This window comes from Pelecanus crispus, chromosome 7 (assembly GCF_030463565.1).
Source record: "Pelecanus crispus isolate bPelCri1 chromosome 7, bPelCri1.pri, whole genome shotgun sequence".
NCBI lineage: Eukaryota > Metazoa > Chordata > Aves > Pelecaniformes > Pelecanidae > Pelecanus > Pelecanus crispus.
In genome coordinates this window covers 49,005,587-49,076,048 of record NC_134649.1, presented here as the reverse complement: position 1 = coordinate 49,076,048, position 70,462 = coordinate 49,005,587, and the positions used below count along the sequence as shown (strand labels likewise).

The 70,462-nt window shown below is 43.3% G+C and overlaps 3 protein-coding genes across 6 annotated transcripts; 2 read left to right on the top strand and 1 right to left on the bottom strand.

Moving 5' to 3' along the window:
- The first annotated feature begins 6,335 nt into the window (after positions 1–6,335).
- On the top strand, positions 6,336–32,979 carry CRBN (cereblon). 4 transcript variants are annotated; one of them, XR_012831208.1, is made up of 12 exons: positions 6,336–6,417; positions 10,539–10,651; positions 10,817–11,019; positions 11,900–12,049; positions 16,223–16,385; positions 20,426–20,488; positions 21,214–21,298; positions 22,980–23,095; positions 26,214–26,278; positions 27,821–27,952; positions 29,891–30,426; positions 30,608–32,979. XR_012831208.1 is itself a non-coding variant. In XM_075714373.1 (11 exons), the coding sequence occupies exons 1-11, from the start codon at positions 6,351–6,353 to the stop codon at positions 30,072–30,074; spliced, it is 1,338 nt and encodes a 445-aa protein (XP_075570488.1). In that variant the 5' UTR covers positions 6,336–6,350; the 3' UTR covers positions 30,075–32,979. The 4 variants fall into 4 exon arrangements, 3 of the variants coding, with proteins under 3 accessions (XP_075570488.1, XP_075570487.1, XP_075570489.1); XM_075714373.1 differs by having other exon boundaries at positions 10,542–10,651; positions 29,891–32,979; XM_075714372.1 differs by having other exon boundaries at positions 29,891–32,979.
- An 8,582-nt stretch (positions 32,980–41,561) lies between these two features.
- Positions 41,562–47,166, bottom strand: TRNT1 (tRNA nucleotidyl transferase 1). The gene is made up of 7 exons (XM_075714021.1): positions 47,019–47,166; positions 45,542–45,735; positions 44,836–44,974; positions 44,460–44,586; positions 44,031–44,224; positions 43,604–43,854; positions 41,562–42,292 (listed from the first exon to the last, which is right to left on the bottom strand). The coding sequence occupies exons 1-7, from the start codon at positions 47,164–47,166 to the stop codon at positions 42,044–42,046; spliced, it is 1,302 nt and encodes a 433-aa protein (XP_075570136.1). The 3' UTR covers positions 41,562–42,043.
- Positions 47,167–54,287: 7,121 nt separating this feature from the next.
- On the top strand, positions 54,288–69,526 carry IL5RA (interleukin 5 receptor subunit alpha). Its single transcript, XM_075714457.1, has 10 exons — positions 54,288–54,399; positions 55,740–55,885; positions 56,482–56,620; positions 57,137–57,269; positions 57,345–57,535; positions 58,504–58,649; positions 59,257–59,392; positions 62,655–62,751; positions 67,466–67,547; positions 69,434–69,526. The coding sequence occupies exons 1-10, from the start codon at positions 54,288–54,290 to the stop codon at positions 69,524–69,526; spliced, it is 1,275 nt and encodes a 424-aa protein (XP_075570572.1).
- The last annotated feature ends 936 nt before the right edge of the window (positions 69,527–70,462 follow it).

The window sequence follows — 70,462 nt, the reverse complement described above, 5'->3', positions numbered from 1 at the left end:
AGCGCTGCCTAAAATGGAGTTTTTCCTCACTCTCCATTCTCTTTATTGAACCGAATTTCTGTTTATAGTCACATTTGCTTTCTATGCCATGCTGTCCGTCACTTGCGTTGAATATGGGTTTTGCACACATGCCAAATAGTTTGTTACTTGGCGAGAGTTCACTGGCAAGAGAATTTGCTTCTACGCATAGTAATAGGCATGTTTGGCTAATAGGCTCTTTGTCTGAAAGCTTTTTGCATATTCAGAGCTGCTCATTTGTCACGCTAGCCTGACCTAGGCAGCAAATATTAAAAAAGAGTCATAAATATGCCCTGTTTTTACTAGGATGCCAAGTGAAGCTAGCATTAGCTGCTTCAGGGTAGTCATCTGCAGCTCTTTAACTTCACAAGCGTTGTCCAGCCACACTTATTTCTAGAACAGTTCTCCTGTCCATCACTGGTTTTTTTTTTTTTGCTTTTGGAATTGCCTTACTCCATCGTCTGTCTTCTCTTAGAGTACATTTAATATTGAAATGGACAACTCTGATGATATAGTAGTTTTGGGATGGCAAATTTGATAACCTGGTATATGCAAAGCTGACAGCTTAGGATCTGTTCTGGTTGTACAATTAAAAGAAGGAATTTTTCCCTATTTGCTGGGTGTGTGTACCAGGGCCTTCGACTGGAAGTACCGCACCAAACTTTGCACTCACTTGAATGCTGTGCTCCGTGCTTCAGGTGGCAGGCAACACCTGCGTTACCTGGCACGTCTTCCTAATGATCTTAAAGGTCTTTTCCAACCTAAACTATTCTATGATTCTATGATAATTTGTCCAACAAAGTTGTGACAACGGGAGTAGTAAGTTCAACTGGTAACTTGTGTTGATTGACCTGAAAAGCCAGGAATTTCCTTGGGCATGTGGAGATGGCAAGTGTCTTTAGTGCCTGGTTGTTGGTATGACGATGGCTTTGTTTATTTTTTTGTAACTGGCTTTTTTCATGTCTAAAGTATAGATTTTCTTTTTGTCTTGTAACTGCTTTCTTACTGTCAGGATTTAATAAATTGTCTAAAGGTTGAGAGTCACTTTTTATTTTGAAATACTTACACATAGTCCTTTGTTCTGCCTAGAACTAGCGGGTTTGGGCATATAACAAGCCAATTTATTGGCAGAGCAGAAATCAATGGCATTCATACACAGGACTTTTCCTACTTTAATTAGACTATAGAGACTACTTTTTAAACAGAAGTAGTTAAAACAGTATGTTGCAGAAACACACAAAAACCTAATTTAAAGGGATTAGGTCAGAGATCAAACTTTTCCATTGTTTGCTGTGAATCCCCTAAAAATAGAAATGCCAAAGCTAACAGTGCAGCGCAGCTGACTGATTAATTCTCACAAAGAAACAAAATCTGCAAAAGTGTATGTTACAGCACCATCTAGTGCCTCTTATCCCAGCAATATAGTAAATCAGTTTAATTTTCCACTTAAGTATGTAGGTGGAGAAGACGGAGTGCATTGGCTGTTTCTACATTCTGACAACTTATTTTCTCTCAACTAGTGCCGAGATAGAAGGGAGCTGAGGGGTGTAAATGAGCTTTGGCATTTCAGACGGCGAAGATTTTGTTAGTATAGCTGCTGGTAGTTCCTCTTCTTTTATCCTTTTACCAGTCACATAGTTTTTCCTCCTTAGGATAGTAGGGAAGTGGACGCAGGAGTACATACGCTGAGAAAACGGGAGGAAAAGTACTGCGAATAAATAGCAAACTGGCCAAATGGTATATTTTGGGGGGGGGTAGAGACACATTTTTGGTAGAGCATGTATTGTGTTTCATGTGTATGAATGACTGACAAGTGGGAGGTTGGTGTTTGTTTGCAAACACCTTTTGTTGAGAACTGCACCCATAATTAATGTACTTGTCTCAGGTAACCAGCACCCAAACCTTGGTTTTCTTCATCCCGAGTATGACCCTCCACAATGCCAAATGAAATTCTAACTATTGCTATGTTTTAATATCCTTTATGTTGCTGTCCTTTTCTGTGTTTTTTCTTCTGGAAAGGTGATTAATGGCCTCTGACTCCAAACTACCAAGAGATTAACCAACAGCAACTTTGCAATTAGCCACTATGCCCAACCAGCAATTTCGAGAAACAAAAGAGACAATGTGGATTTGGACATTAAACCCCACGAGGTCTGGTGGCATGGCATTTAAACTTTGTTTCGAAATCAACGTTCTTACAAATAGCACTCCTAAAATAAAATGAAAATTCATCACAGCTGGCTGTGTGTATCTTTGATAAACAGCTGCTAAAAAGAAAAAAGCCCTTCATCATATGGAAGTGCTGCGACTTCATCTAAATTACAGTAATTTGGGCCACTCACAGACAGATTGGCACTGACCAGATTAACTAACATACTCTGGGATATACATACACTTGCCCTCACCAAATTTAACATAACTTGGGATTTACACAGTTGCTCTTCAGTCTGCAACCTGCTGCTTTCTGTCTTTAACCTGACCCGGGGTTAATACTGCTGGAAGAATAGGAAATGGCTTCCAGCAATTCCAGTCTGAGTTTGGGAACATGGCACATGCTGGGATGGATGGAAGTGTGAGATTAATGACTCTCCCACTCCTAAAGACTGCCTTTTGTGATAATAAATGTAAATATTTATAAGATAAATGTGTTTTCTAGCAGGTTTAGGTTAAAAACCTAAAAATTAATAACACTTTGGCATATTTAATAAACATCCTGACAGTAACATGTAACCTAACAGAGGTCACGTATCTCCAGAAAAATCTTCACGGTGTCTTCACTATGCCCCTGTAGGACCGGCTGGTGGACAGTAATGGCTGTAATTTATAGCCAGAGACTAAATTAGAGTTAATGCCCAATTTGGGGTTTTGGATTTAGATTTAAGGCACTAGCTAGAATTATACATGCTGCACACGAACATAGCCCTCAGCAGTGTTAAGGTCACAAAGAGATGCAATATCACCCAAAATAAGAATGAGGGAACTCTTGGGTTTTGGTCCCAGAGTTTCCAGTACTCATCATTTTGTTACTATTATTATGGTATGTAGTGTTTCCTAAAAAAAAAACCAAAAACACCCAACCAGTTCCTTCAGTCATGTGCATTATTTGAGAATCTCAGTAATGATTAAAAAATAAGTTCTCTCCCTCAAGACTGCAGAAACAAGCTTAAGTGTGACTCAAGTGTACCCTCAGCAATTAAGTAAAAACACAACAGAAATCAAAACAGATTAGCATATCAAAAGACTCCAAAAATATTTAGCATAATGTTTTTAATCAAATCCCAGGGTTTGGAGAAGAAATGGCTCATATTTTTTTAATACTTCAGTTTGCCAGACTGCAATCTAGCCTGACAAAAAAAACATTTTATTTTTTTATTATGGTATATGTAACAGATACAATACCCTGCAATGGTGTATATTATACGGAGATAATACAGAAAAAGTTATGGAATCATAACTTAATCATTTAAGTGATTATTGTATTCTTACAAATGCTTAATGTATCATCACAGGCATGTTTGTGACACATTCCTCGTTTGGCAAATGTGATACTGATTGTTGCTCTAAGGACATTCAGTTCAGTATAGATAGTGAATATTTTGAAATTTCCCACCCACGATGGTAAGGAAATTAGACTGCTACTTAGCTTTAAAATGTGTTTCTTTAAAACACTTTAATTCTGGAAAAAAAAAAAAGAAATTAGTATTTTGCTTAGTGGCTAATCATTTGTTTATCACTGGTCCAGGGAGAGTGTTATTGCTGAACTGAAATTGGACATATTAAAGAGAACAGCAGAAAGTACAGAATCTTGCCCTGTGAAAAAGGCCTTCTTTGGGAGATAACAAACAGGGCTGAGATGCTGTGAAATGCTTGGGAGCACCATATGGGATTTGGTGATTTGTAACAGCCTCCAATGAATGCTGACCACAATAAAAAGTAAGCATTGCAGTACAAAGGGAGAAACCCCAGAGCCATGATCTGACAGGTTAGTTAGTTTGGGGTTTTTTAAAAGGGGAAGGTAATGACAATAAATGGTGAGAGAGAGCACTTGTGTAAGAGTTAGGCAGTGCAGAGGCAGCCCCACCAAACTTTTTTGGGGCGTATCAACCGGGTTTGCACCCCGTGAACCGCTTCAGGTGAGCACAACAACCTGATGTCAGGACAGCACTTTGCCATTTTAGCTGACAAGTCTCAACCACTTTCTTTTAGCAGTGCTACGAAAGACAGTCTTGACCTTTTTTTTTCTTGTTGAGTAAAAAATGATTTTTACTGAAATCTCAGTTCTCAAAGAGAGGAGACCATTACTTGTGCACCAGTGAGGCACAGTAAGCGCCACGTACAGCACGCCTGAGGTTTGGCACTACGGAAGATACTGAGCCATGGATGCACCTCAACTGCTCTGCCAACCACCCAGATGTTTTTCTGAGGCACAAGTCTGGCAGTATAGAATCATAGAATCATACAATCATTTAGGTTGGAAAAGCCCTTTAAGATCATCCAGTCCAACCATTAACCTACACTACCAAGTCCACACTAAACCAATCAAGGGTAGACCAGACTGAACCATGTCCCAAAATGCCACATCTGCCCGTTTTTTGAACACTTCCAGGGATGGGGACTCCCCCACCTCTCTGGGCAGCCTGTTCCAATGCTTGACCACCCTTTCCATGAAGAAATTTTTCCTGATATCCAACCTAAACCTCCCCTGGCACAGCTTGAGCCCATTTCCTCTCATCCTGTCGCTAACTACTTGGGAGAAGAGACCAACACCCCCCTCACTGCAGCAAGCAGATCAGTGAGGCCCGGCAGTGTCAGTCGTGCACAGTGTCCTGGTTTCAGCTGGGACAGAGTTAATTTTCTTCCTAGTAGCAGGCACAGTGCTGTGGTTTGGATTTAGCAGGAGAATAACGCTGATAACACGCTGATGGTTTAGTTGTTGCTCAGCACTGCTTATGCCAGGCAAGGACTTTTCAGCTTCCCATGCTCTGCCAGGGGCACAAGAAGCTGGGAGGGGGCACAGCCAGAAGAGTTGATCCCAACTGCCCCAAGGGCCATTCCATACCATACGGCGTCATGGGCAGTATGGAAACTGGGGGGGTTGGCCGGGGAGCAGCGATCGCTGCTGGGAACTGGCTGGGCATGGGTCGGCGGGTGGTGAGCAATTGCATTGGGCAGCACTTGCTTTGTGTATTATTATTATTATTATACTGTTACTATTATCATTACTATTTTACTTTATTTCAATGATTAAACTGTTCTTATCTCAGCCCAGGAGTGTTTCTCCCTCTCACTCCTCCAATTCTCTCCCCCATCCCATGGGGGCAGGGGCAGTGAGCGATGGCTGCGTGGTGCTGAGCGCCTGCCTGGGGCTGAGCCACGACACACAGGTACCGAGGTCCGTCCCATGAATAACGCAGGTCATTTCAACCTTCCTGCGGCGAGCGTAGCTCTGCAGCTCACATTTCCACATCAGCAAGACCTGCTCTCCCTCAGGAATCTCTGCTGGGATCACACATGGAATCATGGCGTGCTTTGGGCTGGAAGGGCCCTTCAGAGCTCGCCCAGCCCAGCCCCTGCAGCGACAGGGACAGCTTTAACCAGAGCAGGGTGCTCAGAGCCCCGGCCAGCCTGGCCTGGGATGGTTCCAGGGATGGGGCCTCCACCGCCTCTCTGGGCAACCCGTGAGGTAACCGTTGTGTTTACAGTTTCTGCTTCAACCTATTTACCCAGAAGGTGACCCACCACGGATTTTATTCACATCCATCCCCTCTCCCAGAGCCCAAAGACTGAAGGCTTTACAGGCCCGAAGCCCTTTACAGAGAAGCAGCGGGTGCCAGCCCGGGAGGGTCAGCCACGGCCGGGTCAGCCATGGCCGGCTCCTCTGAGGAAAGGCGGCCCCGAGGGGGGCCCCGAGGCCTCCTCCCCGCTGTCCCCTGCCGCGCCCCGGGGACCTCCAGGCCCTGCGGCCGGGCCGGGTTGCTCCTCCCCGGGGCACACGCTCCCGCCGCCCGCAGCGGCCGCCCTCGCCTCAGCGCGGCGCTGAGGGAGATCCCGGCCCGTCCGTCCGTCCGCCCGCCCGCGCTCCGCCAAGCCGGTCGCAGGGCCTGCAGCATGAATCAAGCCGGCGGGCAGCCGGGGCGGGACGGCGCGGAGCCCTGGGAGCCGGCGGGCAGCCCCCGGCCCGCCGCAGCCCCTGCACGCCCCGAGCGGCGCCGCTAGAGGCCGCCGGGCCCCGGCTCCGGGCCCGCTCCGGCGGCGGCGACTCCGGGCTCCTCCTCCCGCCTCCTTCCCCGCCCCGCCGGCGCCTTCCCAGGCTCCTCTCCGGGTAAACAGCGATGGCCGCCGAGGAAGGAGGCGGCGAGCCCCGTAACAACATGGGGAACCACCTGCAGCTGGTGCCCGGTAATGGCTGGGGGCGCGGGGGGAGCCGGCGGGGCTCCGCGCCGAGGCGGGGGGCAGGCGGCGGGCTGGGATGGGCGTGAGGCGGCGGGGCCGGGGCTCGGCGGGCGGGGGGAGGCCGGGCCGCGGGGCGTGGGCGGGATCGCGGGGAAGGGGCGGCGGGGCCGGAGCGGGGGGGCTGGCGGGGGAGGCCGTGTGGGGAGCGGGGCCGTAGGGGAGCGGGGCCCAGGAGGAGACGGGGAGCTCCGGGGAGGCCGGGCGGTGTTCGTGGAGCGGCCCTCAGGTGGGTGGGAGGCGGGGCGGGGCGAAGCGGGGCCGATGGGGCCGCAGCCTGAGCGCGGCAGCTTTGGCGTGGGCCGCTCGCAGCCCGGGTTGAGCGGACCCTCCGAGCGGACCCTCCGAGCGGACCCTCCGAGCGGACAAGCACCCTGGCTTGTGTCAGGAATGGCGTGGCCAGCAGGAGCAGGGAGGTGATTGTGCCCCTGTGCTCGGCGCTGGGGAGGCCGCACCTGGAATGCTGTGGCCAGTTTTGGGCCCCTCAGCACAAGAAGGACATTGGGGTGCTGGAGCGTGTCCAGAGAAGGGCAGCGGAGCTGGGGCAGGGTCTGGAGCACAGGGCTGGTGGGGAGCGGCTGAGGGAGCTGGGGGTGTTCAGCCTGGAGAAGAGGAGGCTGAGGGGAGACCTGATCGCTCTCTACAACTGCCTGAAAGGAGGGGGCAGGGAGGGGGTGTTGGGCTCTTCTCCCATGGAGTTAGCGATAGGACGAGAGGGAATGGGGTCAAGCTGCACCAGGGGAGGTTTAGGTTGGAAATTAGGAAAAATGTCTTTACGGAAAGGGTGGTCAAGCATTGGAACAGGCTGCCCAGAGAGGTGGGGGAGTCCCCATCCCTGGAAGTGTTCAAAAAAACGGGCAGAGGTGGCACTTGGGGACATGGTTCAGTCTAGTCTACCCTTGATTGGTTTAGTGTGGACTTGGTAGTGTAGGTTAATGGTTGGACTGGATGATCTTAAAGGTCTTTTCCAACCTAAACGATTCTATGATTCTATGATTCTGTGACCCATAATTCTGTGGTGGAAGAAGAGGGACCCAGCCAGCGGTGTTCAGGCCTCGGGCAGCTGACGGGCTGAAACGCGCTGTGAAGTTTCCACCGACGCGGGCAAACGCAGACACCCTCCTCTGCAAATGGTGGGCCTCTGCGAAACCAAAGTGTGAGGAAAACGTGTGGTTCTACAAAGTCTCCGTTCAATTTAAACGCTCTCTAATGCCGTTAGTGAGCAGGGAAGCAAGAGGTGCTGTGCACAGGGCTTGAGGGCAGCGCTGGATTCCACGCGCTCTCCAGACTCCTGCGGGATTTATGCTGGAGTTTGTGGAACAGCCTTGCTTGTCCGTCCATGTACGCCAGCGTGATTCCTCGTGGAGATACCTACTGCATAATATTGTGGGTTTTTCTGACTTAGCATGTAGTGGCTCCAAACTGATGGGAGATCATATGGTTTTGGAAGCAGCTCGTGCTAAACTGGAAAAAACCCCCATTATTTCAGAATAAGCATGCAGAGGAGAATGTAGCAGTAAGTTCTGACAGCAGCCAATGTAGTTTCCTGCAGCAGGAAATTCTGTGAGCATTTTCTGCTTGTACATTTGAAATAATATGAACATATTTCCTGGATATTTTAGGGAATACAGCCTTAATATTTCCTACCCCATTCCTGTTTCTTTTTAAATGAGGTTCATATTTCCTCATTTCTGCACAAAGGTGTTGAGAGTAGATTTGGTTATCTGGGATAGATCTGGGAATGCTTAACCTGCCACCAAGGAAATGTGAGCCTTGTCATGCAGGGTGCCTTTACTTGCCTTTCCCTTGTTTCTGTGTACTGGAGTTCTCACTAATCCTGAAATAAAAAAAATCAACAGAACTAAGTATAGTTAAGGATGTAAAAACTGCAGTTCCTTTTGCCTTCCGTCTCCTCTTACTGTAGTGTGACCGAGGAGAGTGAAGCCGGTGGTGCTTTTTCAATACTTACTGGTGCTGCTGCAGTAAAATGAGTCATCGTTCCTCTGCCACCACACAGCACCTAGTGTGCGTTTTTGGCAAGAACGAGCAAAAGTTTGCAGGGCACAGTTCTTTCTAATCAACTGCTGTTAATTCCTTTTGTGTTCAGAAAAAACAGTGAAACAGTCTCTCTCTAAAAGGCTGTTAAAACTGCTAATGGTTGATGCAACTTGATGAGAGTGCGTGCAAACCAGAATATAATTTTTGATGAAGTCAGCTTCCCTTTCCCACCCTGTACCACTGCCCCAGAACCAAGCAAAAACTTCCTGCTCTTTCCCTCCATCAAGCTAAGCAAAATGCTGGCTGTTTTGTACATCTTCAACATTTTGCAATCATTCCTGGTTAGGGTTCCTAACTGATTATAATGCAAGAGAAATTTCATGAAGAAATTGAATGTTTTTCACAGTAATTAGGAAGTTGATGTCTTATTGCTTTAAGTTCTGTAATTAGGTAAAACACCAAAGAGGGTCTGTAACCTCTTTTCTTGTCCTGCTGGGTCATTTCTTGTTGAGATAAATACAGTATAGGATGGAGCCATAACATCAGTGTGCCGTGCCTTCTACAGAGGAGGTTCTGTAAATTATGCAATATTTAAAAAAAAAAAAAAAAAAAAAGTGAGGTAAAGCAGAAGGAAGACCATTGACTAAACATTTTGTAAAGAATACGTTTAACAATGTGTCTGAAGGCCGAAGAGGGAAAGAAAAGGTTCTCCAAAACCAGCTTAAAATGTCTTCATTGTTCCCTTGTCCTCCCACCCTCAGAAATAGTAAGATCTCAGTGAAAGAGGGCGATGGTGCTCCCATTTCTGAGGGAAGGCTCCCTCCTCCTGGAGCATCTTTCTTTTGCAAGATTTGCCTACAATACCTTTCAGATAAGATAATCACTCCACCTTTTAAATTTTCAACTTGGGATTATTTCTTAAGAAGATACTGTTTGCAAAGGCAGGCAAGTAGGTAGGCTGTTGTAAAGAGATTTTTCTGCCTATCTTGTAATGTAATAGCTTTCAAGATGTAAATGATGTTTTTCAGCACCATTGGGATTATCCATTACCCAGCAGCTACTGGTGTAAGAATCCTGCAGATTGGTTTGCGAAGTTTATGATAAAGTCTACTTTAGACATAGCATGGTGTATAAATACGTTAAAAGAAATAGGGTCAAATAATACAGTTACAGATGTGTGATAATACACAGCGTTTGTTTTGGGTGAGCATTTGCAGGCATACATTGCATGGTAATGCACAGAACAGTTGGTGAAACCAACGTTTTAGAGATAGGTGTAGTTTTCATTATCTTCAGTATGGTTTTTTAATTTACTTCTAAATACTTATACAGATAAATGCACTATTTGTGTGTTTCCAAAATAAATATACTCATAATTTAGCTGTCCTCTTGCCTGAAAGTAATTTTAGAATTGACACCTGGAACTGAGAAATGGGAAGAAAGTAGTAGTTTCTAAATACTATTTTGAACCTGAAGTCTTTTGCAGGGTCATGTAATTTGCTTCCATAATAGTTGCCTTTGCTGGGTTTGTGGGTGTCCTGGGGTTTGTGTGTGTGAGTTTGTTTGGTGTACACACAGGCGAGGCTGACAGCAAGGAAACTGTCTTTACATGAATATAGAGCTTCAGATTACATTTGACTCACTTGCTTTATGTGTGCAGTTGTATTGTTCAGGTTTGTGCTACTTCAGATGCTGTATTCGGTGTCCTACCAGAAATGAAGTTATCTGGCATCCTGGTGTAGAGGCAGAAGATGTTTGGAATTGAGATAAGGAAATACTACTGTAGTGAAAATCTGAGTTGACAGAATTTGTTTATTATTTTCTTCCAAGGGAAGTTGTTCTTTAGCCTTTCAAAAATAAATTACCAGCTTTTGACCCTTTCTATAGAGCGGTGATTTTGCTGTAACAGCAAGAAAATTATTTTTCACAAGTTTACAAATGCAAAAGTTGCTTCCTTGTGAAAGGCTGTAGCCTGGGAGTTTTGGATGCATTTCTGTGATTCTCTGATGGTTTCTCAGTGACTTAGTCTTTGCTGATTGATTTCTACCCAGTATTCTGTATGTGCTTATTAGCAGAGAGCGAGGAAGAGGATGACAATGACATGGAAGTTGAAGATCAAGGTAGTAAAGAAGCTGAAAAGCCCAACATCATTAATTTTGATACAAGTTTGCCAACGTCACATGTGGTACGTTCTTTATATATTCTCCATTAAGTACATCTTGAAGAGGTTTTGATTGGTTTTGTGTAATTCTGTTGTAATATCCTGAAGCCAAAGACTTAATTTTATTTTATCCTTATAAATCACCGAAACTTCTTATAATACTGTCATTTCCTTACTTACTGTTTTCAGTATTTAGGTTCTGATATGGAAGAGTTTCATGGAAGAACGGTGCATGATGATGACAGCTGCCAGGTGATTCCAGTGTTGCCCCACGTGATGGTGATGCTGATTCCTGGACAGACCTTACCTCTTCAGCTTTTTCACCCTCAAGAGGTTAGCATGGTGCGGAATTTAATTCAGAAAGACAGAACGTTTGCTGTTCTTGCATACAGGTAAAATACACGAGTGGGTTTACTGATGGTATGCAGCATGTATTTTTAGCACAATTCCTTTGGATCCTAAATCAAAAGCAGATGGTTGCATCGGTTCTGTGGTGAATAACATAAGCTGTGGTTTGAAATTTTGACAAAAATTGTCTTCCAAGATGTAATGAAAAGGTTTTCATGTCGTACTGGGTGGCTGCATGACAGTATCACATGTTTGTATAGAGATATGGTAAGCGTTGATCTGCTTTCCTTGTTTGAGCATCCTCTTGATTTTGGGGACTGTTTGAATGCACTGCTCCATCTTGCTTAAAGAATAAGCCTTGATCTGAAATGTAAAACTCAGATTTTGTTTTGAGAACCGTATTGTTGTAAAAGGTGTATTTGCTTGTTTTGTGTATAAACTAAAAAGCACAGACAAATGTTTCACAACAGAGTTGAGAGACAGGAGGTGATAGAAAAGCAGAAAAGATAAAAGGGTAATCTGCGTCAAAAGAAGTTGGGAATGCTCTTCCCTCTTCCCCCAATTTGCTAGGGTTTAATTATATAGGAGGTGGGAACAGTTACTTTTAGAAAGTCAATCTAAAGAATTTTGGTACTTTCAGTATCTGCATTTCAAATGCAGATAGTGAATTGGTGATCCCTGTGTTCCCAGAATTTCACCTCTAGACCCTAAAATAAAACCAAATCAACTGTCAAAAACCTCCAACCAAACAAAACATTAGAAGGTGCTTTTAAAATGGAAGAATAATGATTGCAGTTAGTTGAAGATATTTTACCAAATGTAAGACTAATTGTGTACGGTCAGTGCAGGTAGACTAACGCATGAAATCTGAATGAACAATGCTGTTTGGAGGGTAGGTAACCTTTTTAATTCTGTTACTTCTAGTAACGCACGTGAAAGGGAAGCACATTTTGGAACAACAGCAGAAATATATGCCTACAGAGAAGAGCAGGAATATGGAATTGAAACGGTCAAAGTGAAAGCAATAGGAAGACAGAGGTTCAAGGTGCTTGAAATAAGAACCCAGTCAGATGGGTAAGAAAATTATGTATTTAATTCTACGTACTGCAAATCTTGTTTCACCAAAAACATTTACATTTTACTGCAGGTGCATCTGCCCCTTCAGTCATACAATTGGCTGATTAGTATAGATGTTAACTGAATGCTTAATCAGTAGCTTCTCTGGTTATTAAGGACTTCTGACGTTTGCTGTTCTAAGACTCATGTTTTAGTTGTTAATAACTTTGCTATAAAATTCTCTAAAGAATATTGTACCTGTAGTTTGATTTGATGTGTATGAGAAAACATCTCTCAGAAAGACTTTGTTTCTGAAAATTAAGTCAGGAAAAAGATGTTGATTTACCTGCATTATAAGTTCTAAAGCTTTATTTTAAAATCTCTCACATCCCTGTGTCAAACCAGATGTGAAATGAGAGGCTACAATATCAAGCGTATGCCTTCTGTTGTCTTGTAGAAAGCCTCCCTGATAGCCATCAGATTCCGTTCCTTTGAAAAACTCTAACTTTCATTTTCTGAAAGGAGACCTTTCTGGGGACGGTCTGCATTGGACACGTTCCACTTCGTAACTTTATGTGCAATTGCAGCTCTGCACTGCTGCAGGCAAGGGTCTGACACTACAGCTAATAACAATATGCTTGTCCTTTTTTGTACTTTGAGTGATCCTTAACTACTGAGCCTCAACAGCACGCAGAAGGATTCAGCTGCATGATTCAGTTATGGAGAGGACAGTAACTGTGCCCAGAGGGGTGGTGGTTTTCATGAGAAGCTGCCCATGAAAGGCGAGGGCTGGAGTCTGGTAATAATGCAGAAACAAGTCGCTTCTCTTGTTCTTTTTTCCCGTTCTAAAACATAAAAGCATGCTGAGATTTCTGAATAAATATTTCAATATGAAAATAGGTTCTTGATTTTTGCTTACTACAAGCAGCCCATCATTTTCAGCCTCTCAAATACTAAATCTTGTTTATTTTAACCATTTTGACAGTTCAGTACATCTTTACCTTCAGCAAGTCTTGCCTCTTCCTTTCTGCCTGTTCACTGATAATTCACTGATAGAAAAGTGCTACTTCTGTTATTGGTTGACAATTCTTTTCATGTGCTTGTCAAACACACTCAAATCAGCTTTGATAGGAGTGTTCTCTTCTTTTGTATATTCTAGTCCTTTTCTATATTCCAATGTGATACCTGTGACATTTAGAGGCTCGTGACAGTTTTATCATATTACGTAATTAATACCTTTGTCCATTTATAAAAGTGGCTCAGACCTTTAACATTTAATTAAGAGCATGCTGAGTCTTCTGTCATTTTCAAGCTCTTCTTGACATCATGAATTGCATTGTGAGACTCTGTCAGTCACTGTCCAGAGATACAGGCTCCAGACATTGATTCTGTGACAATTCTTAGCACGATTGCTAGAGGTTTTTGTAATCTTTTCTGCAAGGCATATAACATCTTACTCCAAATCTGTAAATGTAAAGCTAATCATTTGTATCCTGCTATTGTTCAGTATAGTGGCATTGCTTTAGAAAGAGGCCTGGGAGCAGTCTGAGCTTAGCATTTTCTTACGCTTTTATGACGTGCAGCTGAAGAAATGAAGAATATGTGTGCTACTTGCTGTTTTATCACTGTTTAACATTTGGTTACAGATAACATATTCCCAGTTCTAGAGCTTAGAAAAACCCTTGCTTGAACACAAGATGGCAGTACTTGGGCAGCTACAGTAGCAATGCTATTGTTACTGAGAATTCAGTATCCAGAAATGGTTAAAGACGTACAGTAATTTTGTTGTACTGTTAAAACATTTTATTATGATGGTTTTCTATGTACTGGCTAGTAAAGATAATTTTTACACAGCACGTTCACAAGTTTCCCAAGTATGAATTTTTAAATGTGTGAAATAAGGGAGGCGAGATTAATCTTCTCATCATGGCAAGCTCTAGATTTGTTGGAATGACTTAAACGGTATAGAGTAACTCTGCTTTCAAATAGTCACGTGCTTGGGAATTCTGTAGGGATGCATATGGGATTCAAAATGCTTGAGTTAAGCTAGAATCATTGATCAGTCTTAGTATTCTAGCACTTTTCAGAATCTAGAAACGCTTCCCAGCATTTCTTCAGAGTAAAGCTACGCAAGTAACAACGAGCAAAACGGCCAGAGCCTTACATAAACGAACAGGGGTCTGTATATTATATGCATGGAAGCAAGATCGGAATCAGGATTTACCTTAGTATCATCAGAACGACTGATATGTCAGTTGTCTCGACAGAAGCTTTTCCAGGCTCGTGGGTGATGCTTCAAGTCTCAGTAACATAGGCAGTATTTGAGTGTACTTACCCATTTGTGAATGTCTTCTGAACCATCAGCAGTAAGAAATGCTGAAAATTTTGCTTTGAGGAAAACAAAAACCAGGCCTTTTTGATTCAGTGGTCGGGCTAATTAATTCTCATTAATTGTGTCATTTGCAAGAGTAATCTGTTAGGTCTTTTAAACCTTACACATATATTACATCTGCAGTTTTGTGGCGTGAAGTTCCTAAGGCTTTCTAACTTGATACTGGTGCTGGTAGGGAATCTAGTTCTGGTGATCGGAACCCTAATGAGCCAGCTGTGAGAGCTGCTGGCATAAGATGAACAGGCAGGGTGCTGTCTGAGGGACAAAGATAGCTGGGTTAATATGTACAAGCTTAGTATCTGTTGCTGGCAAGAATTTTAAGTGTCTTTACACATGGATATCTATAGTGAATATTAAGAGAGGTGGCACACTTCAGAGGTTTCTGATTGTTGGAAAAATGAATGTTCTCTTCTACAGCGTTGTCTCTGTAAGTACAATTGGAAATTTGTAATGACGTGCATCTTGATATTTGAGGATTTCTGATGCATAATACTGTTAAAATGTAAAGTCCTTCCTGCTAGACGGTATTCTTGGTAGCCACATAGCTGCTGCTGTACTCTTTGCAGAACAGGTGACCTGGTTGATGCTAGGATATTAAAAGATGATCAGAGTCTATATCCTATTTCTGCTGATTTTGACCTCTAGCTAAGCACGTAAGCTTTTTGCGGTTTGAAGATAGCAAACTGCATTTCAGCTAAACTTCCTTTCTGAGGGTTTGATATGTAATAGCTGACTATTAGTTTATACCAAAAGTAACTTGAGGAGACAAAAATCTAAAAATACAATGCTGAGGTGGTAGAATATTCTGCTGTGTTGCCACTGCCAATCTGGCTTTAATTCTGACCACCGCAATCCCAGCAGCTATCTAGTGCTCTAAAATACAAAGACAGCCTGTTGTATCCCATGGAAAAGGAAGCTAACTGGGGGCGGAGGGGAACAGCAAAGAAACTTTTGCTGAAAAAGTTAAAGCAGTGATCTTTGTAGAGTTCTGTATACCAGTGCAGAAAATACTTGGAAAGCAGCTAATTCTCCTTTCTACAGGAAAAATAGAGATTGCTTCTGTCTTCAGTTTAGGTAGATCAAAGTCCAGGCAGTACAGTGGCGTTAATGATTTAGCCTAGGGCATGTGATCTAGAGTAGTATGTGTTTGGTTTGCTACAGGTATGCTGTATGCTCCCCAAGGTAATTTGTTTTACATTAATACAACTTTAAAAATCTGATGAAATGGATTGGTACTTAAATTCTGTAGTACTCCGAGGGCTGGAGCCCCTCTGCTGCGGGGCCAGGCTGGGGGAGCTGGGGGTGCTCAGCCTGGAGAGGAGGGGGCTGCGGGGAGGCCTGAGTGCGGCCTGGCAGTGCTGAGAGGGGCCTGCGGGAAGGGGGGGGCAAGCTTTTTAGCAAGGCCTGTTGGGATGGGACAGGGAGTAATGGATTTAAACTAGAGAAGAATGGATTTAGACTGGAGATAAGGAAGAAATTGTTTACAGTGAGGGTGGTGAAGCACTGGAAGGGGTTGCCCAGAGAGGCGGTGGAGGCCCCATCCCTGGAACCATCCCAGGCCAGGCTGGCCGGGGCTCTGAGCACCCTGCTCTGGTTAAAGCTGTCCCTGTCGCTGCAGGGGCTGGGCTGGGCGAGCTCTGAAGGGCCCTTCCAGCCCAAACCATTCCATGATTCTATGTAGTGGTTAGATCTATTACACAAGCCTATATTTTTATAAGCAGAAAAGTTCGTTTTCTTAAAACTCTTCTATATGTGTGTCTATCTCATCTTTTTTTTTTTTTTTTTTTTAATTTCATCAGAATTCAGCAGGCTAAAGTACAAATCCTTCCTGAGCGAGTGCTGCCTTCGACGATGTCAGCAGTACAGCTGCAGTCTCTCAGCCGACGCCATATATTGCCTTCTTCGAAACCTACAGCGCGGCAGGACCGAGCTATGCATCAGTGGTGGCAGAAATATCAAAAGGTTAGAAGCTAGTTATGGTGGTGTTTTTCTTTAAATTTTTGATGGTAGTTTGAAAAGCAATACAAAATTCCATCTGGTCATCTTTAGAGGAGGGTGCACAACCGGGATGCTGGATGTCAGCCTCCTGCTTTTGTCGCGTCTTGCGTGATTGTTTATCAGCCATCAGCAATGGGGAAATACATGTTTTGTATTGTGAGTTCTTGTTGGTTTTAATTATAGTGTTATTAGATTAATATTATTTCATAATAATCCATGTAGTATTACAATTACTTTTTTACATAATTAGAACACCTTGGAGAGTGTGCTGGTTGATAAAGTTTGTAGACGATGAAGTGTTGGTGGAAAAAGCCAGTACATAGGATTTTATTTGTAGGAAGGTCAAAGAAGCATCTTGATTTTTACTGACGTTGCTTTGACAATAAAAAATATTGGCAATCAGTGTTGCCAGTGCTCTTGCTTTGTACTTGTCATAATGGTTTGGTTTTGGAAATAAGAATGCTTTTGTAACTGTTTCTCTGTGACTGTTTGATTGAGGTAGAAGAGGCCTTTAAAGAGCAGAGGTGGTTTAGGGGCAACTCCCAAATTTCAGGGATGAAACTGAAGACCTGTAATGTCTTAGATTGGAATCACAATTCCATTTGCTACTTTTGCTTTAAAACCTGCATCAGTTAAACCTTTAACTTCTGTACCTGCAGTTACTTGTTTACAGAAAATGTGCATCTGTGTTAGAATGACAGACTCAGGGTTTTTTTAACTCAGTTAAATATTCCCACACAGCTGATGTTGGCTAACAACTAGGCTGTACTTTGTAGTTTTGAGCATGCTTTATGTTGCACTTTCATCTCGTAAATTTTTATGTAACATGTACCTAAAGTTGTTGCTGACTTTTGTGCTTAGTCACTATCTTTGTCAGATCACAGTATTTCTATACAATCCATTTATTCTGGCCAATTACACATGTGTATTTAAGTCTGTTTTTTGATTTTATTAGTATTTATTCAACAGATTTACCTTCTGGGATAGTTAATAAGTAATTGCCCTACTTTTGTTTTTTTTAAACTGAATTTAGAAACTTTCCTAAATTTTATTATGGTACTAAAAGTGACAAGATAGGAAAGGGTCATAGAAATCTCTTAAGTTTTTTCATGCACTCTGCATATGTTGACACAGTAGTTGTTAGCAGAAGACGGTGCTTTTACACCCAAGGTGGGTGAATTAGCAGTTTTGTGGTCTTAGCAATTTTATTTCCTAGAGCTCTTTTAATAAGTATGCAGACCCTACACTTCTTTAGAAGTAGAGGAGAAATAGTCATTATCAAGATGTTGGTATTGTCGTTAGGGAATTAGGTTCTACTTTCCTAGAACCTAATTTTGCTTCACTGGCACAAATTCTGTCTCTGCTTGTTTACAGTGTTTTTGCAGCACTGCAGCTGTGACAGTACTTGGAATCAGGAGGGAATTCACACTGAGATTGTAGGGCAGAATTTTCAAGAGTCCTAAGTGGCTGATGCCAGGCCTAAGCTACAAACTTTTGCATTACTCAGGAGAATAATAAGGTGTGATTTGTGCTAGAGACAGCTGTGCTGTTTAAAAGGTGCTAAAAGATGCATTTATACAAGTGAATGTGCACTTCTACCAGTGTACAGCGTTTTCCTTTAGGAGTCTGAAATAAAATGTACTGTCAAAAGGATAATTTTGCTGGAATAAATTATGCTGCTCATAATAAGCACCATGCTAGCGTATCGTACTAGCACAGTTATACCAGCAGAAGCCTTTCGAGTGTAAACCTAGCTCATTCGCAGGCACAGTGCAAGCTTTTCAAAGACTGTCATTATCAGTGGACAAATATGCACGGTGAGATTAATGGGACAAGAGTTAGCACTGAGGTCAGTAGGAGAGGATGTGGTGAAACGGGGCAACCTGACACTGGAAAAAACTCAAATTGTGGCTTATTTATTATTTATTTTAACCCACCTTTTCAGTCGGTGACATATAAGAGGAAAGATACCTTGAAGTCTTCTGTATCTGTAGAGATCTTTGGAAATACCTCCAGAAATTAATGCAGAATCCTAATAACTCTCCTCATTGTCAGATGCAGTTAAGGTTTGGATTTGGGTTTTTCCTTCAAAGGTTTTGAACTCTGTAGGGGAAAAAGCATTAATAACAAAAAGCTATTGATTCTCAGAGTTCTTGAACAAGTTCATCTATGAGTTAACAAGCTCAGAAACCCAAAGCTTAGCAGTGGTGGGGCGGAAATCCCCTTCCAAGTCTGAGTCTACCTGATGGTAGCTGAAATGCAGTGCACGTGTTCTGTGGATTGAGATGCAGGTCCAGAGTAGGGGCATGGTCCTGTTGACCTCCATCGCTCTACTGATGTCAGCAGGACTGTGACTGTTTCCAATATGACAGGCTGTACCTCTGTATGTTTACTAATGTAACAAGAAACATCAGAAAATGGAAGTTGCATTTTAGGAACGGTTTCTGCTCCATACAAGAGCTGACCCTGTGTCAGCTGTTACAGAAATATACTTGCTAATTAAAACAATAACCTGAGTTTTGGCATTCCTGAATTTTTTCTTCAAAGTACCATTTATTTGCTGTGGGTCTTAGTCTCTATTGCCTGATTTCTTTTGTTTGTTTGGGGTTTTTTCCTCATTTGTAATATAAGAGTAGTTGCCCTCAAAAGGAAAATGAAAATTTAATTTGTAAGTATTTATGGAACAATTTGAGATGCTCTTTTGGAAAGCAGTGTGGTTATGCAGTGTACTGCTTTTTAGATTTTTATTAACCTAAATCTATAAATTTAAGTGTTCTGAAGTTACTGTAGAAAATTGGTTAACTAAGCAAATAACCTTACAGTGCTGGAAATTTGGTGGTTAAGGAATTCAGTTCTAATCTAGGTTTTCTCATGTGCAGGATATGCACAGGCTGAAGATTTTTTTTAGAGGTGATACTGCTGGTCATTTCTATTTTGTTCCTCCGTATCTACTCGCTATTGTACAGATATTTTCTTACACAATTCAAGTGAACGTGTTAGTCATGTTCACAGTAAAGTATGATGCAGTAGCATGGGCCACTCCTATTAGTAAAATTTTTATTTTGAAAGAATACCCTTCAATAAAACATAGTTATAAGACCTTCAGGTTTTTCTGGGTTTTCCTATTGTTTTTGTTTTCTTCCTTCATATTTGTTTCTTACTCAGTGCTCTGTTTGGGTCTGAATTTTTCTTCATAGGATGTTGTTAGATGGATATAGTACAATAGTTTGTTCACTGTCTTTGGGAAGTTACAATAAAGCTGTCTAAGAGATTCCAGTAGGTTGGCACAAGCATTGATGTTCAGTAAGCATTTCTGAAAGTATGATTTCCATTAAAAATAGATACCAGAATGAGAGTGGCTAGCAAGATATGATTAAACATCAAGACTGCCCAAGTTTTCTTAATCAGTAATTGTTCTGCTGTGAGAAAGCATCCTCTGGAACTCCTAACTTGCGTGTTGTTATTTTTTGTTATGTTTTTAACAGATTAGTTTTCCATTTTAAAAATACCATCCTATATCCTCTGAATTTATATGTTAGCTTAAAATACCTGATACGGCCCATTAATCATCATCTTTCATTTTATTTATGCATTTGACTAAATGGATATGAATAGTTCAATCACCTTACGTAGTGGTTTGCTGTGGTTGCTGAAGTAGCAGCGATTGATGGAGACTAAGGAACAGATGCACTATCTAATAGTAGTTAAATTTTTTGAATTGTTTAGATTTCAGATAGATGCTCTTTTGAAAGGCATAATTTCTTATTACAAAACATAAGAAATACTTTTAATGCTGAGACAGGTTTTCTGAGAGACAGAAGTCGTAGCTCTCAATGCATTTGAGAAGTGGGTTGGAAGCTTCATGTTGAAGTACTGGTCCTGATGGTGATAATTTATTGTATCTTTAAATAAGCAGGTGTCTTCACCGTTTTATTTGTTTGAACAAGAACTGTCCCTAAAATCTGCTAATGTTAAAGAATAAATATTTGTGGTTTTGGTTTTAGAGGAAGTTCCACTGTGCAAGTTTGACATCTTGGCCTCCCTGGCTCTACTCTCTATATGATGCTGTAAGTTCACCCTGTGTATTGCCAAATTATCTGCAGTTAGTTTTGTATGCTTTAATTTATAATTATTGAATAATGTAAAAGCTTTAATTTTTTTGGCTCATAAGTTACGTTTTTAAAGAAATGTGTAGTTGTAAGTTCACTGTGAAGAGAGCAGGAAGGGCTTCCCCCTCTGTGTCGTCGTTCCCTCGTGCTGGAGCACGTGTCTGGGGTGGATAACAGAGATTCGGGTTCCTGCTGTGTGGTCTCAGGGCAAAAACTGGATCCTCTGTGCCACGTGCTCCAGGTGAATGCCCTAAACACCAGGGTGCTGGAGAATCTTAGGTCTGTCTTTCCCGTTGGAGTTGGTTTACTCTTTAAAATGTACATACTTCTTTATATACATATGTGTATAGTACATAAAGTAATTGGTGTGAGAGAGGCAGAAGTAGGGAGGAGCCTAGCCTTGTCTCAGTTGTACAGTTCTAGAATTTTCACAGCTGTTTCCTTATCTCAAATGGGAGTTACAACCACCGTGGGCCATTGGTTCACTTTGGCCTGTTTCCCATCCTATTTTGCTCTTAGTTTAAAACATGTAGATAGAAAATGAGTCTGTAATTGTTGTAAGGCTTAAAAGCTAATGTCCACTTAGGGAAAATAGCTTACTCTACATTTTGCTTCCTTTTTTTTTTTTCCTAAGAAAACAGAAATACCTATGTATTTAAATTAGGCTTTTCTTCTAACAAAAGGAAACCTTGATGGAAAGAGTCAAGAGGCAGCTACATGAATGGGATGAAAATCTTAAAGATGAATCTCTTCCAACAAACCCAATAGGTATGATGTTGTTTAGCCTATGAACTCAATTTTAATTATTTTTTTAAGTTTCCTAAGAAAAGAAAACTTAGATAATCACCTTTTATTGGAAGTCCATCCCTCATTTCCAGTTTCCAATAAATTTTGATGATTGACTTTGACAAAAGGATGATAGAGCTTTTAAAGATACAAACATCCTCCAACCATGCGGAAACATGTTCAGTAAAAGAAATAGAACTCCATTGTGCTCCATGGCAGGAGAAATGTGATCAAAGTGTTTCATAAGAAAAAAAGAGCCAAAAGCATGCTGGATTTTTTAAATGATCTTTATATAAGTTTAAGCGTTAGTATATATAATCTTTTTGTTCTTACTACCTCTTAGCAGACATGAGGGAAAATAACACCAGTAATCTAATCGTAAAAAAGTTGGTACCAGATTTCATGCCTTAGCTGGCATTGGAGTTATGCCCCAGTGAACAAGTCTCTTCTCTCTGCAGGTCGCTAGGATTTAATAAGATGGAAATTTCAGTTGAAGCCTTTCTAAGGGGAAAAACATCCTTTGCTGTGTAGACTCTCAAATGCCTAATAAGGGGGAAATTCAAACTGCAGCCTTCAATTAAAGTCAGTTAAGCACCACATACAGGTCTGGGCTCAATAGTTTTGATGTGCGTGGAACTCGTTTCTGACTTGCCTAGGGTAGAGGTTGAAAGTACTTCCCGTCTGCTTTGCCCAGAGTGCTGCTTAGAGGACCATATATGGAAAGCACATGAAATCATCTGAAAACAAACCAAAAAATCCAGTATTTTTTTGGCACTTTTCTTGTGATTCACAGCACACTGATATTTTGCTGACTTAAATTTTCAGCTTTTGAATTCTTTTACAGGCTGTGAGGAATGGGGTGATTTCCAGCTTAACAAGGTTTTTGTTAGCTAAATTAAAGAATGACTGTAGTAAGGTCCACTACCTTCTTGTGTTTGTGCATTTTAATACCTGATTGAAGTTGCTGCCTGAGAATTTACTATCATATTAAAACTTTTTTTTCCTAAAAAAAGGTCTCTCTTCTTGACTGAATATTTTTGGATCTAATTTTAGTCTGCATTCAAATGTGGAAAAAAAAAACCAAAACCCTCCAAAACCTCCAGAAGGGAGTGTATACAGAGTATATATTTTTCCTTCTCACAATATAACAGTAAGGAATACTTTCTTAGTACTAATGTGAGTAATATATCTTGGTTGTAATTTATGAAGGAGGTGTATGTTTGTGGGTTTTTTCTTAAATTTTTTTTTTTCTCTCATAAAAGTATGTCTTTCTTTTTGCAAAAAAAAAAAAAAAAAAAAAAAAAAGCGGAGGTGCAAGCATAAAGATAACCACCAGTGGTTGGAAAACTCAGTAATTCACTGTTGAAGTGGAAGTCTGTATCAGACCATGTTCTCCAGGGGTCTGTTCTGGTTTTAGAATACATTACCTTACTAGCATTGCTCAGTCTCCATCACTGGTGATCTTTAAGTGTGGATTAGACAAATACCTTAGAAGAGGTTTTACGTGTACGTGATCCAGCCTTAGGGCAGGAGGATGTACTGAGATGACCTCTAAAAGTCTGTTATAGACCTAAGTTGTAGCACTCTATCTATAACTGAGTAGAAGTAGTAGGTTTTATTTCTCTCTCAAATTCTAACAGGCCTGGTACTTTCTCATTTCTAGATTTTTCTTACAGAGTCGCTGCTTGCCTGCCAATTGATGATGCATTACGTATACAGTTGCTTAAAATAGGTAGCGCTGTTCAGCGACTCCGGTGTGAGTTAGATATTATGAACAAAGTGAGTATTTTTTCTTTACTTGTCATTAAATTGTCCTCAGAAAAAGTAAGAGTGACTGTTACAATCTATAACAAAAGTGTATGAAACTGCCAAATAGTACTTACAGAGAGTGAATTTTGGTGGTTTTTATTTCTTCCTTCCCCTTTAATAGTTTGTGCAAGAAAGAAAATGCTCTCTCTCAGTGCTAGACTTTATGTTTGGTAGGAAACGAGAAACATAGACTAATACTTGCTTTAGTTAGAAATCATGTTTCAACACCTCACAGCACTTCTTTAGCCAAGAGGTGGTGCTAGAAGTCCAGTGTTGCTTATAACCATCTTAGAAGCATCATAACCCCATATTAACAGTATAATACACCACAATCAAGTAGCTTTGTGCCATGAAAACTTGTGAGTTTTGTAACAAAAGATAAATCTTCGCAGTGTTGACCTGCTGAGTTATATTATATTATACTGAGTATAAATCTAAATATTAGACTGAAAGGATTTTTGCAAAAGACATGTATTGACTTGTTAGGCAATACCTTTTTAAGATGTTCAAAAACTTGTCTTCCCTTCTTTCCATTGCCATGGCCATGTAAAGCTCTACATGTAGGACATTGAAGTTTTATTTTTACATAGTACATTTCTTTATAATAATAATATCTACTATAAGTAATATTATATATTATAACTGATAATGCAACTAAGTATCAGTCAACCTCATGTTGAATCTGACTGTTTTAGGAACAGCATTTGCACCAGTATCTCCAACAGGAGTTCAGATTGCTATTCTCTTTCCAAAGAGAAAATGCTGAAAAGAGCCACTGGCTGGTATAAATACAAGTTTTAACTGTAAACTTGTTTGTGTTTGATAGTGGTAGCTGGAATATTTACTATTCAATTCTTGAATGGAGAGGCAAATTAATATTTTGTTAATACATTCATGTCACAAAGACTAGCTATATACAGCCTGATTGACCCTCACCTTGCTGGTTGTAAGCTTGCTGGGGATACAAAAGTACTGTCTCAAACGTTAGTAAAACATAACTCTAGTCACTGTTGTGTTTGTCTACTGGATATAGAGCAGTGGAAATTTTCCCTGTTTGCCTAAAGAGTACTGCCTGTTTCTGGGCAAAAGAGAACCAGAGTATCATTTTAATACTGTTCCTCTTCCCAAAGTTCATGCACCAAAAATCTGAAAGGGAATATATGGAGAAAAGGAGACAAAAAACATCTCTTCCGAATTCTGAGACAAAAATGGACAGGTTTTTGCTTGAGGCTCTGTAATCAGATTAAATTTAATTTGTCTTTCCTCAGTCAGAAACTCTGAAAATATTCTGATACTCAGGTACTACTAAGAACTGTTCGTGTTCAGTACATTGTATATTTTCCATAACTCCCAAAGAGACAAGACTTAAGTTACCCTTATAAAATACAAGGTAAAGTTGATTTTTAGTCTACACCAAAAAGGCGTTTTCATCAACATGTGACATTTTACTCTGTAAATGTGTTTAACACTATATTAGTGTGAGAATGGTAAGTGCATTATGTTTTTTACAATTTTTTAGCAACGCTTATTTTGGTCAAATCCACTCTTTTTAAGCCAGGGTTCTGTAATGAGAAGGGGTGCTCTGCAACATAGCACGTATTTTGATTTACTTGAGAAGGATGGACTTAGCACGTTTCATTGTTCAGGATGTAATTTACAGTAATAGAACTGATTGTAAGACCTGATCTGTTTTCTTTTGTCTTTGATATCGGTGAATTGTATTGTACTTCTAGTAGCTTTTCCTGCTATTAAAGATAGTTAACTGTTTATGTGCTTACTTTTAAAGGAATGTACATCACTCGCAGGTTTAACACTTACGTGAATTCTGCTTGAGAGTTCTAACTGTAGTAATTAGATAGGTTTGGAAATGGAGGGATAGAATTAAGTAGCTGTCTAAATTGGATTCTGAGAGGGATACATGAGCATTAGATTATAACCTGTGAGTAAGGGTGACTTAAGAGTGAGCTTTAGTAGGCCTTAAGGTCCCTGGAAGAAGTGAGCTTTAAGAAGGGAACAGAACTGGTGTATGATAAATAGTATCTATATAGTAGAGCAATTTTCCTCCCTCCGTCTCCAAGATCGGTAGACAATGTGTTGAAGTGTGGGGCAGAACCAGTGTCACCTGCCAGAAGGGAGCTGGAGGAGGTTGAAATGCAGCAACAAGCCCAAAGCATCCGACCAGAGGAAAGGAGAGAGCGAAGACTGACGTAACCCTGTGTAGTATCATGAGTGGAATGCAAGAGTCAGAGCTCGGGGAGACTCAGAAGCACAAGCTACGATTTACTCAAACTTCTAAAAGGAAATACGCTCACACAGGGACTTGTCCAAGTGAAGATCCTAGGCACAGCACTTTGTTCCAAAATGTAGTAGATCATTACCTGGGTAATTTCACATGCATTAGCCTTAAAAAGAGGTAGAAGTAATTAATGCACCTCCTGAAAATTAATAGTAGTGTTCTACTAAGGTGATTTAAATGTTTGTTTTCAGGACAATGTCAGTGATGAATTGTTGCATTCTACTTTCTAGAAATTGTAGAAGACAGATTAATCTGTTAGAATCTTTAAGAGAAAGATCAGAGCTTACATATTACATATATACTTATTACATATATTGCATATATGCATCTTACATATTTTTCTTGAGGAAATTAAAACCACTAATCTACAGTATTCTCAAATTTTAGAAAAACTTAATGGTTGCATTTGTACTCATCTGCCTTTTCTGTGTTATATCTTAGAAGAGCAAAGGGGTTTTTTTCCTAAATTAGCTTTTAAAGACCGTAGAAAGTTGACTCATTTATTATCTTCGTGTAGTCAGATTCTCTCTTCTGTGTGTGGATTTTTTGCAGGGGAAAGTATATAAAAATGTTTTGTCTTTTAGATAAGAATTAATGTTTACCATAAATAATAGAAAACGCTTTTATCCTTTGCTAGAAAGGGAAAATGTAAGTGACTGCTGCCCAGATAAACAAAAATATTGGTACAAAGCCTATTCTGAAGGAATGGGAGAGACATTTTTATTACTTGCCAGTGTGCTGACAAACATCTGGAAATGAATGAAATTACCCTCTCTGTGTTTTCTTTTCAAGTGTACATCTCTTTGTTGTAAGCAATGCCAAGATACAGAAATAACTACCAAGAATGAAATATTCAGGTGAGTTTATTGCTCTTAATCTTTGGGAGGTTCTTGATCAGAAACGTTGGCACAGCAAAACAGATTTAGCTAGGTTATGTCTTACAACTATTGTGTTTTCCACAACTCTAATAAAATTTAAGTAAATATTTATAGGGAATTTTCTTTATAAAGCAAAACAGGTTATCTGAGCTTTTCTAATAAAAGTTAGTAAATCTGAACATCACCACGTATGTTGTAACGGAAGTTAGCGTGAAAGGCCATTTACGTCACCTAGTCCAGCACCTTGCCGCTGAAGAGTTGGGCACTCTGTGGGGAGTTTTGAAATACAAATTGGGATCTCATAAACTTTATTCAGACATAAAAGGACAAAAAAGTCTCTCAGGACTTCATCCCGACTTCTATATGTTAACAAGCTTCAACGGCAGATTAAAATGCACTAATTGAGTGGTATAGATAGGCTCCCCAGATGTTGTCATGTAAGGAAATTGCCAGTTTATGTCATTAAGCATTGTGATACCTTTTTTATTTTAAGAATACAGGGTTTAATCCTAATAACTTCACTAGACAGTATATTCCCATTATATATTGGACCTATACAATATCTTTTGTGTTCAACAATGACCAAACTATACATTTTCCAAATAATTGCTGCTTCTGGCAGTCTTGTCACTATTTTAATCTTGAATAACTAGTATCTGTCCATCACATGATAATGTGAAGGTTAAAAGGCGTCTTGGTTTAACAAAGCAAGACTCCCCAGAGTTTTCCTTTATCAGTGTGATAAGAAGCTGATGTGGTAATTAAAAGCCATTTCTTATCTTCTAGTCAAAGGATGGTTTCTAGAAACCACGATTCCTGCTGTGTCAGTATGAGGTACTTTAACGGAAGAATGATGAGAAGTTAGTGTAATGAATGAATGTTTTTGCTTACTTTTAAAGTTAGATTTAAGAGGAGCAGTATAGGTGTTACTTGGTTTTATTGGAAGTTGCTATTCAAAAGCAGCAAGTAAAATAAATTATGAGTCTATCATGTACTTTTTTTACACTGAGCTGTAGGTTTTTGAAGGAAAGATTAATAACTGCCTTGAATGAGGTAGTTCCCATAGCATCCTGCCAGCTATCCTCCAGGTAACTTGGCCCCTTTAACAAACAGCTGGGCGAGGTTCATCTGAACACAAGAATGTTTTAATCGTTGCTCATGATAATATCTTTTTAAATGCCTTTTCTGAAGTAGGGACTTAATAAGTAGGTAACAGGAATAATTTATGTCAGTGATGAATGCATTGGATTTATAACACAGGACACTTAAATTTCTGCAATTTTTGCAATTTCTGCAATTCTAAGAAAATTTGACCAACGGTATTTTACATTAGTATCTTACTCTCTTTCAATGTTTAATAATATAATTAAAGGTACTTTTTTTTTCCTACAGCCTAAAGTGGTTCTTTTGCTATGGAAAATAGTTTTAAGCATGATTGCCAGTTTTTCCTCTGTTTACATTTGACCGCCTTTTGGGTTTTGTTTCTTCCTTGAACTCTGACAAAATTGTTGTCTGTTGTAGTTTATCCTTATGTGGACCCATGGCAGCATATGTGAATCCTCACGGGTACATCCATGAAACCCTTACTGTATATAAGGCCTGCAACTTGAATCTCAATGGACGACCATCAACAGATCACAGCTGGTTTCCTGGGTAATAACAGTTAAAAGAAATTTTATGAGTAAATGAGAGAAATTTGGTTGTAAGTGTATTCCGGTGACGGTGGAATAGTAAACATGCAATTCTTGAAACATAATGCCATCATTTTGCTCATATGAAAAATAGGAAAGTAAATTTAGACTTTTTCAAAATACAGAATAAAATGGAAAATTCAGATAGAATGTTTTCAGAATTTCTCTGGAATTTTTTAAGTATAAGGATGTCTTAAGATTTTAAAACTTAGTCAAGCATCTGAGAGCTATAAACAAGACACTGATTGTCTGGGAGTTTCTTTGTGTCTAGTTTTGTATAAGCCACAACTAAAATCGTAATTACTGTTTCTACACAGTTTTCTTTGATCATAAAGTAAATACAGTGCAAATGGAAAACATAATTTATAAATGCAGTTGTTCTACTGAGATACTTTTTTTAGAGCTAAAAACTGAATGTTACATTAATTTCAAAAATGCTAACTTTGTATTAATCTGATTACCTTTGAGGGTTTTATTTATTTAATTATTATTATCTCTGTAACAGTAGCATAATTAACTGTCAAGATCTAAAAGTCTGCCTAATAATGAAGGGTCTTGCATCAAAATGTCACCCCTCTCTGGTAGCTTAAATTGAATGGGTTTTGGCTAGATGAGCATGTTTCAGGTGCTCATTTAAAACTTTGACTATTTAACTCTTGAAAATAGCTCAGATGTCAAACTATATTTGAATTTTAGTTTCACAAAAATATTCTTTAAATACATTTTTACCAGATCGCTTTTCTCTGTGGTCCTTTCTGTGCCAGAGCGTTAGAAATCATTCTTCCATCCCTGTGTCTATCATGTCCTCTTCTGAAACAGCATAATAATAATATGTTGCTACATCTTTAGATTGGATATTAGGAGAAATTTCTTCCTGGAAAGAGTGGTCAAGCACTGGAACAGGCTGCCCAGAGAGGTGGGGGAGTCCCCATCCCTGGAGGGGTTCAAAAAGCGGGCAGAGGTGGCACTTTGGGACATGGTTTAGTGGGCATGGGGGTGTTGGGTTGATGGTTGGACTGATGATCTTAGAGACCCTTTCCAACCTTAATGATTCTATTCTGGGTTTACTTTCATTAAAAAATAATCCAGCCACCAAGCCAGGAAACGTGAAATTATTACTCTGCCCTTAATTGGTTTAAGTGGTGGACTTGGCAGTGTTACGCTAATGGTTGGACTGGATGATCTTAAAGGTCTTTTCCAACCTAAACGATTCTGTGATTCTATGATCTGTAGCCAGTCCAAGGTTCTTGACTAATGCATGTACACACTTACTCTTCCATTTTCTTGTGTTGGCTGTGGTTTTTTTTTTTTCTGGACTATCACATAGCGCGGAGTAGTGACTTGGAGGGGGTGTGACACATGTCGTAAGAAACGCACTCTTTAAGACTCCCTGAATAAAACTTGTGGCTTATAATATCTAGTTAATTTTTCTCATCCTTATGTGTTTTCTTAGCTCTTCTCTTCTATGAGGGTTCTGAAATATTCATATTCTGCATTTTAAAGCTGTTAAAGTAAAGCTCTGTTGCTCTGGAAAGTAGAATTCCCTGTTAATCTAGGAGCAGTACAAAAATCACTTTTATTTCCATTAAGTAACTTACTCTCTGAGAACCATTTTCTGGCTCTTCTTTAAGGCACACAGTATTTCATCATACTGTTGAAATGTTGTGCTAGTAAAATGCTTTAGTTGCTTTCTCTACTTGAATGATGATTTTTTTTTTTTTTTTTTAAGTCGGCAGGGTTTTTAGGTGGGAGCTGAGCCACCTTAATTCCAGAAGATTCTTTGAAAATCTAGCTTGAGACTAGTATTCCCTTCTTACCTCCTAAGTGAGCTATGTTCCAGTATTTTTAAGATGTCTTTTCCTTACATGTTAGGATCAACCTTTTGTTTTGTTTTCGGTAGGTATGCCTGGACTATAGCCCAGTGCAGAATCTGTGCAAACCATATGGGATGGAAGTTCACAGCTACCAAAAAGGATATGTCGCCTCAGAAATTTTGGGGATTGACCCGGTCTGCTCTCCTGCCTCGGATTCCAGAAACAGAGGAAGACTCGGGCCACGATAGATCGCCGTTACTCTGCCTGTAATCTAGTAACGTGGAGATGAACAGGCAGTAGTCTGTCCCTTAAATGCATTGCTCAGTTCTGCTTCTGATGCTTACTTAAACCGAAAAAACCCAAGAACCCACACCCACACACACAAAAACCAACCAACCAAGCAGCCTCGCTACATTGGGGTTTGGTGTGCATCCACCTTACTGTTGTTTCAGACACATTGAGAGCCGAAGGTTGCATCTTTAAAATGACAGCTGGGGAGAGGAGGTGGCGTGAGACACCAAGGAATCGATCTGATCCGTCTGGACAGACTTGAGACTGAACTTTCTCCTTCCCTGTATGGTTTCAGAAAATGTTCCCTGCTATCAACTTGCAGTGGAAGAAGGTGGGGGGAATCTAAGATTACAAATAAACCGAGTATAATTTATGCAATATATGTATGATGGTAGATACCAGTTACTTGCTGTGGAGTATTTTCCATAATACACTTAAAAGTGGTTTTCCTGAGAATCCCTGTTTCTAATGATGTGGAGTACTTCAAATTTTATGCTCATGCTCTTTCTCAGATATTTGCTGAATAACCATCAGAGTACAAGACCGAAGTATCTCTCCTGACTGACACTGTGCTGGTAATGTCAGCGGCAGTGCTGGAACTGGCAGAAGCAAGAGCTTCCAGCTGCCCGCAGCTGGAGCCGCTGCATCGCAGGATGCCCTTGAGAGGAACCCACGTGAAGTATTCGGTCCTTACAAGTTGTCTGCTATCTTTAGGATCTTTGACTTTAGAAGTCTTAAATTTTAAACTATTTATGCAAAATATAAGTGAAATACATTGTCATTTACTGTCAGATGTGCTTATATTTACTTTTCAAAATTTATTTCTGTGAAGATTAGTTTAGCAGCATATGTGTCCAGGGGTCTGTGAAGTCCTGTCTAAAATACGTAAATATGGAGATTTTTCAGTCGTATTTATTTTGACAAGGGGGAGGCAGCATCTCTTTAATTCTTTTCTCTTTTACACTTTCATATCGTAAAGTAAGATTTCACATTATCACCCTTAACTTACAAAGAGCAAAAGTTTCTAAATAAAACAAATAAAAGGCTGTGCTTTTTTTTTTTTCTTTTTCTTTTTCTCTTTTGTCCGAGGTGCTGTCTATGCTACAGAAATCAGGTGCCAAAAAGGGTCAGCTTTTGCCACTGATTTATTGTTTTGGTTTTGTTTTTTTCCCTCAGAATGCACTTTGGCGATGGACACCGAAGATTTCTTCGGTATGTGTACATACACACTTCTTTTTTTCTTTTTTTTTTTTCTTTTGATGCTTTATCATTCACTCTTTATTTCTTCACAGTAAATTTTTTGAGAACTTGGCGTTGTTAAATATAACGACGCAAAACTGCTTAAGATTTAAGACATCAGCTACTACTTGCTCGCTCTCAATCATGCCCCTGCATCAAACGCATGTAGCGTGGACAGATTACTTCAGTGAAAGGCGAAGTCAGACCTCTCTACAGGACAAGCAGCTGATTTAAATGGTGGTGTGGTACCTCTTACCGTGCAGCTGGAAAGATACCCAGGTGTGAAAAGATGCTGAAAAGCTGTTAGGGTAGTTTATTATGCTAGGTATGTAGAAACTAATGATTGTGTAACTCAGGTTTAGTTCTTTGAAGCCTTCTACCTCTGTGCTTCTGTGATAACATTTGTCCTCTCCGTAGACATCTTTAATACCGTATTTAATTTCGTGTGCAGTGCTCTGACTTGCCAGTGAACTGTGAAAAGCAATACTTCTTTGAATATCATTCTGAACAAATAGAGGGTGAATGATGGCTCATTTTCTTCAAGGAAACATCCTGTGTTTTGATTATGTTCCTGTAATAAGCTTTCAAAAGGCTGAAATGACAAGCACTAGTGTGAGAGTGAGACTGTGAAACCTCCGTACTTGGATAACCACTGAAATCATACTTGGCTTTCCCCTTGCGCCACGCACACGCACACAGGCGTACACGCAGCATCCGCGTGCATGCACGTAGATGCGCACACGGCTTAGCTGCAGGCTTGGCTTATTTTTTTCCCTCAAAGATACCTGGTATCTGTTGTTCCCGTTATCCTCAGTAGGGCTTCTTGGTGGCAAGAAGTTCGAGGGTGCTTTAACGTACCTTCTGCCGCCGTTCAGGTGAAGCGCTCGCTGAGGGTATGGTGAGTGAGGCTTTCAAAATTATTTTCTCAGCTATCGCTGAACTTTGTAAGGTCTTTGGGTTTTTGGCCGAGTCTTTTGGATTGCCTCAACTAGAAATGGCATTATGTTGGCAATGTTTGAATACAAAATAGGCATATTTTTCTGTATCGTGTATATATAGTCAAATGTAAACTAATATAATCAAGCGAGATAAGTCAGGAGTAAATTTAGCACTAATTTAATTTTATTGTTGATGATGCTGTTCCATCTGCCTAACCTTCCATGTGATGTTTGCCATTTCAAAGTCCATGACGCTTTCCAGGTTGAAAACAAGTGTGATTCAGGTTGCCACGAAGCAGACACATCCTGCCGTGGCGGAGCCGGCCGTGGTAGTGCTACGTGTGTAAGAATGCTCAAAATGTACAGCACGTGACGTATAGGGTGGGTGTGGAGTCGGGGACGGTTCTGTACATTGGTTAATATTTTCTGTGCTGCTTTTCTCCTTTTTGGAGAGAAAACGACTAGGTTGGGATTGTGGAAAATTATAACTGATGAACGCAGAAAACTATAACTGACAGACGCAGACGTTGTATGCTTTGGAGAGCTAAATACAAAGGAAATCACGTTTTACGATAATTTCCTATATTTACTACATTCATTGGCTGGCACATGGCTTCACGCGCTAATTAATCCGCTTGACTTGCTGGCTGCTGCCAGAAGGGATCGTTTTTCTCTTCCCTCCCACCGTCCTCCCTGTCCTTAGTGAGATTTAGGCACCGGGCGGCGGGGTTGGTGCCCTGGCCACTCGGCCACGTCCCGGCGGGTCTGCGGAGGGAGCAGCGGGCGTCTTGCAGGGAGAGAAGAGGGAGCAGCAGCAGCTCTCGGCTGGCCCGGAGGATGTGTAGTGCAGAACCCCTCACTTCCCAGCTGCCGTCGCAGTAGCGTAGAGACGTCGTACAATCGGAGCCTGTAATATTGCACGTTTTCGTACGTTCTCGTTCAGTTCTGGTGAATAGGTAGAATCGCGTAGAACACTTGCACACTTGGTCTAAAACATGTTCAAATACCATTTGTTTTTTAATAATGCTATTTTTGTATGTGCGGCAATTCCTTTTCTTCCTCTCATTGGTTTTTCACCTTTGTTTAATTGCTTTGTAAAAGCTGTGGAAAGGGTAGCACGTTCTCCGCTGTAACTCTTCCTCTCTCTGCCTTTTGAGACAACTTTTCAGAAAAACCTTGTTGCTTGCAAACATTTGCAAAGAATAAAATTGAATTTGTTTCAAAACTGATCTTTTTTTTTTTTTCTGATTGTTGGGATGGGAAGAAGGAAAATGTTTGGGTTTACGTTGTGTTTTAAACCGGTTAGCTTCAAAAAGTAACATGTTCAGTAAAGACAGTTTCGGCTTCAAAGAATGTGTGGGCTCGATGGGCAAAGGACGGAGAAGGTAAGAAATAACGGGGAGAGAGCGTAGGTTGTCGTTCCGATGAATAATGAAAATGAAATGTTAAGTCCTTCATCTCCAACTCTCCTCTCCCTCTCCGCGCACTTGCTTGCTTTCATCCGCCCGAGTAATTCTTCGCTTCGGTCCCAAATTGTTTCCCTCCATATTAACTTCCCAAGGTCTAAGAGTCCTGATGGTTTTTCCAGCATCCCCTTTATCCCCAGTTTCTCCCACAAAGAGAAACCAGTAGGTAAATAGACGAGGGGGGTAGGTAGTGGAGGGATGGAGAAGGTGCAGGTGGAGCCGCACCACTTGGAGGCTTCGCAGAGGGGCTCAAGGGAGGGATGGGGGTGAGCAGAGCAGCTCGGAGGCGCCGGGGGAAGGAATTCCGAGCTGCATAAACATCTGCTCAAACCCAGGCTCCTCTGAGCCTGTTGCTTTAATCACGCACCATCCCAAGGTCTGTGCTGAGGACACTTCAACCAGGAACGAAGGGGACGTCAGATTTGCAATTCATGGCCACGGAGCTGAGAGCCCGTGCAGGACTGTCCTGTTGCTGTTCAACCAGCGGCACCAGAAATGCCTCCCAGGAATCTTGTTTATTCATCAGCTTTTCTAGGAGAACGTTTTCTGGACTGGGTTACCAAGGGATCGGCAAGACACAGTTTTAGCTTAACTCCCGGTGCCAAAATCTAATCTGCTGTTAGAAGGCTTCAATTCTCTGTACGAAACGGGCCGAATCCTGCTTCGGGGCTCGAAACGCAAACACACAACTTTGTTTTTCCTATAGGACGGTTCTCAAAAATGTCCTCTTGCTACCTCGTAGCTAAGACCACGCGGTCTATTTTACCTTTGGGAGGGTGGTCGCAGTATGTTCGGAAGCGGTGGTCCGTGCCGCTCTCCCAGAGGCGTTCTGGGAAGGGACGATGGGAGCGCGTGCCTATCCCCAACGCGGTCGGTACGTAGACCAGCATGGGAGTCCACCTGCCTGCTGCCAAACAATTGCTAAACAATTTAATTTTTGAGTAATCTCCCTGTTTTTCCTGGGTTTTCCAATACTTTCAAAGCAGACACATGCGAGGTGGCTTAGCCGGCGCTTTGGCCTCTCTTTGTGCCAGGAGAAACCTCGCAGGAATTTCCCGGGTACCCGCCTCATCCGCAGATGCCGTTTTCCACGCAGACCGCACTGCCGGTGCGGGATTTTTCCCTAGTGCGGGATTTTTTGGCTCTCACTGAAGTTCTGCAGCGTGCCATGGGCTTGCCCTGTCCTCTGTATTTTAAGACATTTGTGTCTTCTGAGAGCTTGGGCCGATGTGTGACGATGTTACAGATGTTTGGATCGCACCAATTCAGGATGGTCGCCACTGCATTGGAAAAGTCCTACAGGTTTGTTTTTTTTTTTTTTTTTCTCTAAGCGTTACCACAAAATCCCGAGGAGTTTGTGACAACAGCACGGGGTTTATGATGGGCATCGCCACATCGCTGCTCCACAAAGCCATGGGCACGTGGCTGTGGGAAAGCAGCGGAGAAGGACAGCTCTCCAGCCTCCTGCTGCTTTCCGTATAGCTTTTTCTAGAGGTCCAATGCCTCCGCAAGGCTCTGGGGTGGCTGGTTTCGGCGATATGCAGGTAGCCGAGCATGCCGGATTGAAGTTTAGACTCTTAAAGAGCTATTGTCTTACCATGTTATAAATAAATTATCCAAAAATATCAAAGATTTAAATCCTCGTCCTCTTGCTCAGCCGGATAACGGAGGATGCTGCCAGTCTCTCCACCACCAACGTGGCGCCAAGGTAATGCAATCCTGGCCCACTGCAAGTGGAAGCAGCTTTTCAAGGGAGGAAAAGGCGTTAGTATTCTGCAGCCGGTCACACTCCGCGGTGTTCTGTAGCATTTGTTGATTTAGAATCATAGAATAGAATCCTAAAATCGTTTAGGTTGGAAAAGACCTTTAAGATCATCCAGCCCAACCATTAACCTACACTACCAAGTCCACACTAAGCCAATCAAGGGTAGACCAGACTGAACCATGTCCCCAAGTGCCACCTCTGCCCGTTTTTTGAACGCTTCCAGGGATGGGGACTCCACCACCTCTCTGGGCAGCCTGTTCCAATGCTTGACCACCTTTTCCGTGAAGAAATTTTTCCTAATTTCCAACCTAAACCTCCCCTGGCGCAGCTTGAGCCCATTTCCTCTCGTCCTATCGCTAACTACATGGGAGCAGAGCCCAACACCCCCTCCCTGCCCCCTCCTGTCAGGCAGCTGTAGAGAGCGATGAGGTCTCCCCTCAGCCTCCTCTTCTCCAGGCTGAACACCCCCAGCTCCCTCAGCCGCTCCCCACCAGCCCTGTGCTCCAGACCCTGCCCCAGCTCCGCTGCCCTTCTCTGGACACGCTCCAGCACCCCAATGTCCTTCTTGTGCTGAGGGGCCCAAAACTGGCCACAGCATTCCAGGTGCGGCCTCCCCAGCGCCGAGCACAGGGGCACAATCACCTCCCTGCTCCTGCTGGCCACGCCATTCCTGACACAAAGTGGAGCTTCTAAGAAAGGTCACCCACCTGAAGGAAAGCCCTGGTAGAGCGCTGGGTATTTGGAGCCATTGTCCCCGACTGTACTGAATCCACGGAGAAATTATAAAGGCTCTGAAGCAGAAGCGTGTTCCAGGCCTGCCTTAATCTGCGTGCTCTGCTGGACAAGGGTGTTAGAGTACTCAGAGGACAAACTTCACCTGTATCTGAGTATCGTGGGCCCCGGCTCCACACGGACACAGTTTGCGTTCGACACTCTCTACACATTCTCCCCCACCCACTGACACCCCGGTTCCTCGTGTAGCGGAACAGAAGGGTGGGATTGCCATCAGGAGCTACGTGCGCCCTAATCCATCGAGGGTCGCCTTGAAGTTAATGAGGCATTTATGTCTGTGCCATGTAGGGAAGTAAAAATAAGGGCAATAATCCTGCTTTTGTGCTCAGCCATGTCATGGATTAGCCCCAGCCAGCGGCTCAGCCCCACGCAGCCATCGCTCACTGCCCCTGCCCCCATGGGATGGGGGAGAGAATCGGAGGAGTGAGAGGGAGAAACACTCCTGGGCTGAGATAAGAACAGGTTAATCATTGAAATAAAGTAAAATAATAATAATAACAATATAATAATGACAATAATAACAATATCCAAAGCAAGTGCTGCCCAATGCAATTGCTCACCACCCGCTGACCCATGCCCAGCCAGTTCCCAGCAGCGATCGCTGCTCCCCGGCCAACCCCCCCAGTTTCTATACTGCCCATGACGCCGGATGGTATGGAATGGCCCTTGGGGCAGTTGGGATCAACTCTTCTGGCTGTGCCCCCTCCCAGCTCCTTGTGCCCCTGGCAGAGCATGGGAAGCTGAAAAGTCCTTGCCTGGCATAAGCAGTGCTGAGCAACAACTAAACCATCAGCGTGTTATCAGCATTCTTCTCCAACTAAATCCAAACCACAGCGCTGTGCCTGCTACTGGGAAGAAAATTAACTCTATTCCAGCCAAAACCAGGACAGAAATGTTTTGAGACAGATGCAAAGGGCTTTTCAGTGGGTATGAATGGGATGAGATGTTTTTTTTAGGAGATGTCTTCAAAGCAACCTCAACTAGTGACCACTGTCTTCCTTTTTTGCTCTGTCATCTCCCTTTGCTCTTGCTCACGGGAGACAGAAAACGTCAGTACCTGTGTGCCGTGCCTGCTGCTAGGAAGAAAATGAACTCCATCCGAGCCAAGAGCAGGCCAAGGCAGATGGATGCCCCATACAACTCGTATTTACTGTGTGAGCTGTAGCTACAGGAGGCAGAGCTGAGGGCTGGGGCAGGGGTGAGGCAGGCCCGTCACAGCCGGGCACGACTCATAGATGGTTGGGCCATAAAGAACAGCTCCTGCGTGTGCTGGCGGCGTTTGCGGCGGTGCCCCCGCCCGGCCGCAGCACTGGGCGCTTGGGGACGCGGGCGCAGCTCCCAGCCGCGCGTGATGGGTGCCAGGGCTGGGGCCGCCAGGCGCTCGGGGGCTCCAGGGCAGCAGAAAGTCCTGCAGGGAAACTGAGGCAGAGAAAGAGGGAACCATGCTGTGGCTCGCAGCCCTCCATTGGGCTCAAGGATGGCGCAATGCTTTCCTGACTTTTCCCAGGTGCCGTTTATTAACCGGTCCCAGATTGTGGAGTCAAGAAGAGCGGGCACGGCTGCTGGTGCTGCCGGCGCGGGCTGGAGCGCGCGGCTTCACCGCTCGCCCACGGGGGAAGCTCCCAAGCACCGAGGCTGTTCAGGCACCAGGTGAGGTTAATTTATTTTATTTCATTTTCCTTGCCAAAATGAGAGCAAACGCAAAGGAGGGGGAAGCCGAGCAGGGCGGCAGCAGGCAGCAGGCGTGGGCGGGGAAGGGCCCAGCTGGGACCCTGTGGAACTGCAGCTGCCCTCACCTATACAGCCCCGCACGCGCACGGCTGGATGTATGCACGGAGATGGAGAGCTGCATGTGTGTGTGTGCATGTGAGAGATATATATATATACATACCCTTGTGTACACATACATATACCCATAGATACACCCATCTGTGTATACATACACCCATGCAGAGATACACAGCCCCTATATGCACACCTGTATATATGTACCTACACATCTGTGTATACATGCATACTTATAGCTAGACAGCGCCCATATGTATACATGCACACCTGTATATATGTGTGGGCACAGCTATGTGTACACACACAGAGCTATACACATCCCCCCATGTGTATATACACCCCCACACTCTATACATACATGTATACGGATGTACGCACCCTCCTCTCTCCCCACACACAAATTTATATATACATGCTTCTGTCTGTCAACACCCAATGATGATATATATATTTTTTTTAATCTATATATACACACACTCGTGCACGTGCTCTCAATGGCTCCTAAACTAAATGGAAATAAATAAACCAACTATAAGGTATATTCTAATAAATAATATATAAAAAGGTATAATATGCATATTATATATTTAATAGAACAAGTAATATGTAATAATAAAATATATAATCATAACAAACCTTTTATGTAGTTTATAAATTTACATATATTTATTATAGTATATATTTGATACAGATACACATAAAATGTTTAGGAGCCATAGATTTTTATATATAAAAATGTAAGTTATATTATAGTGTATTGTATATTTTATTTAATGTATGTTATATATCATAATATACATATTTTAATTATTATGTGTTCTTATAATAGCTTATTTATTATATTATCATATATGCATAATGTATTTTACTATATTATTTCTTAGAATATAGTATATTTTTATTTCTTTATATATCCAGATAAAGTTCAGGAGCCATAGAATGCTAGAGCATATCTGTAGGTCTGTGCGTGTGTGTGTGTACAATAGGGGCATGCCTATAGATGTATATAGATGTATACACGTATAGCCAAGCCAATCCGGCCTCTCCATCACTTCCACGCCTCACTACGTCTTGCGAGCACGGTGAAACCCCCCACGCCGCCGGCGCTCCTCACCCTTCCGCCCTCGCCAGCGCTTCCTCCTGGGGCAGCGCCGGGAGCCCCGACATTCCCAGGGGCCCTGGGCCCCCAGGGGTGCTTTGCTTGGCGCGGGGGCTGCGTTCCCCTCCGGCTGCTCCCATTTGAAGGCAAAGTAGCTTCGCCCACAGGGAAAAGCGTTCGTTTCGTTCTGCTTCACAAACCTTTGGGGTACGTCCCCCCAAGGACGAGCAGGCGTGCAGCACGCGCGCGTCTTTTACTCATTTTCCAACAAACCTGAAGAGGGATGGACTCGGCATCAATCCTGGCAGCCGGGTTGGGAAAGGGCCGGCATGCCGGCCAGCTGGGAACAGCTACCAACCAGCAAAGCCAGGCGGGTTTTTTTCTGCTGCGTAACATTAATTAAAACACACTGCAAATACCATTTAATTAGTCAAGTAGTCCATTGGAGAAGAGTACTCTACCTGACCATGTATGTGGCAAACCGCTTCCCCTCTTACCGCCCAATTCGATATTTAAATAGTTCGTACGCCAGTCTTTATCCAAACACTTCATTTTTCCAGAACTCAAGCTGGCACTTCTTGCTTAAAATACGCTATTGATTTAGCGCAGTTTCATTTTTTAAAAGGGTTTAATGTCTGTGAAATACAGTAAACCAGAGACGCTCGCCAGACCAACTGCAAACCTCAAGCGTAACGCGATTTTTAAACGAGCTACGGGAGCAAACGTGCTGACTACGCTGAATTCAAGGCAGGACTCTTTAATTAAGATGCTTTCAGAATGATCTGCTTGCGCTGTTTTTCACAAGCGCTGGAGATTGTCAAAGTTTCAAGCGCGTGTCCTTAAAAATCCTCCCTCCAAGCGGAGTTTGACCCTGACAACAATTTTGGGTAACAAAGTATAGTTACTCCTATTTTACCACCTCCACAGAAATTGCCTTAAAAGTTGCAGTTTTGTGTTCTTTACAAGAGTCTACTACGGTACTAAATTTTATACTTGCCTCCCTCCCAGGATTTCAGTAGTTCAATAAATGGCACAAGGCGGCTTCAATTTAATTATGTAATGAAATCGAACACTGTCACATTAAGAGATTTGCCTTATTAACAGAGAAAAATGGGACTTTTTTTGTTCCCTGGCTTGTCTTCCCAAAGTTCCTAAGTACCTTCAGAGTAATTGATTTAAAGTAACTGACTTCCTAGGAGGGGGAAAAAAAAAAAAAAAAAGCAGCTGGAACGTTAACTGTACGGAAGCATAAAACGTGGATTTTTTTGTGGCACTGCTCCGGTGTTACTGCCATCTAGTGCTGCAAAATTAAATCTGAGGAAAACAAAATGCAAAGTTATTAGTTAGCGTGGCTTTGTAGGAAAACTTAAACCTGCAATAAAATTTATACACACAAGAAGTGCTCTGGGCTACAGCTGGGGGCTTTTTTGTTTTTTAAGAAGGCGGGGATGGTAACGCACGTTCATTAAGAGCAGCCAGGAACAGCACCGCTTCCAAAACCCATCTTCTGCAGCGTTGTTGGACTGATGATCTTAGAGTTCCTTTCCAATCTTAATGATTCCCAGTTTTTACTTCCATTAAAAATAATCCAGCCACCAAGCCAGGAAACATGAAATTATTACTCTCCCCTTAACTGGTTTAGTGGTGGACTTGGTAGTGTAGGTTAATGGTTGGACTGGATGATCTTAAAGGGCTTTTCCAACCTAAACGATTCTGTGATTCTACGATTACTTGCTGGCTGCTGCTCCCAGAGACGACAAACGCTTCCTAGAACCCACTACGAGTTATCTGGTACTACACACAAACAACTCTCTCCTTCTCTAGGCTTCCTTCCCCCATCCGTTTTAACTACGAGTCAAACCCCTTTACTTGTCATATTTTCCAAAATGTTATTATTTCTTTGTTGATTTTGAAGGGATAAATTCTTTGGAATCTCCTTTCGAACTGAATTCAGAGCACATTTTTAACGTGGGTCTGTTCAGGCAGAAGGAACATGAAGGATAATTAACACAGAAGCAACACAGGGAAGATCCTGGTGTGCTAGGAGTTCAGACTTCTTCCCAAAATAATCCAACCTGAGCTAAACAGAATGCCTGCAACTCCGAGAGGAGGTGAGTGTCTCTGGGTCCCGCTGCTGCGAGTTACAGGGAAAGATGTTGGGAGTTTAAAAGTTGAAAACCTACTGGAGAACCCTTTGCCAGTTTTCTACGGATTTAGTAACTCGGTGATAAACAAGTTACCGAAAAACTACTGAAGAGACGAGAAGTTCATGATACCGACTCAGCTAAGTCATCCTTTTAATCTAAAATTGATTCTGGAATTATGGAAAAGAAATATCTTTTAAGAAAACAGACTTCTTTTACATGGTAAGACTGTTTGGGAACTGCTGGAGTGAGTATTTCAATCTGGCATCTAGCTTTAACTACAAAAAGATTTAGAGCTTGTTAGTTCCAGACACTTTGTCACGCTCCTAGGCACAAAATCCCCCATGATTTTATCTAAAGACAAAAACACTTTTTTGTGGTTTTTTTCTGGGTTTTTTTTAGATGTAGCAAAGTCAGAATGAGAAAAATCCTGGTGTCACCTCTAATGCCCCAGGGGCAAGATAAAGTGGTTGAATATTTATCATTAAAATACAACAAAAAGAGGTAGAGACTGTGGAATTTGGCAAATACCATTTTACATTACTACAAAATTAAACTTCTTGCAGAAATTACAAATTAGTAACAGGAGAATCGTGCTGCCTGAAGGTCTTAAATATGACAAATGCTATATTGGCTGTGACAATGCTGACATAATTATTTACTGGTATCTCAGTTACACTTAGAGCAGGGCGCGGAGCTCTCTACCATTATTCTATTTTACAACTTCTTCAGGCAACTTAACAGTTCTTCTTTATCCATGTGGTATCCACTCTTCTTCCATTCATCCCGTAACTGCTGTAACGCTGTTCCAATTTCTTTTCCAGAAGACACACCCATTTTTCTTAAATCATGGCCACTAACAGGAAAAGAAGGAACAGTCCACTGCTGCATTTCTCTTAAAAGATGTTCTTCTCCTTGGTATTTTAGAAGCTCACAGATCTTGGAATTTGTATTAGCTTCCCTAGACTAAAAGAAAAAAAAAAAAAAAAGAAAAGAGAGGATTCACTATGAAACAGTAGAAAACAGCTCAAACTGTGCTCAACGTTGCTTATTCCCATGACATCTTATTAGGCAACATCTGGACGCGTTGAAACTATGAGAGCCAGGATCTCTTCTGCCTCACAAGTTTTAAAACTCAGTCCTAACTTGGAGGCTCTGGGAGATCCTTGGAGACTTCTTGAATTCCAGGTAATAGCTCTGAACTACCTTCAACCTCCAACTGGAGAGGAGCTACTACCTTTCCTGTGGGAGACAGGCCTCGCTGCGGAGACTGCTATCTCTCGCCTTCAGCCTCAGGTTCTGCAACAAAAGCGCAGAACTTCACCTGAAAATTACTTGAACTTTGCTGTGGAAGAACGGCAAAGGTTGCCTACTTAACAGCACTCCTCACGAAGAGCACGTATCGATGCTCCAGGAATGGCACCGGCTTTAGGTACACAACTCAAGGGGTTGAATTTCACGTAAAAAAGCTGGAGTGTCATGTTTTAATGCAGGAGGGGAGATCAGCTGGGACAGTACAGCAAACTGTCAGTCCCCAGGTATGTTCACAGGAAACTTGTTTCAGATGGCTGAATACGGCATTTTTCAGCCTGACTGAAAGGTAGGCTTTTAAATCCAGTCAAAAAGTTGCTACGGAACACAAGGTGCTTGGAACTGCTAAAAATATGGTGGGATTTGTTTGTTTGTTTGTTTGTTTGAAATAATTTATAAAAAATTAATTTTAAGCCTCAGTTTCTTGGATGCGAAAGAAAAAAAAGCTTTTGAACCCAAGTAGAAATGTCTGCTATTTATCCTCTTGCAAAGCTAAACTCTACTAAAGGAAAAGAATCTTTTTATACCAAAGCTTCTGCTTTATGTTGCAGAGACATGCCAGGACGTTTGCAATAGCTCTCGTGAATTTCTGGTCCCCTCTCTAGAGGAAAAACAAAGGGGAAAACCAACCAACCAAACCAACCCCACCTTCCTTAACTGGAACCGGTACCAATAATACAGAAAGATATTCTTCCAGTTACTGTGACGATATTACGCTGGAAGCAATCCAAATTTGGCCAATGCTTTTTGTCAGTACATCCCATCTTTCCGGTGAAAATATCATGGTTTTTAAAAACCTGGCAAAAATTTGCCCAAGACCAATAAACAAGCCTGCCGAAGAAATGGCTCTTACTTGACCCTTTAATGGCTAGTGGGAAGAAAGGGCCTTGTCACTCTGCTACTCTGTAAAAACAGAAATTCAGTTCACTATGAAGAACACAATAAAGCAATATGAAATACGCTTACATCCATTATGAAGTCCTGATACGGTCTAAGTGGTTCCGGACCCATAGCTTTGGTTAACTCTTGCCGGTGCTTCACTAAAAAAAGGCCAAGGTTTTTTTCTTCTTTTGAGATTTTCAGCCTCAGATCAAGGGTTGTGACATCATCCTTCACCTTGAACAATGACGTCAGAATAGTCATTGGTTTTGGACACAGATTTTGAATATTTTTAGTGACTCTGTCAAATTCCTCTAAACTTCCATCAAGTGGTAGTCCTAAAGGGGTACACACAAAAAAGCGCAAGAGTGTTAGTAAGAAATGTGGACGTTAACAGAGGAGGGGAGGGAAATCTGATTTCTTTCTGGGTAAAAAGTTTTATCTCACTTTGCCATGCTGCAGTTCTGTTTGTATATGATATAGGAATAGGAAATCAACCTTCACTTCACTTTACCTATGTATTGGGCAATATCCAGCTCATACATAAGTCGAACCAAATGATTGACATGGTTTCCCAGAAGAATTTTTTTCAGTTCCACCCAAATCCTTTCTCCTGATATTCCAGCCAAACCCTTGGCATTTTCTTTAATTGCTTGCAGTGTACTAGGTTCATGATCACCAGGTTTTTCTGCGATTCTTCCATAAAACCTGCCCAAATAAAACCTCTGTATGTTAGATTGAGAATAATTATTCCATTTATTACTGCTATTCAGAGAATCAATGTCATGACAGTGTTAAATATTCTAACTTGTAATACTAGAGGAAGCTTAACAATATGACAATTACAACTCTTTTTACATCACTGATCCCTTTTTGCATATTTCTTAAAAGTTTCTACAATGCCTACTTCATTTCTTTATCTAGGGAAGGCAAAACCTAGTACCTGAAGTATCTCAGGATTCGTAAATAATCTTCCTGTATTCTCTCACTTGCCTTTCCTACAAATCTAATTTTCTTGTTTTTCAAGTCTTCATATCCATTAAAAAAATCATACAGCATCCCATCCAAACCTAGAAAAAGAAGGGACAAGGAGAATACGAATTTACAAACATGGCTGGCACAATTAAACACTCTCATTCGAAAATACAGAAGAGAAGTTGTGTGATTTGACCTGGTTCGTCAGATCATCTGACATATTTGTACAGACCTTTCAGCTGACAGCAGTACAAACAAACAAAATTGAAACAGACTGAGAGAATTTGCTGGCTTAATTTGAAAAGCAGGGTTTCATCTAAATATTTGCTTTTGAAAGAACTTACCTAAAAACATGGAATTGACAGTCAGATCCCTCCTTTCAGCATCCTTTTCCCAGTCAGTGGTGAATTCAACCTCTGCATGTCGTCCATCGGTGACAACATCTATTCTAAGAGTAGTAATTTCAAAATTCTGTTCATGGAGCTGAAAATCCCACAGACATTGTTACTTCAACACAATCACGAATGTAAATGTAAAAGCTGTACATTTTTTCAGCCTCACGTTTGTATACAGTTAGTGCTCAAGCTGGATACATGCAAACCAACATGTACCCCGTTTCCATACAGAGCAGACAATCAAGAAATACAAACACCTGAAAATAAACCTTGCATTACTCATTTTCTAGATAGCCTGCAGAAATCTTCCTGCAGAAGATAGAATAGGAGACAGAGGAATGAGCAAGGTAGAAGAAGCAAGACTGGGGAAATCAGGAGCAGGAGACACTAGGATCAACTTCCCCCCATTATCTGAACACGTTGGGCAGCCTCCATTATCTTTTCTGGTGATGACACGGCAGCGTGAACGGGTTATACGGAGGTAACATGCATTAAAACATGGTAATTAACTGAACCCTACAAACGAAGAGCAGGGTCTCATTTAAACTCTTACTGTGATTCTTTAACAAAGAAGGAGCATGCTACCAGTTTTCTATTGGATACGCTGCACATCCAGATACAGTTAGAAAAGATCCAAGTCAAAACAGAAACCAACCCTGGCAGTAATGGTTCCATGTTTTTCTCCTTTGTTATTGATCAGACGAACACCAGCAGATGTGAACATATCCTTCATCTCTGCTGGCGTAGCTGTAGTGGCAAAATCTATATCTTGTGGTGTCATTCCGCTTAGTAAATCCCTCACAGCACCTCCTGCTATTCTCAGCTCATAGTTCTTCTTCTCAAACAACTCTGGGAAGGAAAGGCAATAAATATAAAAAAAACCCATAGCACACTGTCAGCCATAACCTACCTTTTCACAAATTAAGATCACAGATATGGGAATACATACTCAGATATACAGTAAGCAGCAAGTATGTACGTACCTGACAGCTTCGTGCAAAGTGCACAAATTAGGTACACAGCTGAGCACCCACAGGTCTTTTCCCAGTCATTTCTGATACATTTTTGCAGACTGTCAGCCATAAACCTACCTTTTCACAAATTAAGATCACAGATGTGGGAATGCATACTTAGATATACAGTAAGCAGCAAGTACGTGCGTACCTGACAGCTTCGTGCAAAGCGTACAAATTAGGTATGCAGCTGACCACCCACAGGCATTTCCCCAGTCATTTCTGATATAGTTTTGCGGGGCATTTCCGATAACCTAAATATTAACAGGTCGCTGATTGATGCTGGGGGACTCTGGGATGTGGAACATTTCCAGCAGTTAGCAGCCAACAAGGGGAAGAAAGCGCTTAGTTTACTCATGGCAGAGCACAGGGAACCGTGAACCCACGTTTCTTCAGGAACAACAGCCCACGGCAGCTGATGAAAACCGAGCTCCCCCGTGTCATAGAATCACAGAATGGTTTGGGTGGGAAGGGCCCTTCAGAGCTCCCCCAGCCCAGCCCCTGCAGCGACAGGGACAGCTTTAACCAGAGCAGGGTGCTCAGAGCCCCGGCCAGCCTGGCCTGGGATGGTTCCAGGGATGGGGCCTCCACCGCCTCTCTGGGCAACCCCTTCCAGTGCTTCACCACCCTCACTGTAAACAATTTCTTCCTTATATCCAGTCTAAATCTATTCTTCTTTAGTTTAAATCCATTACTCCTTGTCCTGTCACAACAGGCCTTGCTAAAAAGATTGTCCCTGTCTTTCCTATCGGCCCCCTTTCAGCACTGCAAGGCCGCACTAAGGTCCCCCCGCAGCCCCCTCCTCTCCAGGCACGTCCTCCGAGTCATTTTAAAGTTACAGCGGGTAGAGCTGAAAGGCAGCACACCCCTCCCAAAACACAGCAGCCACCCAAGGCTGCTTTTTAGCACCCGCGGCCGGGCCACAAAAGCCCCTCAAAGGGGACCCAGGGCTGCGCCTACGGAGCTGACAGAACGCAAGGCGCAAAGCCTGCACCCACCGCCCTGCCTCTCCAGGCCGCCTTTTTGGTTCTCCTCACGCCACAAGAAGCGGGGACACTTTTGGGGCTGCGGGATGCCCAGGCCCAGAGCCCTCCCGGGGCCGGGCCGGGCCGTACTCACCTGCCACGCTGCGGAGCCCCGGCGTGAAGAGGGCCTGGAACTGGGGGGACTGCAGCTTCATGGCGGCCGGCGCTCGGTGCCGCAGCCGGAGCGGCGGGAACAGCCGCAGCCCGGCTCTGCAGGGTATTCGCAACCCTTCAGCCCACATCTGGGGAAGAAACCGCCATGCAAGGCCTCAGCCCGGCCGCACGCACCCCGCTCTCCTCCCTCTCCCCCCTTCCCCGGCAACCCCTCAGTCGCCGCAGGGACAAGCCCCCTTCCACGGCAGGGCCCCAGGCCGCCCCCGCTACACGCACCCACCCGCGGGGGCCGAGGCGGAGGCCCGAGGAGCCGGCTCCTGCCGTCCCACCTCGCCCCGGCGCCGTGCGATGAGCGCGGCAGCGCGACGCGGCCCGGCCCGCCCCTTCCTCCGGCGGGAGGCGCGGCCTGGGCCGCGGTGAGGGGACGGGGGGGGGGTCCGAGCTCCGGCCCCGGAGGTTTGGGGGACGGAGGGAAGGGCCCAGAGGTTTGGGACGCTGAGGGAAGGGCCCAGAGGTTTGGGAGACTGAGGGAAGGGCCCGGAGGTTTGGGAGACTGAGGGAAGGGCCCAGAGGTTTGGGGGACGGAGGGAAGGGCCCGGAGGTTTTGGGGATGGAGGGAAGGGCCCGGAGGTTTGGGACACTGAGGGAAGGGCCCGGAGGTTTGGGACACTGAGGGAAGGGCCCAGAGGTTTGGGACATTGAGGGAAGGGCCTGGAGGTTTGGGGGATGGAGGGAAGGGCCCGGAGGTTTTGGGGACGGAGGGAAGGGCCCAGAGGTTTGGGAGACTGAGGGAAGGGCCCAGAGGTTTGGGAGACTGAGGGAAGGGCCCAGAGGTTTGGGGGATGGAGGGAAGGGCCCAGAGGTTTGGGAGACTGAGGGAAGGGCCCGGAGGTTTTGGGGATGGAGGGAAGGGCCCAGAGGTTTGGGAGACTGAGGGAAGGACTCGGAGGTTTGGGGGACGGAGGGAAGGGCCCGGAGGTTTGGGAGACTGAGGGAAGGGCCCGGAGGTTTTGGGGATGGAGGGAAGGGCCCAGAGGTTTGGGAGACTGAGGGAAGGACTCGGAGGTTTGGGGGACGGAGGGAAGGGCCCAGAGGTTTGGGAGACTGAGGGAAGGGCCCGGAGGTTTTGGGGATGGAGGGAAGGGCCCGGAGGTTTTGGGGACGGAGGGAAGGGTCCAGAGGTTTGGGACACTGAGGGAAGGGCCCAGAGGTTTGGGACACTGAGGGAAGGGCCCGGAGGTTTTCCTGCCGGTGTCTTCTGCTGAGGGAAAAGCAGATGAGCCTGTCAAGAAATACAGCGCGAAAAGAGGGGGAGTTGTGAGAGAAACGGTGCAAAGCCTAAAAAATTCACCGTGGCTGGGTTTTCAGTTTAGAGAAAAAGAGGATTCCAAAGCGGAGGGGGAATTATTTTGAGAATAACACAACCATGACAAAAGAAATGGGCTCATTGCCCCAACACGCCACTTGCCAGATGACAGAAACAGAGTCGTTCAGGTTGGAAAAGACCTTTAACATTAGCTGAATGGTTGGACTGGATGATCTTAAAGGTCTTTTCCAACCGAAACGATTCTATGATACTGTGATCATCCAGTCCAACTATTAGCCTAACACTACCAAGTCCACCGCAACAGTCACCGAAACAGCCCAATGCCTGCGTTAAGCTTGGCGGCTGCCGAGCTGTGTCCGCCATTTCATAGCTGCTGAACTATGAGAATACTCAGCACAGGAATTTCTTCCTAAGGAAGGATTTTTTTTTTTTTTTTTTTACAGTGAGGGTGGTGAAGCACTGGAAGGGGTTGCCCAGAGAGGCGGTGGAGGCCCCATCCCTGGAAACATCCCAGGCCAGGTTGGCCGGGGCTCTGAGCACCCTGCTCTGGTTAAAGCTGTCCCTGTCGCTGCAGGGGCTGGGCTGGGTGAGCTCTGAAGGGCCCTTCCAGCCCAAACCATGCCATGAATCTAAGATTGCATGATAGTCTAATTATTTGGTTTATGTTTGTCAGCCTGCATTTTAAGTTTTCTTTACCATGTGGAGATGTATGGAACAGACAACGTGGCACTCCTGGGGATTTGGTACAATTCGGGGGGGGGTCAGTCTTTCCCTCCTCACAAGTGTCATGTCACTGCTGTGAAATGACTGACATTCCACTGCATTTGGCCAACTGCACATCCCCAGGGCTCAGGAGAGCCGCGGCTGTCGTCGCTCCTCCCTGCACTGCTCCTGCGAGGAGGCATCTCAGAAGGGTTGGAAGGAGCGGAGCCTGACGGAGGAGCTCACCCAAATGCGACTTAATTGGGAGTGTGGTTCCCTTTGAAGCCTGAATAAATCTCTGTCTCAGCAAAAAGAGTGCTGTGGGTTTCTTGGTAACTGGGAAGAAACGTTACACAGATCTATCCAGCCTTTTCAGCACCTGACAAAGCTGCAGCTCACTGCAGGCAGGAGAATGCTTATGAGCACAAAAGTGTTTCTTTTGGAATGACCTATTCCAAAAAAAACCCATCTCAGACCTACAATAATATAGCCAGGCCTGTGTAAGAACAGAACCTTTTCTTACCCTTTTTTTTGTGACTACTGTTTCTTCTTAAATTCCTTCTTCACCTTTAGAAATTACCTCTTCTCTACAGAAACATTTCGCTGTACACGTCAGAGGTCTCTGCCAAGTAGTTAGCTGTTTATTCAGAGACATACGGGCTGGCCAGACCTTAGGGGGTCGCCTGATTCATCTCTGTGCCTGATGGCAGGATTTGATTACACCCGTCGTTACGAGTTGATACTGGTCTGTAGATGCCCAGCGACAGAGTTTCTTTCAGTCCTCGGGCGCCTGCTCTGCTGCCTCCCTATCCCTAACACCGAAAGCTTTCCCTGATATCTAACTTGAATTTTACTTGTTACCTTCTAGTCCCTGCCCAATGGACTTGCAGAGCATGTGAAAGCCTTCACATGTTACATTTCTGCACGAGCCTTCCCTTAACTTGTTTCCTCACCGGTACTTTTTAGGCTCTGGTAGTATCCTTCGCTGTGTACTGGCTTCTCTTCGTCTGCTGCGCTGAGCGGGACGCGGCGCACGTGAGTGGAGGCTTTATCAGCGCTGTGCAGAGCGGAAGGATTACTTCATGTGTCTTGCAGAGGACACTCGCTTTTAGCTGGCCGGGCCCGCCTTTTTCACAAGTGCGTGACATTGTTTATTCCTCTTCAGTTTATGATCCTCCTCTGTGGAACAGACACCTAATCAGTTGATAATTGATTATTTATACCTAGTAACTTACAGTTGATAATGCCTAAATGCAGTTGAGAGCTTGTCCAATATTGAACTGCACCCAATTTCCACCAATTTCTCAAGAACTTTCTTAATTGTAGTCTTAGCCTCCAAAGCACTCGCCTCTCTCAGCTTGTGTCACCTGCACATTTAATAGGGTTCTCTGGTGCTTGCAATCCAGATTGTTAATGAATGCAAGTCATTAGCCACCTTCTCATCCTTCCTATAACTCCATTACATGTAGCCCCACTTTCTGCAGGGTCTTCTCTCGGCCCTTGCATTGGTTTCTGCTGCTTGTCCTGCTTCTGAGCCAGTGGTATCCAACCCTGTGGATCACAGCTCAAAGCTCTCAGCACAAGGTTAGGAAGCTGGTCTTGCTCTGGTTCAGGTAACTTCTCAAAATACCACTGATGTCCACGCGGCAGTACGGCGGGAGCATTGGACAGGACGGTATAAAACCGTTGGACAAAACCTGCACAGTTTTCCAGCAATGTTTGGATTTGATTTTCTGTGGGAAGGACAGCTTGGGATATCAGCAGCGATCCGCAGGTAGCTGGCTATAGGTTATTTCTTTGCAGTCAGTCATTAAACGTTCCTGCTCTTGCAAAGTTATTAGAGAATTAATCAGACTATGGTGTATAATTAACCCTCAGTAAATAAAGTAAAACCATTTCTGGGCTAAACTGTGTGCTTGCATGGAGCCTTCCATCCTGTGGTTAAACCTGTAGTTCCCTTTTTCAATGCATGCTTGTCTAACTTATCATCTGCCATCATTTCTGAAGTACCTATCACATTTGTACTTGAAAGACAGCAGTTATAAAAGAAACCCACAGGGAGATGACCCAGAGGACGTTCGAACAAACGGAGCAGACTCTTCACAGAACTTTTGAGACTCCGCAGGTAACCTCCTGGGATATCTGTTGCGATTTGTTTTTGTCTTGTTGTGCTTTGTTTGAAGACTGCAAAGGTCCTGCTTTTCAAATTCAGCTTTGCCTTACACTGGGAAGTGCATCTGGAATCTGCTTCTGACCAGTTGCCTCTGAGATAGTGGGGGCACGTCAGCTATAAGTAAGAAAATCATTACCGTTTAGAGGCTGCTTTCTATGGTTTGGATTTCTACTGTCGTTTAAGAAGGAGTATAATCTTTATGAAGGGAATATATCCTTTACCTGCTGCTTATTACTTTTTACCATATATAACCAAAACACAATATTATCGAGGCTTTTATTTGTCCTGAGAACTTACTGTATCCATTTTTGTGAGGAACGTAATCCTCCTGTAGATTTCCAGTTAACATCTTTACTTGAATACACTTATTTTTACTCTCTTTTCAGTAATTTCTCATATGAAACGCACAGGGTATCACAGACTGCAAGGTGTTCTTACAGGTTGTGGTCTCACACAGCTATGGAAATACCTCTTCCAAAAGCTGTATTTTCAATCTGGGTCTGATAGGAAGAAAAAGAAAAGTAGCAGTTATGAAAACAAGGCAGGAAAAGATAAACTGATAAGAAAGACAGGGATAATAATTGAAACCTAGTCTGCATTACAGTAACATTTTATGTCTAGTTACAAATCGGTCAACTGCTGCTCAGAAGATGTTAGATCTCTGTCTAATATGTGCATGCTTTTAGACAGCAAAAGTTCCTTTGAAAAGTTGATCTTTAGGATCTTTTTGAAAGTATAGGGTAAAGAATGTGCCCAGGAAGAATCAGAATCCTTATTTTTTTGAGGACAAAGTAAAAAAATCTATAGGTAGCCAAACCCACTTTAAATAAACCCAAGAGAGAGCCAGCTTTTTTAGTTGTGCTAAATGCCAGAGCAGTCCTGAAACCAACGTACTGCCATTACTCAAGTTAGTCGATGTAAATCCTAAGCAGTTGTAAAACATGAGGCTTTTTGAAGATTTGTTTTAAATAATGTACTGAAGTGGTTGCTTTTTTTTATTTTAAAAGAAGTGAGTTCTCTTAGCAGTGGAACTAGCAAAGCTTCTTTCCCAAATTCTCGTAGTTGTACCTGATAAAGCTTTGCCTGCAGCTGGGGAAGCACAGCCTGTCCCTCCGTCTCTCTTCTATGCCAGTGGAATGCCCTTTGGTGCGTTCTCCTGCCTTGCTCCCCGAGGTACCTGGTTCACATTACAAGAGCTTAATCTACGTGAAACTGCTTCGTAGCTCCTGGTTTTAGTCGTAGGTGGTCGGTGGGAGAGCCGCAATGAACGTGGTAGGTGTTGATAATAGACAGGTAGGAACGCAGATGCGCACGCATGCATAAAAGCACATGCACACACATCTGTGCAGTTCACAGTTGCGTCTTGGCAGAGTTGTTCTGCGGTTATTGCTAGCATGAAAATGAGAAGCTGGTTTTTATTTTCAGGGACTTGAAGTTGATAAATTTTTACTTTTAAATAGAGAAAAAATGTTATTCGTGTATTTAATAGTCTCATCAGGTAAATGAGCTGTACGATGTTTTTTGAAGCAGAAAAGAAAGCCTGATGCCAGTAATTTGTACAAAAGCATATTGGAGATGTGTGTCGTGTTCTAGCGGGTTTTTTAATTAGTTTTTATCAGCTAAAGCAGTATAGGTGTGGCAGAAGTGGTCAGGGATAAGGTGCTGTTGTAAACTTGTGTTCAGTCCGCAGAATAACATAATCCTGTGAAGCAGAGGTTTGTATGGTATTCAAGAGAGAAAGTCCAAAAGAACAGACTTTTCATGAATGGTAATGCACCAGGAAATAGTCTTGGAGGCATTGTGTAGCCATAAATGGACGGTGTGAATAATAATTACCCGATTGGTTGTGATTCACATACATTTTGGAAGAACCAAAATGTCTTTCAATAACCTGCCATACATAAAAGCAAACCCTGACTCCCCAGGAATAATCCATTAGCAAACTCCAGAGGTTCAATTAGCCTCATGCACATTTTAGCTAGCAGAATAGTAGATACAAAGAAAATATGAATATAGATAATGAGTGGATTTGGACATTAAGAAACACACTGCATTGTAGATTATGTGCCATTTTAATGAACGCAGTGTTCATACACCATTTTGAAAAATAGTTACTGTATAGCAGAAGTACTCCAACTGTGATCAATTGGAGTGCTTCCAGTCCTTGGGTTATTTATGGGAGGTTCAGGGAGAACTGATGGGTTAAAGATGCTTTCTCTGCTCATTACCATCTGAAAATATTGTGTTTTCCATACAAGCAATTGCTGTAGTGCCCCAGGGAAGTAGTGTGATTGGGCTGGGAGGGCGTATTTCTCTTCGGTAAGAACATTTTGGAAAGCTGCTGTTCTGTATTTCCATGTTGTTTATATTAGGTTATACATGAATGATTACACACAGATTTTTTTTTTCTCCCAGTACTTCATGCAACAATCTGTAGGAAGCTTAAGAACTTGCTGGTTTTAAGCATTAAAAATAGTTCTTAATTTAAGTCAGAAACAAACAAAATAGTTTCTCTTACACCCAGTAATTAACACTGGAGAATTAGCCTTGAGGTGAGCACTGAGACGGCTTCTTTAGCGAGCTTTATTGAAGTAGAAACTGGAAAGTAAATTCCAGTAAGTAGCTATTTTATATATAGTGGCAGCTAAAAATATGGTCGTTTCTGTTCTTGGAGTAAATGGCACCCTACTGAAAGCCGATATACCTCAACCTGACTCGCTCCTCTCCATGGAGAGATGCTCTCAGTCTGCGACTGCTGCTCTGAACATCCACACGTGACAGCATTTGAAACCAGTAGCTTTTTCAAAGAGGGCTGGCAAAAGCAAGGGAGCGGAATGAAATGTGGCTGGTGGTACTTATTTAGCTAGGACAAGATGCATTTTCCTGCAAGGAAAGGAGAAGAGTCTGTCCCCTGCAAGGTGGCAGTTTCATTCCTTTGGTCGTGTGGATATACCATGCTCCATGGTTTCTGTGCTTAACACTTGGGATTGTGTTCATTTTTAGCTATCGGCCTCTGTAAAATGGTGACAAGACACATAAGCCGATACATGGCTGTCCTCATCTACCATCTAAAGATGATGGCCAGCATGCTGAGAGTTTTTCTGATCCTCCTTTGGGCAACGAACTTGGTTCAGCGAAACGCACCTCGGGCTGCAGGAGGTAAGGCATTTTCCTTCTACCAGTGTGTTGTTTTAGCACCAGTGGATGACCAAGACCCCTCTATGTGTTGGTCAAATGTGCTGTTCTACATGTGAACAAAACAGTCCATGGCATGCCATGGGTACAGGACCACAGATGACCAAGTTGTGGTGACAGGCTTCCTGGGACGGTTGTACTCCGTCTCAGATTGCTCCCAGCCCATGCCTGAGGACTGTTCCGCTTTGAGAGGGAAGAACCAGGAGGCGTGTAGACGCAACTTGTGCCATGCCACTTGCCCTCCGGGCTGGGCAGTAGTTCCTGGCCCGGTTTATTCAACAATTCAATCCAGCCAGAGCAGAGGCATTATTCCAGATAGCAATTTTATTTCCAGGAACAAAACTGCAGTTAGCTGCAGAAACATGGCGACACAAAGCATCGCTGGCATCACCCTGGTGTACCAACAACTGTAATGGTGACATTTTTTTGTGGGCATCTCAACAAGGACCATTTTTAGGGAAGCAGTTCAGGGTGGTTTGTGTTGGGGTTTTCTGAGCCTTTAAGAGGCAGTTTTCCTAATGCAAGGTGCATGCTTGAAAATTGAACTAGTGGGCATCAAAGGTTGAAATCATGGGAGAAGCGAAGTGGGGACTGATGCCCCGTAACTGGCTTGGAGAGTGCAATTAAGGGAGGTCAGGCGCTGAAGAACTCTAGAAATGGAGGGAAGTAGATTGATTATTTCATTGCCTTGCTATTTATATGCTAACATTTTCCCCCAGCATGAGATCTTCCTCATTTCCATATGAGCTCCAGGAATCCCTCTTGGCCTGTCGCTTTAAATTATCATTCCCATCCTTCTATGTTTTCCTCCATTTGTGCTTAATTCCTCTGTTCATCATTTTGTTTATTCTCTCACATATAACTTCTTGTGGCTGGCAGCCTTCTTTTAGAAAGCCCCCACGTTGTGCTTTTCTGCAAGCTTATGTGGGTGAGAATTATTCGTACAGTTGATCACTTGATCAGCCCCATTTCAGTACAGATGCCCAGTGTCTGTGTGGCTATGAGGATCAAGTTGAAAAACCTGAACCTAATTAACAAGCCAAATGTTACATATCATTGTGATTTTCAAGCAGAAACTGTTGTAAAAATTCATTTTTTAAGCTAAGTTTTAAGTAAACTCTTACTTCATGAAGTTTTGGTTGTTATTTAAAGGTATTTTTCAAATACTAGAAACATAAGCTGTTGAGAGACTATAATATTGAAATGAAATTATTTGCTTGTATTGCTCATTGCTTGCAAACAGCCATTGCTCTAAGCAATTCACTGGATTACTTTTATGAATATTTTTGTTTTCTCCCTTACAGTTCAGGTTTTTCCACCTGTTAACTTTACCCTTACAGTCTCTGCATTAGCACAAGTACTTTTACACTGGAAACCAAACCCTAATCAAGAACAAAAAAACTACACTATCAGATACGATGTGAAAATCCTAAGCCCTGTGCCTGAAGAGGTAAGATAAAAGAGAAGTCTAGTATCATCAGAAGGTTAAATTCCTGTTGAGTTAAACATAGTGCACCAAACCAGGGTGCAGTGGGTGTGATGTCTCTTGAACGATTGGCATATTGAATCACTTGTTCTCATATCATAAACATCTACTCTGAGAACTGGAGAGATTCCTTTCCAGCTACGCTTCTGGCTGCAGCTCTGCTGGGACAAGGATTAGCCTGGGAATTGGCAGTCTCTGCAGCGTTCGTCTTGGGGGGGAAGCTGGATACTGGTTTTAAGCGATATTGCTCCCCGTCCAGGTCAGCTCACTTAATTCACACTAATGCCAGGGTATCATGAAAATGTCAGATCATGTTTCATCACAGCTGTATGCTATAGACAAATTTTTGGTAAGATAAGGGCCCTGCTGTCTTAAATGAGAAACCTTACACACTTCTTGTGCGGATGGTTTGCAGTCTCTAGCTTTATACACTTAACATAACCAGCTAAGCTAGCTGGCTGGTTTGCCTCTTTGCGAAGACTGAATCAGTCTTTGCAGGTCCCTTAATTCAGCTTCCATCACATGTGATGCTTATTAGATTTTTTTTTTTCACTTTCCAGTATGATACAAAGACGACTCGCAGTATCCGAACAGCTGCACTTCACAATGGTTTCTCCGCACACATTCGGACGTTACTTCTCCATAATGACCTTCAGATGACAAGTGACTGGGTGAAGGAAAAAATCCTGCCTCCACCAGGTAAAAAGAAATGCAAGGGAGGTCTGAATTTTGTGTTCTGCCCCGGTCTGTGGACTAGACGTCAAAAGGTGACAGGTTTAATGCTTGAAAAATATGGCTATGCTGATCTTACAAAACGATTTAGTCCAGGCCTTTCTCGACTGCTGTGGAGCCTGGTGTGCAATCTGGAGGTGCACAACATGGATAACACACATAAAATTTTCTAAAAATTCCTTGCTAAGACTACAATAACCTACTTTCATACACTCTAGGATATTAAAAGATCATGTTGCCTTGAATTGCAAGGTGTACATGAAATACGTAATGGTGTTGTGTGGTACAGCTTTTACTTACACTGTTTGGGAATCTTCATCCCTCCATAACTGATAGACCTGTGTGATAAGGAAAAGAATTGGATACAATAGACATAGATATAATGGACCAAAGACTGTAATCAAAATGTTTTAGCAACATGAATTTCTTACACTTTTTGTAAGAAGATTTTTCTTTCTGCTTTATAATTCCTTGACTCTCTAGGTGCTCCAGAGACATCTGTCACTAATTTGTCCTGTGTTACTCGCATCACCATTTCTCATACTGTTTCTCTCCATTGCACTTGGCTTCCTGGCCAAGGGGCACCAGAAGATACCAAGTACTTTCTATTTTACAGGTTGGTGTTTTCTCCCATTTTAGTCAGCAATGGATTTCTTTAAAAGCATCATGTCTCACAACTATTTTAATTTAGGTATGAGATGTACACTGAAGAATGTCAAGATTATATCAAAGACAAGTGGAACAGGAATACTGAGTGCAGATTTTCAGTGACTCATATTGATCCTGAAGAGATTGACAGTCTCATTGTAATACACATTAATGGGTCTAGCAAGTATGCTGCAATCAAACCTTTTCAGCAGTTATTTAACCAAAATACCATTGGTGAGTAGAAATATATATTTTTTTTTTAATTAAAAATGTCTAGCAGGATTGTCAAAAGATCTGTGAGAAAATATTACTGGATTGAATGGTTCTTATGCAGGTGAAAGTATGTGCTGGTTTTGCATAGACATTTTAATGAAATTGGAAGAGACTGTAAGACAGAAATGGATGGGTTTAACTAGCTTCGATTTTGATATTATAGAATGACAAAAATAAAAAGCTAGAAAATACAATTAGTTATTCTGTTTGTTAGCCAAAGCATTATTTCCAATATTCATTTTCAATTGATTTAATCAATATACCTTCAAGTACAGTTTTTACTACCTTTTATTTTACAGCCTTTCTTTAAAAGGAAAAGGACGCATGGTGTTCAAGATAACCGTGTCCTTTTAAAGAAAGGCATTAGACTGTCAGGTAGGATCAGCCATGACTGTCTATCATCTTTCATCCACCCAAATAATTTCTTTTCCTTCATTAGTTCCATGCTTTTCACTTTTTTGTAAGCAGATAACATTTCCCTTTTTTGTGGCTTCACTAAGATAAAACAGTTGACACACTTCCTTCTTAGAAATCATCCCCATAATAGCTGCTGATCCAGTCCTTTGAATTTGTTCCAGTTTTCACTAACTTTTCTGGTTACATCTGGTTTTTTTCCTGAAAAGAAGTTTTTCTAACTGTTCTATCATTATTTTCATGCTTTTGTGAAAATTAATTTATTATTAAATCCCTCCCCCCAGTAATCTAGTTTTCCAAAACTTTTAAGGGGATTTTTAAAACTATTTTCCCTTAACTATTTTTCCCAGTATAGTTATTCCTCCTAAATCCTTATCCTTTCTGTCCAAAATGTGAAATAAATTCAAGAATTATAGGTCCTACCTGGAGACACTATCAGATTATAAAGTGCTCCAATTGTTAGTATTTAAACCTTGCTCTATAAATAACTTACCAGTACAGTTTTCTTTTTGTAGAGAAAGTGAATGTTCCCAGAAATGTCACTGTACTCTTAGAGCAAAATGATCTCCTGGCCACATGGGAGAAGCCAATTTCTCCTTTCGGTAAAGAGTGTTTTGAATACGAATTTTACCTCTTCAACTTGAAGTCAGGTAACAAGCAGGTAATTGCTTCTCTGATGCCCAAGTAGTACCTAGCATTCTTGTCTCTGAGCTGACTGTCCTACGTAGCTAGAATGTGCCTTTATGCAAATTTTAAAACATTTAAAATAAAAACTACTATTAGTACATTTTTTGAAACTATGGACTTTTAGTGAAACATGTGTCCCATTTGTGACTATGGTTCAGCAAAGCCAAAGTCTCATCAGTTTTTGTATTTTTCCTCTTTTTCTGGATGTCATTTATGTCTGCAACAAACTATCCCAAAGAGACCTAGGAAAGCAGAAGGACAAAAATTGGAGTTATTCAGTTTTATGCATCTGGGTTCGAACAGTAGGAGGATGGACAATTCTGAAAATCCAGCATTAAGTCTCTTAAGGAAAAATACAAAAATGAGGCATCTTTCAAGAACTTGCCCTGAAATATTGGTGTATTATGAGAGAAAATCCACCTATAAAAATAGAGCTCTTACTTCAAAAGCAAGGCCAGATGCTCACTGTTAATCTAGTAAAGGAGCTTTAAAAAATAAAAAGATAAACACGATTAAAGTTTGTTCTCTGAATTGTCTAGTCTTACGTAATTTATAACAGTACAATATTGTTTTCCTAACAGATACTGCAAATATTCTCAAATGACTTCAGATTACGGATTGATGTTACCAGCAGGTATTCCATACAAATAAGAGCTAATCATCACATATGTTGTAGAAGAGGATTTTGGAGTGACTGGAGTGAAATTATTTATGTTGGTAAGAATGCCATGCTTCTGTCTTGTTATGAATATTATTACATTGTTGGAAAGCAAATGCTGTCTAATCGTGAGCATGCACAACACCAAGTAATTTTAATAGAAGCCAGGAAAATAGGTATTTGAAGAAAAAACTGACTTCTTAATGTCCAGGGGACATTAAATGTACGTTCCATTAAAAATAAAAAAAATCTCCCAAGCAAACTTTTGGACATACGGAGGGGTTTTTTAGGCAGTGCTTTGTTTTTACATGCTTATGTTTTCAGAGACCACTTTAAACTAGCTTAAGGCCTAAGTTCTAGGTAAGGCCTTTTAGTTGCCTTTAGTTTTTCCATGCGTTTCCCTGGCATGCATTGTGATGTTCATGCTGGAAGTTAATGAGTGATCATGTCAACTATTACTTTACTGGAGCTATCTGAACTCTTAAATGTTGTGGGGGGGGGAAAAAAAAGAGCACGGTTTTAACATCTTTGGAACATGATAATTTGCCCCACTTCGTTCTGTATTTCCTGCTCGCTGAACGTGTTTTTCTGGAAATAACAGTTTCCTTATCATGGCACGTTATCAACTGTTTCTTCTTAGACATCCTCCTTTGCTCTTATCTTTTGAATTTCTTAACTTCCTGGTTTTCACTTTAAAAAAAAAAAAAAAAAGTCCCTTACCCTCTCCTGTTTACTATACTTTTCTCCCTCATATCTATTTGCTAGCGAATGCACATCTGCTGGTGTTTTGCCTCCTTACTCAAACACATCCCCTTGACCTTCCCGCTTGGCTCCATGGCACCGGCGAGCCCTGGGGAAGAGAGGCTCAGCAACCTGACCCCTCCCCTGGGGCTGGGGGGCTGACCAAACTTCTTATTAATTGGGAAAACTGGGCCTGTTCATTAGCCTCGTGCACCTATCTGGGAAATATTTGGATGAGACCAGCTTTAAGACCAGTAGACCTCTTCTGAGCCCGTATCCTGAGAAAAGCACTGGCCTCGACTGCCCGTCCTGTGGCCACGATCCTCCAACTTGGTTGCAAACTGAAACACAATTCTGGATCCTTTCCTTGGGCTGTGGTCATCAAACCCTGCGAAATGCAGCCACACGCTGCCAAATCGGGCGTTGTAAAACTGCACCTTGATACCAGCTGTCTCTAGAAGGTTGTTTAGAAGCATTGCAGTCAAATAAAGCTAGATAAAAAATGATTAGTGTGGCCAAGTGGGCTGGGCACCCTCATTAACTACGCACGGCAGCCTGACACGAATCAAATCAGTGAAGCTGTAGGTGCGTGTGAATGGCCACTGCCAGGGTTCACAGTTTAAAAGATCCACAGATCAAGTTTGGGGCTGAGAAGCACCTCACAGCACATTTGTGCTGTCCCCATTCTGCTTTCCCAGCAAGGCTGAAAGCTTTCAGGGCCCCTGTCTCTGCTGTGCAGCGTGACCATGACTGAGGAGCCTGGAAACATCGGTGTTATGGATGCCTCTACTCATGCGCTGCAAATCTCAAATATGGAAAATTCATTCTGATGGTAAAAAAAAAAAAAAAGAGCAAGTTAGTCTTCCATAAAAAATTACTAAAATCTCAAAAATATCCAAGGATAGGTCCAATTACTTCAGTTTTTCTTATGAAAAGGGGTTTTTAGAGGCTTGTTGCGGTTCATTGGCACAAGACCGGTTACTGCATACGTCGCTGGGTTTCAGCACGTACTTCAGCCAGCGATGAGCGTTGCTGTTAACTTGCTCTGTGGCTCTGAGGAAGTTTCGTCTGTTCCCTCCGTTCCATGTACTCTGCGGACACCTCTCGCTAGGCAGGTCCATGGGCTCGTGCTGGTTCGCAGCGGTGCCCGGGGCCGGGCTGCTACCTCCGGGCACGTCTCGGATTGAATCCCAAGGAGGAGCACCAGAGCCACAGCACAGCCTCTGCAATTGCTGCTTCTCCCACACCTTACTCCCAGTTGCAGTGAGACGTAGTGTTGCCTGATCATGCCTTTTTGGGGCCCTTGCCAACCGACTTAAGATGGAAGAGACTTGGGACCCTTCCATCTTTGGTTTGGAGAATGGAGGCACTTCCCGGCTGTCACGCTGGGAGGTTTAAAAGTTGTTTATGGGACTTAACCATTTTCCACAGTTTGCTGCCCCAGTCGTCCTCAAAACTTACACGAAGCATAACTCATTGACAGTTACATCCTAAATCTTATTTTCTTGAAAGAAAAGTGGTAACCCTGAAGACAAAATAAACCATCCTAACCCGTTTGTAATTGCAAGGTTGACCGTGTGCCCCCATCGGGGTGGTACGGAGGCGCAGGACGGATCACACGCGCCTGCTCACGACGTCGTCCCCGCGCTGCTCGCAGCGACTGCCACTCAACCGCAGCCGTCGGCGGGGACGGCAGGCTCAGCTCCTCATTTCTTAGAAACAAATCCGTCCACAATTGAGTATTGTTTTGTCTACAGCACCAATAAAGCCACCACTCCTGCTGCTGGCTGATTTGTGTCCTTTCAATTACCTGGCAATGGCAGTGCTGACACCTTGATGCATAGGACAGGTAGTTATCGTAAGCACACACGGACTCGGCAGCCTTTGGAAAACGCAGTTCAACGTAAATGTTTTTGTTATGTGGCATAATGTGGCACAAAATAATGGTCGTGGTCACTGAGCGATGCCTTTTCAAAACAGAAGCGTTGACCTTGATAGAAATACCAGCGTCTGCTTATGGGCAGAGGCAGTAGAGAAATTCTTCCCGAGGAAAGGTATCAGCAACCAGCTCACCAGCGAAATAGGGGGGTTTGATGTCTTTTTTTACAGGCAAGTTCATGAAGCCAGAGAAATCCAGTTCCTGGCTAGAAAGGATTAACAGAAATGAAGAATGGTTTAATGAAAAACAAACAGTTTGTGCGTGAGATTATCAGCAAACAGTGTCTGTGCTGAGCACCCGTCGTGTGCTCGCTGCACGGCATTGCGTCTCTCGGGCCGGCAGCTGACGGACTGTGTCGTCCTTCTGGTGGGCCTGGCTCCTCACGCTTCTCGGCTTGTTCTCTCCTTCACTCAAAATGGAAGAAATTGGTTGCTGAAATTAGCAAGTCAGTTTCATGGAAATGGGTCTTGAAGCTCTGCATTTCATTTCTAATTCTAGATACCAAGTCTTCATCGTTTGCTTGTTGATTTGTGATCTGAATATAATCACATGAAACTGCTGATGGAATCTTTTGTGAGAGTGTGTCTAAAATAATCGGCGCTAAAATAACATACTTCATTTCTTTTTTTCTTGAAATTCAGGGCAAAACAAACTGGAGAATCCCGCAACCTGGATTCTTGCCATGCTTTGCGTGTTCATGTGCTGCTCATTCCTGCTTGTTGCTATAATATGCAAAATGTAAGTATCATCATCTTTTTAATTACAGTATAACTAAGGACTAGGTGTTCAACAGGCGCGTGGGGATGTTACAAGCTTTGCTTAATTTTAAGAAAGGGCCCTGAGTTTGGTATTCAAGCATGATTATACAAAGCAAAAGTACTGAAAAGTAGTAATCAGCCTCATTAATTATCAACAATAACATTCAGCAAAATTGGTGGGGTAAGAGGGTTATTCAATTTAATCTTAAACAACAAAACCATATACTGAGTGAGGCGAATTTGTTAAAAATCTCTTTGTCCTTATCTTGTTTCTTCACCTAAATGGATCTGGTTGGGTCAGCAATTTCCCCAGGAGGTCTCTGTCTTTAACCCTGGTGAAAGCTGCTGAGAGCATGTCATGGCTAAAATGTACAGACCAATATTTTCTCAGTCTTGTCTAGTTCGGCCTGCAGACATACACTCTGTACTGGGCCCTGGGCGTGTAGTCTGAATTTCAGTTGACATGAAAGGAATGTGGTAGATGCTCTGAAGAGGTAAAAATTCAGTGCTTTTGTGCTTGCTGCTCCTCTTGACCTCTTAGCAGGAGCAAGTGCATTGAACTATTGTTTGCTTCGACTTTCTGAACTATTGGTTTAGCTTATTTTTAATTACTACAGAGGCTATGGATGCCATGTAGTAAAACCAGACGCCATACAGACAAACTTCCCAAAACATGCTGTGAAGAAACCCAGATACACTTTGGATTTCTGTAGCTGTGACTAGTCAAATCATAAGTGATGACTAAAAGAATCAATATAATTACAAGCTTCTACCCTGAAATATGCATCGAGCAGCAATTATTAGTCCACAATAAAAACAGCTCCCAGTAATGTAAGTGCTGTCCTCGACTCTGCTAATTTCTTATTCATTTCTTTAATGTCTTTTACTTTATTGGTCATCCTGATGTGTCCTTAGCTATTTTCCTTTCCACGCCACATTTCCTTTATCAAATAAAGGTCTTGTCTACAGGAATGTTACCTTAGAATAACTGTTATTAACTTTCTCTAAAGTGGCTGGTGTCGATGATAACCTGTTCTTAATTTAATTAGCATAGCAGGTTTCAATAAGCAGTCCTTTTTGGAACAAGGTAGATTAACTCCCCAGAGAGTTTATTCACCTTGTGCTTTGTATGCACTTGTTCCCAACTATGCAGCCCTGATGTGTTGGTGGAAATCCCCAACTGCTCTTACTCACATCACTGATTCTTTTATGGATTGACCTGTCTGCGTAGCTGTAGGTCCTCCACTGCTCCAGCATCACCTTCATCAGCTCTCTCGTCTCTCTTTGGGACAGCAAAACACCAACACCAGTTAGTTCCAACACCAGTTAGTAGCAGTCGTACCGCTCCATGTTTTCCTGTGGAGTTCTGCAAGTATTTGGACATTATGCAGTTACCCCCTGCGGAGATCCTGAAACAGATAGAGGGGGAGAAATAGGTATAGGGGAAGACTTCTACTCAAGGACCAGCTTGAAGATGTTGTACTAATGCATTTTATGAACTTTAATACATCAGACAAATTCAAGCTAGCTCTTCCAGGTTCAGCTGCTTGATGCTACGTTGGTTGCTTCTAGGAGTTTCTCTCTGCCTCGCTAGTATGTAATTCCCTAGCACCCAAAGGCTCATTATGTTCCATCTTTGCCAAAGTGATTAAAATTTTATCTGCCTGCTGCACTGAAGTTCATGAAGTTGCTAGCTTCACTTCACCCTTCCCAAGCTGCTTCTTGCTCGGTGTCCTTGTCACTTCTCTAATCCTCCAGCCTGCCCTGGGAGGAGGTGGGAAGTGTAAGAAGATGAAACGCCGTGCTTAGCCTGCTCATTTGTTGTATCTGCAAATATTAAAAAAAAGAAAAATAGAACAGGTTCCCTCGATCACAGTTTCATTAGTACTCTCAGTTTTTACTGCTGTTGAAAATTCATGAAGTGTACCATGCAATTCAAGCCACAGAATCATTTCAAATTTCATACGATTTGAAGCCATTATAAGGAATTTCATTATAGCAAAGAGTTCTATAAATTTTTCTGTGTGCTTCCTGGTGGTTGCAGGCAGCAGAGATACAGCCCACCGTTTGGGAGAAATGCTACAAGGCAGAGTAGCCCTTTGGGACCGTTTGGATAGTCTTTTCCCTTCACTTACTTGCAGTAGCTGATGGGGTGACTGTCTTGATAAAAAGCACAACTGAATGTTTTCCTAGTTTTCCCTCTGTCTTTATGAATGAGCATCTTCTGTACTTCCTCAGGCTGTACCTTGGAATAACATTTTCTCCTGGAGGTGAGCCCGCGGGAGGATGTAGTTAATAACTTGCTCCCAGCTGCGCTCTCCTTAATTGATGTGAGGATAATCAGTAGCCCTCCATACCCTGAAAGCAACGTGGTCATCCCGACCTCCACCGAGTACCCCTCCCTCTCCTGCCCACCACTCCAGTCCACGACCAGTGGTCACCAGCCGCCCACTACCGCGGAGTCGTTTGGCAAATGTCACAGGGAATCTCGGTGGAGGCAAGACGCTTAGCAAAGGCCCTCTAACATACTGTGAAAACAAATATTTTATCAATCTCATCGTAGCGGTTAGAAGAGGGCGAAGAAGAACTTGTTCTCCTACTTATTTCTCTTTCTTTATCTTTGGCCTTTTCATGTCACAGCCTGTGGGAAAAGTGGCAAATTTCAGAAAGACAGACACAGCACAATAGCTGGAGGCCCCGCAACGCTGAGTTAAGGCATGAAGGTCCCGTGGGGTGTTTCCAAAGCCTGAAGGTCCAAGTAGCGCTAATGGAAAGGGCCATGCTCTAACCCGTGTAGAGACAAGCAGAGATGTCTGGAACATTTTCTGTGACAAGATATTTAATCACGTAACTCCAACTTTGCAGTGTCCTGCAAAAAAGAACAGGACCATTCTGAGGGCATCGCTGTCACCACCCCCACCAACGCCTCACTGCAAAGACTCTTGCACCTGAGGGGCAAGCAGCCCCCCCGAACACAGAAGTGTGCTTCTGCCTCATTTCTGTTGGGCGTTTGTGCACCCCTCCTTAAGGGTTTCTATTCTAGAAGCGACGTGTAACTTGCGCTTTTTGCTGACTCAATAAATAATTTTGATATGGTTCCATCAAAATCTTTTATTGACAAACAGCACAACTAGAAACGCGCCAATTCCAAACAAAACCAAATCTTGTTGCTCCTGAGTTACGCCAGCAGCCACCTTACTCTCCCACTTGTCCTCTGCAGCCAGCGATGGTCGGACTGCGTTCAGCATTTCAACAAAGGGGACGCAAATGTCTCCTAAAACCAACTCGCTCACACCCTGCTTTTCCTCCCCCTATTCCCACTTCTGGCCGTACACCTCCCTCACAAACCCTCGTCCGTGTGCAGCAATGGGGAGACATCCCGCAGCTTGCTCGGGACGTGTCTATCGTGTGAGCAGCGGTACGGCCCTTCCCTTCGCCTAATAATTAATTAAGCATCAATGTCTCCCTCAAGGCGGCAGCGGCTCAGCCAGGAAGGTTTAGCTCCAAAGCGATAGTCAGAAAATATTATTCCTCTGCACCTCCCTGGTGAGGAGGAATAATAGGATAAAAGAAAACTTGACAGAACTCAGAAAGCTTTTGGAAGAAGAATAGTCATAAGAACATAAGCGCTGAACTAACCAGACATCAGCCGGGAGAATTGTCACAAAATCAAGGGGGCAGAGGAGCAGATCTGCCCTTGGTCCCAGCAGCTCGGGCTCCACACCTTGGCCATGTCTGTGCTTCATGGATGCCAGGCTTGCTCCACAGAACAAGCGCCGGATTCTGGGCTAAATCCTATAATCGTCACCCAGGCCAAGTTCCCATTAAAATCTGGCCCTGTTTGGACATCGTGCTATCTGGGGTAGAGATAGTGAATGCGTTTTGGCAATGAAACGTGAAGTCTGTACTCCGGGATGTATCGAAGACAAGAAAAAGTTCACTCTGCGGCACTTGCTATCACAAAAATACGTAAGCCCGTATGCTTGAGCCAGACTAAAGAGAGCCAGGCAGGGAAGGAGTAGCTGAAAGGGTGTTAGCAGTTACTACACCGCTAAGCAGAACCGCTTACTCTCAGCCATCTCCGGTCCCGTTCCTTGCCTCCTCCTGTTCCCTCGGCACGCAATTATTTGCGGTCGCTCTCTCACCATGAGACGCGGGCAGATTATGTCCAGAAACCAAAGTCTGAGCAAGAGGCCGCCTGCCTTGACTGTCCAAACAAGGTACCTGACAACGCAGCCCTTGGGAAGAACATGAGCGTGAACAGATCAGAGCAATTAACGTCTCTCGCGGACAGGCCCCTTGCTGGCCATTAAAAGCCACAGCAGTGCCCCGTTGGATCGGACCTTCTCGCCCAGCTCTGCCGTGGCTGGGACGGGAGAGGCTGATGGGGGGGAGCGTCAGCCCTCCGCCTCTTCGTCATCCGCGCGTCCCCAGCGTCCGGACGTGTCCTGTGAGGAGCCGCACACCCGCCCAGGCCCCGGGTGTCTGCTGGTGGACCACGACCCACTACTTTGGCCCCTTTTGAACCTGCTGCCGCCGTCAGATGCCGATGACGGAGCGGGAGGGGGGGCAGGAGGGCCAGCGGTGCGAGGAGACGTGCCTTCTCGCGGGGCTGAACACGTGCTGCTTGTTGGATGTGTCAGCCGTCAGAAAAAGCAATTCTTTCACATCCCTCCGCTGCTGTTTTTTTGCAGAAACCACGTATGGAGTAAACTGTTCCCACCAATTCCAACGCCCAGAAACAAATTCAGAGATCCCTTCCCAAATGACTACGAGGTAAAATAACATTTTAGTCACTTTGTTTTTTTCTTTTTTTTTTACTAGAAGGAACGCTTGTGTTTGTGTGCTGCTCTTTCCCTGTAAGGCTGTGAGCGTATCGCTTGTTACTGCTCCGTTAAAGCCTTTTGACCTCTTAGAATTGCTAACGTCCATATTAAATGTGAACTACAAACGCGTTGTGCAAAACATGCCGAATGGGAAATTCCTGGGTGCAGTTAGCGTAACGGTACGCGCAGCCCTGACTATAACATGGAGTTAGCCACTGGACTGAGCAATTTGCGAGGCTGTTTTTGCAATCGCAGCAACTGCTGCGGTCCGCTCTCACCTGGCTGGGCGGCCACCTCCGCTGCCGAGCACCGGTCCCAGTCTGCAGTAGCTCTGGATCGGGACTTGTTTGTAGATGAAGTGTTTCGGGGAGGGTTAAAAATGAAGGAAAGGATTAAGTGCTATTCTCGAGTGCTTTTCTAATACGCAATGAATTACAGGCACACGGCACCGTACCTGTGGCTCTGCCTTTTGTGCGGAAACGCAGTTTGTGCTCCAGATAGCTCTGCCTTGGCAGGGACTGGAGGCTGACTCCCGGAGAGCTGATTTATTTCGTGAAACCTAAGAATGGGGAATGCTTTGGTCCTACTGTTAAGCTGGTCTTAAGCCTTATTATGTTTGCTGTTACTTCCCGATAAATACATTTGCCTTACAGATAAGATAAAACTCCTTATTGTCTGCTCAAGGGACATGCTGCTCAGTAACTTGATTTTAATTTGTCCCCTTAGAATAGGAGTTTGATTTTTTTGGGGTATTGTTCTTATTCCATGGTGCGGTCAAGGAAACAGACTTAAAAGATTATCATATAATGTTTGGTTTTAATTAAAGCCACTGGTGTAAAATGACATGACTTAGGGTATCGCAAATAAGGATATGAGAAATAGCAAATATTAACACCGCAGCTAGCAAAATGTGAGCTTGCAAAGGCTGCTTCACATTATCAAAAGCAGCACTGCCTTGTATTTAGTTGTCTCTTTACTTTAAAGTGAGCTCGATGCGGGTAGGCGATACCGGCTGGAGGCTTTCTGCCGGCACCACGGCTGCAAGGGAGGTGGCTCCGGCGGGGAAGCGTGAGGACAGGGCCCTGGTGCCTCCGCTGAGATCACCCGCGAGAGCGAAACCCCCAGCAGCTGTTTGTTGTGGGCACTCAGTTCCTAAATTCGTAGCGTAAACAGCGGGGCGAGGTGACGAAAACCCCGCGTAGCGGTGGCAGCGCAGGCCGTGGGAACCGCGCTCGGCCCCGAGGAGCCGCTCGGCCTCCCGCTGCCCCTGCTTTCTGCTTCCTTCTGCGAGTCGCCCCGTGCCTGCGCGCTGGCTTGCACAACCTGCTCGGTACCCGGGCGCTGGATCTGGCCCCACGAGTGGGCTTCGCTGCTGTTCACTCAGAAAAAATTCACGTGCCTCATAACATGCTCTCCAGCTCCTCGTGGGGCTCTGTCCTTGGCTACAGAGGGCTGTCCGGCGGGCCACCGTGCTCAGCTGTGTTGTGCCAAATGGGAAATTTGTGGGTGCAGGGGGCTGCTGGCCCGAGGGATGGAGGACTTCAGCGGGAATGTGAGCTTCCTGGTGAAATTCTTCTGTTGAACCCAACACGCTTTCTCGGCTCTTACCTCACAAGACGTTTTGGGTGAATCCCTCTTTAAATGCACCAACTTGAAACACGGCATTTTGCTAAACCTGTTGTTAAGGGAGGCCTTTGCAGCATTTGCTTCATAAGAAATATTCAACGCAGGCTTAAAATGATACGTCGCGGCTCCTCTCTCTTAATTAGTGCAGTTTAGTCAACAGCCTCAGTTCACCTCCCAGCTCACCAGCTAAAAGCGGTGTTTGCTTTCCAGAGAGCACGGACCTGCACCAGTGAGACGGAGACCGAGTTCGGCAGCTTCGCTGAAGATCCCTACTGCAGCCCCCTCGACGACTCTGTCTTCTGAGAGGCTGCGGGGCTGGCGAGGCTGCGCCAGCCGGCACCCCCAGCGCGGGCTTCATGCCACCTCCGCCGCGGCGGCGTTTCCAACCGGGGGAGGATTTGCTTCCACGAGGTGCCTTGAGTAACGATAAGCTACGGAACAAAAAGTCCCAGGTGAAGCAGGATATAAGTACACAGTACGAGGGCTGCGTAGGAAAAAAAAAAAAAAAAATCCAGAAAAGAGCTAATGGCTTTTTTTTTCTGGTTGATGGCTTAATCTTTTGGATTTGTTTTGTTTTGTTTTAAATAACTCTGACAAGATGCCAGATGCAAACTGGGACTTGGCGCAGCCCTGGGTATCACAGAATCATAGAATCATAGAATCGTTTAGCTTGGAAAAGACCTTTAAGATCATCCAGTCCAACCATTAGCCTAACATTACCAAGTCCACACTAAACCAATCAAGGGTAGACTAGACTAAATCATGTCCCAAGTGCCACGTCTACCTGTTTTTTGAACGCTTCCAGGGCAGCAAGGTACCAGTGCCCAAGGTGGGTCAAATATTAGGGAAAGAGTAAAACAAGCTGTAGAGCACCCCAGTGCGTCATCCCCGGTGCTGCACGGCCACAGCAAATCCGCCATGGAGTGGGGACCCACACTTGGCCTCCACCGATACACTTTGTAATGAGACAGCGTGAACTCGGCCCGCAACCTGCGTACCCTCCGTGGAAACGCAACTCACCGATAAAGGAAGCGTCTGGCAGGGTTGCGGGCTTGCTGCGAGCCGTGCAGCCAGACCGCTCCAGCCTGGGACTGCGTGAACGGTGCAGCGGCCAGCCCGTGCCGGACGTGGCAGCGTCCTTCTTGTACTGCGGGAAGTGACTTGCGCCTTGCTTTTTAACTAAACGTACTCCCATGTTGCATGTTGGGAAGAGGCTGTCTCCGTTGGGAAAAGGCTGTC

What these genes read in the sequence shown, in the direction of transcription:
- CRBN (XM_075714372.1), top strand. Translation starts at nt 6,351, where the DNA reads ATGGCCGCCGAGGAAGGAGGCGGCGAGCCCCGTAACAACATGGGGAAC. An exon ending in GTTTGCCAACGTCACATGTG is followed by an intron (nt 10,652 to 10,816) that starts GTACGTTCTTTA and finishes TACTGTTTTCAG; the next exon opens with TATTTAGGTTCTGATATGGA. An exon ending in GGTGGCAGAAATATCAAAAG is followed by an intron (nt 16,386 to 20,425) that starts GTTAGAAGCTAG and finishes TTTTGGTTTTAG; the next exon opens with AGGAAGTTCCACTGTGCAAG.
- TRNT1 (XM_075714021.1), bottom strand. Translation starts at nt 47,166, where the DNA reads ATGTGGGCTGAAGGGTTGCGAATACCCTGCAGAGCCGGGCTGCGGCTG. An exon ending in TGTCAATTCCATGTTTTTAG is followed by an intron (nt 44,587 to 44,835) that starts GTAAGTTCTTTC and finishes TTCTTTTTCTAG; the next exon opens with GTTTGGATGGGATGCTGTAT. An exon ending in GGATATTGCCCAATACATAG is followed by an intron (nt 43,855 to 44,030) that starts GTAAAGTGAAGT and finishes GTACCCCTTTAG; the next exon opens with GACTACCACTTGATGGAAGT.
- IL5RA (XM_075714457.1), top strand. Translation starts at nt 54,288, where the DNA reads ATGGCTGTCCTCATCTACCATCTAAAGATGATGGCCAGCATGCTGAGA. An exon ending in CGCACCTCGGGCTGCAGGAG is followed by an intron (nt 54,400 to 55,739) that starts GTAAGGCATTTT and finishes TCTCCCTTACAG; the next exon opens with TTCAGGTTTTTCCACCTGTT. An exon ending in GTTGCTATAATATGCAAAAT is followed by an intron (nt 62,752 to 67,465) that starts GTAAGTATCATC and finishes GTTTTTTTGCAG; the next exon opens with AAACCACGTATGGAGTAAAC.